The 72,089-nt window shown below is 37.4% G+C and overlaps 2 protein-coding genes and 2 long non-coding RNA genes across 5 annotated transcripts; 3 read left to right on the forward strand and 1 right to left on the reverse strand.

Moving 5' to 3' along the window:
• Positions 1-24,244: 24,244 nt before the first annotated feature.
• On the reverse strand, positions 24,245-35,385 carry LOC114271571 (uncharacterized). Of its 2 annotated transcripts, none has more exons than XR_014328263.1 (2): positions 35,249-35,384; positions 24,245-24,734 (listed from the first exon to the last, which is right to left on the reverse strand). It is a non-coding gene; the product is annotated as an uncharacterized LOC114271571 (long non-coding RNA). The 2 variants fall into 2 exon arrangements; XR_003632364.2 differs by lacking the exon at positions 24,245-24,734 and adding an exon at positions 33,485-33,701 and having other exon boundaries at positions 35,249-35,385.
• Positions 26,415-30,499, forward strand: LOC114271566 (ABC transporter G family member STR2). Its single transcript, XM_028213175.2, has 3 exons — positions 26,415-27,206; positions 28,360-29,111; positions 29,241-30,499. The coding sequence occupies exons 1-3, from the start codon at positions 26,718-26,720 to the stop codon at positions 30,226-30,228; spliced, it is 2,229 nt and encodes a 742-aa protein (XP_028068976.2). The 5' UTR covers positions 26,415-26,717; the 3' UTR covers positions 30,229-30,499.
• LOC114271567 (nodulation receptor kinase) lies at positions 34,087-42,957 on the forward strand. Its single transcript, XM_028213177.2, has 15 exons — positions 34,087-34,467; positions 34,854-35,364; positions 35,972-36,444; positions 36,556-36,706; positions 36,907-36,978; positions 37,075-37,143; positions 37,969-38,040; positions 38,192-38,263; positions 38,372-38,553; positions 38,667-38,893; positions 39,319-39,445; positions 39,542-39,610; positions 41,586-41,775; positions 41,997-42,129; positions 42,455-42,957. Exons 1-15 carry the CDS (start codon positions 34,374-34,376, stop codon positions 42,788-42,790), a joined length of 2,778 nt encoding a protein of 925 aa, XP_028068978.2. The 5' UTR covers positions 34,087-34,373; the 3' UTR covers positions 42,791-42,957.
• A 23,981-nt stretch (positions 42,958-66,938) lies between these two features.
• On the forward strand, positions 66,939-69,288 carry LOC114271570 (uncharacterized). Its single transcript, XR_014328262.1, has 3 exons — positions 66,939-67,132; positions 68,397-68,432; positions 68,995-69,288. It is a non-coding gene; the product is annotated as an uncharacterized LOC114271570 (long non-coding RNA).
• The last annotated feature ends 2,801 nt before the right edge of the window (positions 69,289-72,089 follow it).

The raw sequence follows: 72,089 nt of genomic DNA on the forward strand, positions 1-72,089 counted from the left end.
AAGGGGAAAGCGAGAAACCAAGAGAAAGAGAAAAAGAGAGAGTAAGGGAGAGAGTGGGTGAGAGATAGAGACGGAACGAGAGAGAGAGAGAGAGAGGAAAATTATATATGTAAATATATGTATATTATTATTGTTATTGTTATTATTTTTTATAATAATTATTATTATTACAATATTTATTTTATTTAATTATTTAAAAAAATTTATTTTTTAATATAAACATTATATTGGAGTATTCATCATACCAAGTTCTGTTCTAATATAACAAAATTGTTTTTCATTTAGAGGCTTGGTAAATATGTCAGCTAATTGACAATTTGTAGGCACAAATTCGAGTTCAATGTCACCTTTGAGTACATGATTTCTTAGAAAATAATGCCTTATCTCAATGTATTTAGTGCGTGAGTGCTGAATAGGATTTTTTGAAAGGTTAATGACACTTGTGTTGTCACATTTTATAGGAATATGATCATAGTGAAGTCCAAAATCTTGAAGTTGTTGTTTCATCCAAAGCAATTGTGCACAACACTCAGCGGCGGCAATGTATTCTGCTTCAGCAGTTGACAGAGCCACTGAGTTTTATTTTTTGCAAAACCAAGAAGTGAATGAGTGTCCAAAAAAATGACAAGTGCCACTAGTGCTTTTTCGGTCAAGTCTACATCCCGCAAAGTCGGCATCTGAGTAACCAAAAAGTTCAAAAGTGGTTCCCTTAGGCTATCATAATCCCAAATTTGGAGTGCCAACAAGATATCTGAAAATGCATTTGACTACGGTGATGTGTGACTCTTCGGTGCAGATTGAAAACGTGCATATATACAAACACTAAACATTATGTCGGGCCTACTTGCAGTAAGATAGAGTAAAGAACCAATTATACATCGATATTTCTTTTCATCTACAAGTTTACCTTACTCATCTTTGTCGACTTTTATCGATGTGCTCATTGGAGTTGCTGTTAGCTTTGATGATTCTATTTCAAACCTTTTGAGTAGATCTTTGATATATTTCGTTTGATTTAAATGGATTCCATCATTAGTTTGTTTAATTTGTAGACCAAGAAAGTAATTTAATTCCCCCATCTTACTCATTTCAAACTCACCCTGCATGTCTTTAGCAAACTCTTTGCACAAATTTTCATTAGTAGCACCAAAAATAATATCATCAACATAAATTTAAACAATTAGCATATCTTCTTTTTTGATTTTTATAAAAAGTGATGTATCAATTTTTCCTCTACAAAAATCTTTGTCAAGTAGAAAATTACTCAATCTTTCATACCACGTTCTAGGAGCTTGTTTCAAGCCGTATAAAGCTTTTGAAAGTTTGAAAACATGATCCGGATATTTATGATTTTCAAAACTGGGAGGTTGTTCAACATAGACTTCCTCTGAAATATACCAATTCAAAAAGGCACTTTTAACATCCATTTGATATAATTTAAAATCTGTAAAACACGCAAAAGCAAGTAACATTCTAATAGCTTCAAGTCTAGCAACTGGTGCAAAAGTTTCATCAAAATCAATTCTCTCTTCTTGATTATAGTCTTGAGCTATTAATCTAGCTTTATTTCTAATAACAACTCCAGATTCGTCCATTTTATTTCGAAAAATCCATTTTGTACCAATAACGGAATGATCCTTAGGTTGAGGGGTCAAAAACCAAACTTCATTTCTTTCAAATTGATTTAATTCTTCTTGCATTGCTAAAATCTAGTTTTCATCATTTTCAGCTTCTAAAAATGATTTTGGTTCAATTTGTGAAACAAATGCTAAGTTACTACAAATATTTCTAATAGAGGAACGAGTTTTTATGCCTTCCGCCGCATCACTTATGATGAGGTCATTGGGGTGGCTATGAGCATACTTCCATTCTTTTGGTAGATTTGAGTCATTTTCTAGAAGAGCATATATTTCTTGAAGTTTTTCCATTGTCATTTCTTCGTCATGTTTGCGTAATGGATTTTCTTCATTTCCTTTTTGTAAATGCTCTCCATGCTTGGTTGATTTTTTACAATATCATTACTTACAAGATTCTTGGAAATAATATCGTTAGATTCATCAAAAACAGCATGCACAGATTCTTCAACAAATAGAGTTTTTTTATTGAATACTCTAAGCTTTACTAAACATAGAATAACCAAGAAATATAGCTTCATCCGATTTAGTATCAAATTTTCCTAAGTTATCTTTATTGTTATTTAATACAAAGCATTTACAACTAAAAGTACGCAAGTGACTAATATTAGGTTTTCTACCTTTCTAAAGTTCGTAAGGAGTTTTCTTAAGAATAGGTCTAATCATGGCACGGTTTATAGCATAGCATGCAGTGTTTACAGTTTCCGCCCAAAAATATTTAGGCAAATTATTTTCACAAAGCATAGTACGAGCCATTTCTTCAAGAGTTCTATTTTTTCTTTCAACCACACCGTTTTGTTGAGGAGTCTTAGGGGCTGAGAAATTATGATCTATTCCTAAGTCATCACAAAACTTAATAAAATCATCATTTTCAAATTCTCTACCATGGTCACTTCTAATACTACAAATATTAAGAATTTTCTCATTTTGAATTCTTTTACAAAGTTTTGAGAAATTATAAAAAGCTTCATTTTTGTGTGCTAAAAATAATACCCATGTATATCTAGTATAATCATCAACACAAACAAGGGCATAAGATTTTCCTCCTAAACTTAATGTTCTAGATAGTCCGAATAGATCAATATGCAAGAGTTGAAGCGGTCTAGTAGTTGAAACGATATTTTTGGATTTAAAAGAAATTCTAGTTTGTTTTCCAAATTGACATGCATCACAAAGTTTATCTTTTTCAAAAATAATTTTTCGTAAACCTATGACTAACTCATTTTTTGAAAGTTTGGAAATTAAATCAAAATGAGCATATCCTAATCTTCTATGCCAAAGCCAACCATTATCATTTATAACAGATAAACATTTAATATTAAAATAAGAAGATAAATCATGCAAATCAAACATATATACATTCTCATGTCTATAACATATAAATAAAGTTTTGCTTTCTAGGGTGTTTTCAATAGTGCAATGAGTTTTCTCAAAAATAACTCTATAACCTTTATCACATAATTGACTAATACTAAGCAAGTTATGTTTTAAACCTTCAACAAATAAAACATTTTCAATAATAGGAGAGGGGTTTTTACCAATACTTCCTACACCAATGATTTTACCCTTGCTATTGTCGCCAAAAGTCACATATCCACCATCCTTTGGTTGGAATGTGGCGAACATAGCTTTATTTCCGGTCATGTACCTCGAACATGCACTGTCGAGATACCATCTATCGTTACTGGATTTTGTCTTGAAACATACCTACAAAAATTTAATTTCTCGATTGGTACCCATTTTTTCTTGGGTCCATAAAAGTTAGAATTTGGCACTCTTGAGATGTCCTTAGGGACCCACATCTTTTTTATTTTAGCAAAAGGATTTCTTTTAATAGGACATGAAGGTGAAATATGACATTTTGTATAGCGACCCCGGTCTTTTCCCTTTTGATTATTGTATCCAGACTTGGGTTCCGTTTATTCAGTCATTGTATATTTGTTGTTGTCGTCCTTTATTTTCTCATTTGGAGTTATAGGATGTGTTGGGCAGGTTTGTTTCAGGTTGGTTGGGTTCGTAAACCAAGTGTTGCTGTCCAGTTTTGGGTTGGTCGCTCGAGCCAGGATTTGGTCGCTCGAGCGAGGTTTGTTTTTGTGTCCTCTGGCTCGATCCAGATTTTCTTCGCTCGAGCGAGCGACTGCGTCTGGTATAGACCTGAGGGCAGTGCTTATTCGCTCGAGCGAGTTTTTCTTCGCTCGAGCGAGCGAGGTGTATGTTTTCGAGTTCCTTGCTCGAGCGAGCATTTTGTCGCTCGAGCGTGCTCCAGGGTTGCAGACCTGAAGCATTGCATTCTTGGCTCGAGCGAGCTTTTCTTCACTCGAGCGAGGTTTTCGTGTGTCTTGTCGCTCGAGCGACCAAGTCTTCGCTCGAGCGAGCCTGTCAGGTTTAAATAGGCAGCAGCGTGTTTCTGATCAGTTTTTCATACACTTTCAGATTCCAAAACCCAAGTTACGAGTTCTCTCTCCCTCTACACACCTTCTCTCTTAGGATTGATCTACTTAGAGTGAGTTTCTACCTTAGATCCTTTATTAAAAAGATAGTGTGAGTCGAAGGCTTCCATTTAATCTGAACATTTGGTGATTTGGAACACATTGGAATTTGGGTATTTATCTCTGTCTTCTCCATTCGGGTTATTTTCTTCGAGGTAGGGATTTCCTACTCCATTTTATAAGTTTTGTTCTAAGTTTTGGTATATTGATATGTTGGGGTTACTTTGATAATTTTGGGAAAAACCCTAGTTGTATTAATTAATTAATTTGTATAATTAATTTAAGGGAATTGGGGAATTTGGTTAAATTCATGAAATTGGAAAATTTATTGATTAAATGGTGTAGTTGGATAATGTAAATCACTCGCCTATTGAATTGTTGGTATATTTATTTCCAAGTCTAGAATTAACTGTTTTGGGCTATCGGTGGAGGATAGTCGTGCTTGTTGTAGACACTGCATGTGGATTAGGGATAACTGAAACTAATCATTGATTAAGTCATCAATTTTGACTGCTGAATTAATACAGACATTATGTGTATTGATTGTGTGTTGTATATGTTATGTGTTTGCATACATTGTTTTGTGTGGGAGGAGATAGGGGATGTACTCCACGGTTTAGGGGAAGATAGGGGATGGACCTCTAAACCGGATTTTGTTTGGGAGGAGATAGGGGATGGACTCCATTAGCATCACTTTTATGTGTGCTTATTTATATTGAAGTGTTTTATTGATACAGCACTAAAATGTGTATCAAACTGGAAGTATGAAGTGATTTGATTTGAGCCTGAGTCTCAATTGTTTGTTGACATTGGAAGAATGTGAATATGATGTATATATAGTTCACTGTTGTAAGTTTGGCCAGGTTCTGAGCCATATTGATAATGTTGGAAAGTAAACGTGTTTTAGACATTAGTGTCATGAGACTGTATAATGATGTAATTGATTATCTTGGTTAACCATCTATTAAATACTAATGCTTTATTCAATGCTTATATTTGGTTTAGTATATTTCTACTGGGCTGTGGCTCACCCTTTATGGGAACATCATTTTCAGGTCCAGGTGATAAGCTACCTCCCAGGACTTAGCTTGGAAGGATTTGGATTTTGAAAACTATCTTTAGTAGTTTGTTTTTATTTGATAAATAATCAAGCCTAGGGCTTTATTTGTATTTGAGTTAGAACTCTTATTTTGTGTCCAAGTGTTGGCTTGGAAAGATGTAAGCCCATAGGGCATTTAATTTGATGTTACATGTAATGTTTTTATTTAGTAATACTCTGATGAATGAATTAATAAATTGTTTTCTTTAAATAATGCATGTTGATGATATACATATAATGGGTTTATTTTGAGGGCGTTACATTTTGTTCCACAAAAATAACATGTGAGATGAGAGTGATTAGAAGATGCATACATAAAGCCATTTTTGACATTTTTTACTTTTGAAAAATGTTTATATCCAATTCCGGCTCTACCAAAAGTACGGTTTTCATTTTTAAGGATTTTATCTAAAGTCTCTCTACCTTGGGTGAATTTTGAAAAAGTAGTTTTCAAGTCTTCAATATTTTCTTTTAAAATAATTTGCTCCTTTTTTAAAGACTCGTTTTCTTTTGCAATACAACTAAATGTTTTTCAGAAATTAAAGACTCTTTTCGAGTTAAAATCTCATTTTCCTTTTTCATGGCTTCATTTTCTAAAACATTTATCTTGGAAGTCAATGATTCATTTTCTTTTGACAAACTTGAAATTACTTTCTTTTGACAATTATTTTTCAAACTAAGTTTCTTAAATTCAGCATGTAATTCATCAAATGTAAATGATTCGTCATTTACCTCATTTTCGTTTCCAAGTGCCATTAAGCATAGGTTAGCAACCTCATTTTTGCAAACTTCGGTTTCTGTGTCGCATTCATCACTATCTTCTCCCCATGCTGCAACCATAGCTTTCTTTTTGTCCTTCTTGAATTTTTTCTTAAGTTCTGGATATTTTGATTTGTAGTGTCCAGGTTTGTTGTATTCGTAACAGGTTACTTTAGATTTTTTGTGATTTTTTCCTCTTTGAAAATCCCTGTTGTTGAAGTCTTTTCTGAAAAAATTTCGTACGCCTTGTTTCTTTCTCACAAATCTTTGGAACTTTTTAGTGATGAATGTCATTTCCTCATCCTCATCTGAATCATCTTTCTTATCCTCTTGATGTTTCGAGGTGGATTTGAAGGCTATTCCTTTCTTCTTGTTGTTGTCCTCCTCTTCCTTTCTTTCTTGCATTATGAGCTCATGAGTTAAGAGAGATCCCATTAACTCATCTAGACTTAGCTTTGACAAATCCTTGGCTTTGGTAATGGCAATGACTTTTGTCTCCCAACTTTTTGGCAATGACCTATGCACTTTTCTTATAATTTCAGCATTAGTATATATTTTGCCAAGAGAAGTTAAACCATTAATAATATCAGTAAAACGAGTAAATATTTGAGGAATAGTTTCATCAGGTTTCATTTTAAAGAGTTCATAATTATGGACTAGCAAACTGACTCTGGATTCTTTAACTTGTTCGGTTCCCTCATAAGTCACTATAAGCTTGTCCCAAATTTCTTTTGCGGTTTTACATGTGCAAATTCTGTTGAACTCGTTGGCATCAAAGGCGCAGTACAACATGTTTGTAGCTTTGACATTAATTTGAGCCATTCTAGTATCTGATTCATCCCACTCATCTTCAGGTTTTGGTACCCTAAGTCCATCTACAGTTTTGGTAGGAATTTTTGGACCATTGCAAATAATTTTCTAACATTTATAATCATTAGATTGAATACGTATGGTCATCCTAGTTTTCCAATAGCTAAAATTTGTGCCGCTAAATAGAGGTGGCCTATTAGATGCTTGTCCCTCGGGTAAGGAATAACTAGGGGTTACCATGATCTACTCTAAGACGGTTAAATCACAGAAACTAGAGTCTAGGCTCTGATACCAATTGTTGTCCCAAATAGGCAATCCAAGAGGGGGGGTGAATTGGGTTATTAAAAATTTCACAATATTAAAATTAACACAATATTCAAAATTTTAATAAATAAATAAATAACAGAATAATAATTATCAATATAAAAGTAAGAGAGATAGGGAGAGAAAATCAAACACTACGATTTATAGTGGTTCGGCACGCCAAGCCTACGTCCACTCCCCAAGGAACCTCCTTGAGAATTTCTTTACTATCAATTGAATAAATACACCACCAAGCTTGTGGATTTGGTACAGGACTTACTCTTATCTATTGAGCCTCACTCAACAATAAAAGCCTTACCCTTACAAAATCTCTCACAAAAATAAGGAATAAGAATAAGTGGTACTTAAACCCTCTTTTGCAATAATTCTCTCACAAATAGTAGATATGAAAGTGTAAGAACAAAGGCTAGACTTAGATCTGAAAGTGAAAGAGCATAATACAATTTGGAGCTCACAGAAAATTTTCTCTTCAAGTTCTTGATTTTTCTCCACATACAACACTTCTATATATGTACAAAAATATACCCGTTAGGCGCTCCTCGCTGACGTCATGGCTTACATAAACACGCTCCTTGCTGACGTCATGGATGACATTAGTTTGGAAGAGAATCACGTGTAAGAAAATTTGCACTCTTGCAAATTTGAACATCTTTAGGTATTAGTCAAAAGTGTACAAAAAGGAAAAGAAAAATTAATTTGAATAATATCTTGTATGACTTTCCACATGCTAATAATTAATGTGTTCATATGCTAATATTCAATGTTTCCGCACACTAATATATATGATACAATCAATGTCGTGTAAAAAAATATAATTGTTCTGTGATGTATACTATTTGTATTATATGCATTATATATATATATATATATAATGTTCTAATCAAATATTTGCATATACAAAAAAATCTCTTTAAATAATATTTATAATGGATCTGAAAATATATGCCCTCTTTAAAATATTGTATATGTTGTAGAGATTTTAAACTAAATATATTCTACCACTCCATATTAATTTTGACAAAACAAGACAACCTATCAATATCAAATTTGTCAAAATAATACAACCAATCCATCATTTTTGTCAAAATAATATAATTAATCAATTTTTAATTTGGTCAAAATGTGAATAGTGATTAGCCTCAATTTTCAAAAAGTGAATAGTAAAGTTTTCAAAAATATTTTTATTTAACTAATATTTAACAAATATATATATTTTAAAAAGATAATATTTTGTATCAAATAAATATGTACATTAAAAAAATCCAAATTGTTACAAATAATATTTTAGACATCATCAAAAGTAAATAATACAAATAATATTTTAGAAATCATCAAAATTAAATAATATGATTAACAACACCTATTTGCCTCAATTTATGCAAGTTATGGAAGCTTTCGCAACATACGAACCTCTAGACCCAAAGTTTGCCAATTACGAACCCTTGGATTAAGCATTTGCAAAAATAGATCTTGGAAACTCTTTTTCTGTCTCACCATCTTCTGCATGGGACACAGTTGCTTCTTCCTTTACCCCATCAACCTCTGCATGAGACATAATTACTCCTTCTTCCTCCAGGTCTACTGGCTGGATAAGCTGGGCAGAACCTCATAAATCCAAACTAAGAGAGCAAATTCACCATCGATTCGTCGAATTCGCTAATCCTTTGTCTATCCCTTCTTTTTCTCGGAGCTCGGTGGTTTACCTCTATGTATCCATCGATTGCCGACGCAGTCTGGAAGACAACTTACTTGTAGCATGGTACACATCTTCCATGCCTACGAAGATAGTGCGAGCAACTCCTCGTCCAAAGGAAGCACAAGGTTACAATCCCTCATTTTTAGCCAAGAAGGCAAAATTTTGCTCTTCTGACTGACTTGAATGTGTAAACAACCCCCAATTCCCTTCTTCTTTTGGAATGGACCCTCATGCGCCTCCTCTACCTCAGAATCCTCACTGGATGGAGGAACTAAAACTTACTCTCTTCGAGAATCAGTTTCTTCTTTCCTACCAACCTCCAGATCTTCCCACTACATTTGAGTGATACCAACCTCAACTTTTGCTTATCGTCTTTTCTCACTTGCCCTTCAATGTTCTTGGGGATGATATTCCTCTTAAGAACTTTTGATAGGCCTGTGACATTATGACTCGGGGTCATGTCCTCAATCCCATTGCTCAAGTAGAACTTCAGATGTTTTTGGATCAACTCCTACTTCTTCTTCATTGGCACCAAATTTTTTTGGCTACCATTAATTCTTTGGACAGAATCTCAACCCATCAAATCCAAACCCAATACGAAGTAGAGAATCTTATTGATGAATATAATGACTTCAAGAATAAGGATTCTGCATACTAGGATGATCTAGATATGGATGAAATGGAACATGGATTGAAGGAAATGGAGTTCGAAATGAAAACTGAACAACTTTTCCGTCAAATATGAACACATCAATTACAACAACCCAGCTTGGATAGAACAGATGACAGAATAAAGAAGGAACGTAAATTCATTAACCACTGCTGGGGAAAATTTCATGACCTTGTTATTTTCTCTATTCCTTATTTTTATGAGTTTGAATTTGTAGCCAAGAAGGCTTTCTAATGTAATTATTTTCATATCAATAAAGCTAGAGTTTTTTTCTTTCTTTATTCGGTATGATTTGGTTTTATATTCCAATTGCATACTTGTGACCATTTTATTCGCCCAAATCAAACAAAATCAGAGCTTCGAATTTACCAATTTTGTCCTTTGAAACCTGATTTGAACATTTCCAATGGAATACTTGAAACTTGATTTGAATATCTCCAACGTATGGAGTATAATTGACAATTTTTGTCTTAGGTCTTCTCATTCCAATCATATAGTTAACACAATCAACAGCTTCGAATTAACTATCTTTGCTTCGAAAAAACAATCTACGTGTTTCGAAGTATGGAAACTTCCCTTAGGGATTACACTGCTTTAATCTTAAAGAGTGAGTCCTTTTGGGTTCTTTCACTGCTTGACCAAATATTGATTTTTTGCAACTTTGAGGTCTAAAACAAACAAATTCTAGCTGCAAAGTATTTCAAAGTCTACTTCGAAGGATTTTATTTTCAACAAAAAACTTAAAAGCAAGTCTTTAATCCCTTTGAAGTAAACAAAAAGCTTAGCATGCTTGTACTCTTAGGTATAAAACGTGCTTCGAAGTCAACTGCCTGCTTTCGAAACCCTTGCAGGATGTTCGACGTCTGGCTTTAAAGTCAAATCTTAATTTCGAAGCCAAATACTTGCTTTTCGAAGCCAATCTGGATATTCGACATATGTTTCCCTCCAGAAACTTTTCTTCATTTTAAATTTGGGACCCTCCTTATTTTAAAATAAGGGTTTTAATTTCACATGGATCCAAATCATAAAATAATCATTTTGGATCCACTTGACCCACTCAACTTGTTCGAGTAACTTTTGGACAGAAAGGTTTAAAAACTCCTTTCCTTCGTATTCCACCTATCTACTTGCCCCAAAATTCCTTTCTCTCTCCATTTGAACTTGTCTGCAACTTTCATTTTTTTCTTACCTTCCTTTTTCACCCCTTCAATAATGGTTTCTCTAAAAATGCAAACCGTTGAGCGTGTGAGTCCCTTTGTAGCTTTAAGGAGACTCATCAATGAAGAATGTGAAAAGTAAAAAGCTAGTGAACGGTGTGCTGTTGATGGGCGCATTCCTTTTCCTCGCCGTCATGCTCAAGGAGAGTGTGTACTTGGACCCATTTTCAGGGGGGGCCCCGCTTAGCTCCCTGCCTTATATCCTCGTCTGGAGGATCATTGCTTACTCTACGAAGGGCCACTTGACTGGGGAAACTGGAGGTTGAACCGACCTCACCGCTGCTGGCCTACAATGAGACCTGAATGTGAAGAATGGTATGATCGAGTTGTCCCTGCTAGGACACTTGACCTTCAGGATCTCTGCCTCCTTGATGACCTTCAACTGGTCAAGTTTTCTATTCCTGAAGACCTTTTCCTTATACCTACTGCATTATGTTTTTGGAATTCTTCTTTCAATTTTTTCTAATTTCGATGCGGTATGATGGCCCCTACCATTTTGGATATATGTCATCTTCTAGGTTTATCCCTCATTGGCACTCCTTTTGGTCCTAACTATCCTAATCTAAATGTGCTCTTTTCCATCCCTACTTTGAACTCATCCTTCAGTGATTTTGCACAGCCTGAAAATCCAAAGGAAGGCCCTGTAACAGACAGAGAGTTCTTCTCATTTCTTTTGTATTGGCTTTGTAAATTCTTGTTTTGTACATCTTCTCAGAGGATTATGCCTGAGTTTGCTCCCCTTGCTAAGGCTCTGGCTTTGGAGAAGAAAATAGCCTTAGCTCCATATGTTCTGGGTCATGTATATAAGGCATGCTCCCAATTTTGTGAAAAACCTTTAGATTCTAATCAAGGGCCACTCTGGATATTACAGCTTTGGCTGTTTGCTTATTTCACTACTTTACATTCTAGGTGTTTGAGATTTTTGCTATCAAACCCTACATCTTATGGAATAAAACATGCCAGACTTTCACTTTATCCTTTCACTTTTGCCTTCTATTTTACTTTCTTTCATCAACTCACAGCTTCCCCTTCTTCTCACACGTTCTTCTGTCCCTTTGAAACCAATATTGGCCCAGCCTGGTTGAGGACTTTCTTGGCTAATAGAAACTGTTCCCAGCCTCAGCACAAGGATATGTGGGCTTCTATTTTGACTCCCAGAGAGCTTTTTATTGGCACTTTAAATCCTAGAGCTTACAAGTGCATAGCAGAAACCTACTACCCTGCTCAATTTGCGAAGCAATTTGGGCTTACCCATGGGATCCCTATTCCTCTCTGCAGTCAACCCAATCCCAATCTTACCACCAGAGAGCTAAAGGTACAAAGACCCAAGCTCGAGGAGGCAACCTCTAAACTCATTCAGGACTCAATCAAATTTCAGTTCATTCCCTTCATCCCACAAGGCACTGCACTAAAGAGGTATCAAAACTGGTGGTCAGCAAATATGGAGGTGCTCCTGGCAATACCTCCCAAAGACCTGCTAGTGGGGCTGGACTTGCCTTCTTAGACCCAACCTAAGGGGACTAGGCTTATCACTCATTGTATAGCTCCTGCCATCCCAGTTTTTGCTCCTGCTGACACAAAGAGAGTTCATTCTACCTCTCCTTCTTCTCCTAGAGTTACTAAGGCTGCTTCGAAGAAAAGTATGTATTCCTTATCTTTCTTTTCTCTTCTCTTTATAATGTTTAACTTCTTTATTTATGGCTTTCTTTTTCATGCAGGAGCTTCACAAGTAGATTCTCCTCAAATGGCTCAAGCCCTAAACATTCCTAAGGACAAACAACAATAGCAAAAGAAGAGAAAACTTGTGCTTAGTCTTGAAGATGAGGAAGTACTTGAAAAGGAGGAAATATCTGAAGAACCACCACTTGAGAGGAAGAAAAAAATAACAATCTCCCCCTTGGATTTCAATGATGACCCTGCTCATTAAGTGGCTGCCAAGGCAGTCGAGAAAGAGTAATCCAAAGAATTGGTGGTTTTTCAAAGGGTGTTACGGATGAACTTCAAAGAGAAACTGCAAGGAGGCAACAAACTGCTGAACACTATGCTCTTCGTAGTTCTCCAACCATCACCACTACTTTCGAGGCTGGTAATTTCCTTCAATTTTTGTTTTTGTTTTGATAATTCTTTTTCCCAAAGTTTTAGTAATAAAACATACCATTGCTTCTTACTTTCTGATTTACAACAACAGTTATTCCACCTTCTCCTTCGACAAAGGTTTCCTCAATCTTATCTGAGGTTAAAAAACCATTAGAGGCAGCCTTAAAAAGGAAGAAAAAGGTCGACCCTAACATGCCCTTAAATGTAGAGCCCATCCAAACAATATTTCCACTCCCCTGCTCTACATTCTCCATACATTTTTTGAGGCAGGGTATTCCTATATCCTTATCCTTTGACTTAACTCCATATCTTCCTCATCTAACCTTTACCTCAGCCCAATTTGCTCATCTTACAATCTTGGCTGCTCTTTCCCCACCTAAAGAGATCCCAGTTATCATTTCATCTTCAGTGATAGCTGATACTTCTAGAGAAGATACTAGTAGCTCACCAATTCTTTGTCCACCATCACTATCTAGCTTCAGTCCTTCTTTTCTTGACTTACTGGTGGCCAGGACTATGGAAACTGCTAAGGACACTTCATCCTCCTCTCTTATCCCTATGCAGCCATCTCTTCCTTCCACTAGAGCCCTTTTTGCGCCAGCAATGTCAGTGGAAGAGATGGACATTTTCGAAGCTAGGTTGGCTAGCCTTTTTGACATACCTTTTACCATTCCATCAACCAGTAATGAAGCTGAGCCATTGGTTATTGCTGACTCTTTCTTGAAAATTTTTTAGAGCTCTTACACCACCAGTAGGGCTTCTTTATTTTCACTAGACTTGGACACCTGTTTGGAATTACAAACATCATTTTCAAGGATTCCATTCAAAGCCTTACAAAAACCTATTATCAAGAATGGTTTCCTCCAGTGCTGCAAGATCCTTAAGTAATCCAACATGGCTATTTCAAGTCATTTGTCCCAGACAGCAACTACCATAGATTTTTATGTCAACATTTGCCATATTGTCAAAGTTGCAAAGGAGAAGCTATCACAAGACAAGGAATTTATTTCTCATATACATGCTGAGGTGTCTGAATTGAAAGGACAACATCTTCTACTTCTCAATTTCGAACCCAGCTTTTGGAGAAGAAACCTCAATTAGAGGAAGAGTTATCAACAGTTAACTTGGCTTTGGATCGAACTTCTACAAAGCTGCAAATCACCAACCAAGGGCTGGCTGATCAAAAGTAAGACATGGCTACAGCCATTCAGTTGTTCCCATCCCTTAGGAGTAGAGAATCATTTATAAGGGAACAACTGAAACATTGTACTGACTTTTGGGCCAATCTATGACTGCATGTACTTAACTCCTTATAAAATGGAATCTTTATTTACTATTTGAATGTTTTCATACTTCTCTGTTTTAGCATTTTCTACACTCCTTGTGTTTTCCATACAGTTGGATAAAAAAGTTTCAAGTACCTGCCATTAATTTTCTTAGGGTGTATATACTCATTCAAATTCCTCAAATGGTATGCTCCCTCAGGCAAGACTCTATGAACTTGATATGGTCCATTTGCCAAACTTATGGCTTTTAATTCCTATTAGAAGTATTGTCTTCCATACCAAATCACCTTTATCAAAGCTAATGTGCTTGACTTTCCTATTATAGTTTTTGGCTGTTTTCTTCTTTTGAAAGAAAATGTTATTTAATGCCAAAATTCTAGCTTCATCCACATTTTATAATTCCAAGAACATACTTTGATGGTACTGCTCAGGAGCTAACTGGTCCTGGCATCTCACCCTTAAGGACTTAATGTTAATCTCTACAGGTAACACTGCATCATGCCCATATACTAATGCATAAGGAGAAACTCCTGTACTTGACCTTGGAGAAGTCCTATAAGCCCACAACACATCCAACAGCAAGTTATGCCAATCCCTAGAATTGTCTTCCACAACTCTCTGTATTCCTTTTTTCAAAGACTTATTAGATGATTTTGTCTGACCATTTGCTTGTGCATAATAAGGAGTAGAATTAACAGCACTAATTCAAACTCTGCCATGAAAGACTTTACCATCTTTCCATCAAACACAGTCCCATTATCCACAGTTATGGTCTGTGGGATGCCAAACATGTGAATCAGATCTTTAATAAATCCAATAACTTCAGTTTGGTCTACAACCTTATATAGTTTAGCTTCGACCCATTTAGTGAAGTAGTTTGTGGCTACTAAGATGAAACAATAGTGCTTCGAAAATGGTGGATGTATTTTCCCTATCATATCCATAGCCCAACCTCTAAATGGCCAGGGTTTCACAATTGCATGCAAATCAATTATTGGTGCATGTCTTATCATGTCATGCTTTTGGCATCTCTAGCATATTCTATACAATCTTTAAGGATGGTGTGCTAATAGTAAAAATGCCTTCGAAACAGCCATTTCATCTTCACACTAGGCTGATAGGCACCACAGATGCCTTCATGAACTTCAGTCATAGTTGTCAATGCCTCCTTTGGCCCTAGACATTCCAATAACAACCCATCTGCTCCCTTTTTGTAAAGAGCATTACCATACACTAGGTATTATATAGATTGTAATTTGATCTTTTTTCTGGCTTTCGAAGATGAGCCAATTAGGTACTGCATTATTGGATGCCTCCAATCTTGATCTTGTAAGTCATTATGATTGACTTTTAACACCACATTCCTTTTAGCTAAAGGTGGTATTAATTTTTGATATGTTGCTTGATTTATGTTCATTTGAGTGTCATCATTTCTTCTAAAATTCAAAACTTTCTAAGCTACATCATTGGCTTTGCTATTCATGAGCCTTGGGATATAAGTCACATTTGCTATCTGAAACTGAGAAAGCAAATGTAATGCAACAACATAGTATGGCAACATGCTTGCACTTCGACATATGAAAATTCCTTTCACTTGGTTGACCACCAATTGAGAATCTCCAAATATATCAACTACATAAGCTTGTAATCCAATAAGCATTTCCAGTCTCATTATTAAAGCTTCATATTCAGCTTAACTATTGGAACAAGTAATTTCATCAACTCTGAAACCATGTGTGGTTTCTACCCCCTATGGTGACTTAATCACCACAACAATTCCAGTCAAACCATTGGCTTTTGAGCCATCAAACCACATTTGTCATGGCTCAATATTAACCATACCAAGATCTATTATCTCTTGGCTTTCTATCTGACATAGATGATCTGCCAAAAAATTAGCTAAAACTTGTTCTTTTACTGCCTTTTGAGGGACATATTCTAGATAAAATTCTAATATAGCTAGTATCCATTTGCCAATTCTTCCTCCCAACATAGGTCTAGTTAACATATACTTAATCAAATCTGTTGTTACAATTACCAAGACAACTATAAGCAAAAGATAGTATCTTAATTTCATTGCAGCAAAATACAATGCAAGGCACAGCTTTTCTACAACTGAATATTTACATTCACAAGAATTTAAAAACCTACTAAGGTAATAAACTGCTTACTCGTTGCCTTCTTCATTGCCCTGGGCTAAGAAAACTCCCAATGAATCTTCTGCTGCAGCAATGTACAATTTCAAGGGCTTATCACTCTTTGGTGGCATCAGCACTGGAGGCTTGGCCAAGTAGGCTTTAATTCCTTCGAAATCAATTTAATGCTCTGCTGTCCACATAAAATCCTCCTCATCTTTCAGCTTTAATAAAGAAGAAAATACTTTAGTTTTCCCTGCAGTGTTAGAAATAAATCTTCAAAGAAAATTAACCTGACCAAGGAACTTTTGTACTTCTTTCTTACTTGCTGGAGGCTTGGCCTCAATGATGGCTTTGGCTTTATTCTGATTAATCTGTATTCCCTTCTTGTGTACTACATGGCCCAAGAAGTTTCCAGCTGATACACCAAAAGCAAATTTGGGAGGATTAAGCTTCAACTTGAATTTTCTCATTCTTTCGAAAGCTGCTTCCAAGTGAATCAAGTGTTCCTCCATGAATTGGGATTTTACTATAATGTCATTAATGTAACACTCTAAATATCCTCCAATGAGATCATGAAAGATAGTATTCATTACCCTTTGATATGTAGCCCCAACATTCTTTAGACCAAATGACATTTTGACCCATTCGAAGGTGCCAATGTTCCCTGGACATCTGAATGTTGTCTTATGGACATCCTCCTCTACAATGCAAATTTGGTTGTAACCAGAATACCCATCCATCATAAACAAAATCTTGTGCCTCGCTGAACTATTCACCAATAAGTCTACTATAGGCATGTGGTACTCATCTTTTGGAGTTGCTAAGTTCAAGTTTCTAAAATCGATACATACCCTCATTTTACCATTCTTTTTAACTACAAGCACAATATTGGACAACCATTCAATATATCTAGCTGTTCTAATAAAGCCTGCCTTAAGGAGCCTAAAAATTTCTTCATTGACCTTCTGAACCATCTCAGGACTCATTTTTCTTGGTTTTTGCTTGTATGACTTGAAATTAGGCTTCATAGGGAGCCTATGTTCCACTAATGATCTGTCCAGTCCAGACAACTCATTATAAGACCAAACAAAGCAATCCTTATATTGTTTTAAGACAACCAATACCTGGCTTCTATCACAAGGACTTAACCAAGCACTAATATAAATGGGTTGTTGCGCAGAACTTCCCCTTAAATTAACTTCTTCCAAGGGATCTTGTACTTGAGCACTCACCAATGCTTCTCTTTTGATTTGTCCTGCCTTCGAAGTAACTTCTTGGTTTTGTTCTGCTCCTACTTTCTTTGGTTCAACATCTTTGCATTTTTCCTCATAGACAAAGTCTGTCCATAAGGCTTCTTCCTTCTGTATTTCTTGGACTTTTGTTTCTATGTCTAATGCACAGTACTTATCAAGAATCAAAGGCCTAGCCTTTTATTGTTCTTGATTACAGCCAACCACCATGGCTTCTCTTTCTTATTTCTGAACCTTCTGAACTATTGACTTTATGTCCAATATCGAAAACTTAACCAAAGCCAAGGGTCTGGTTTCTTGGGTTTCATCATCTTGCCTTCAACCACACATCATTATCATCTTTGATGACAAATTCTCCATCAGCACTCTCCTGCACTATGTGCTTCAGGTGTGCTACTTCTTCATCAGTCGTCACTTCGGTTGAACCATCAGGTTTTCTCAATATACTGAGTGGTGTCACTCCCTCAGTATGCAACTTGGCCTTTGCAAAGTCAGCACAAGTGATAAAAGGTTGAGGGTCTGCGTTGATCTCATCTGTCTTTCCATTGCATAAGGCCATCATTATCTTCTGCTGTAGATAGGAAGGCACACATTTGTTGGTGTGTATTCAATCTCTGCCAAGTAAAGCATTATACTTGGCATTACTATCTATAACAAAGAATGTCGTCGTGCAATCTCTAGTTCCCACACTTAGGTTGATGGGTAAGATACCCTGAGCTATCTGCTTATCCCCAGCGAAGCTAGCAATGGTTGTGCTGGTTGGGATTAATCTGGGGTTTTTTTTTCCCAGCTTCTTCAAAAAGGACTTCGAAAGCAGGTTCACTGCTGCCCCATTTTCCACCAACACCCTGTTCATTTGTATCCTATCAAAAAAAGCCTTGATATACAAGGGCTTCACATGCTGTGTCATAGATGTTGTAGGATACTCAAAAGGATATGAGAGATTAATACTCACTTTCTCACTCTCATCTTCAGTTTCCATTAGCGTGGCCACTTTAGACTCATCTTGAACCATACTAACCTGTGAATTTTCGCTAGAAACTAGAATAGAGTGAGTCTTCTAACCTTCTTGGTTTCCATCTCCAGCCTGGAACTCTTGTGGCATTATATGTACCATGTTTACTGATACTGGATGGAATGAGCCAAACTGAACTAGTGGCTTCACTTGTTGCTTTTCCAAATTAACTTGCTCAGTTACTTTGGAAGCATCTTCCATGCTGCACTCTGGTACTTCAGTACTAGTGACTTCCTTTAAATGTTCTACTCCTGCTGGTTTTTCTGCCAAAAAGGTCTGTTCAGCCATGAAGGCTTCAAACATCTCATCTTCAGCCATTTTTTTACTTTGGTCTACTTCTACTTCTCTTTCTGTTTCAGTGTCGCTTTCCATCAAGGCCTTTTCAAGACCTGTTAAGGTGGATCTTTCCTTGGCTTTCAATTCAGTGTGAACCTTAGCCAACTGCTCCCTGTTGACAACTCTTTTGTTCTGAGGGGCCAATTTTGGACTTTATTTTCCTTATGTCTAGTCTTTTGACTGGGACAATGAAGAACTTTCCTCACTTTCCTTCAAATCCTTTTGGTACTGAGTATACCTCTGCTGGATCTTTCTCCTCTAAGATCTGGAGATTACAGGAACCATATCTAGTTTCTTTATTTTGGGGTGTTTGAGTAATACCCAATTATTTGGAGCCACCAAGGGAGGTTTAATCATTCTACCATGGTCCCCAAAAACACTCCTCTGGGCAGGCATTTCCTTAGGCTTGTTCTGCATGACAAACCAATCTGGAATCCCAAGTACCCATGAACTCACTAATTCAGTTGCTGAACTAGCTCTTTCTATTTTCGAGGCTGTAGGCGCGTCCTTGGGCTTCATTGCTACAGTTCGGACTCAAATGTCACGGTTCTTAATCTGATCTCACAATGTGCGATGTGAGATTGATAAATCACCAAAGAGTCCAAATCCGGCAAATCATTTTGGAAAATTGATTTTTGTAAAGAAGTGCCAAACATGGACTGTTTTGCCAAATACAGAGTCGCCACCTAAATATTTTATTTTTGGAAAATTTAGGAATCCCTGACTCGTGCCTAAGGCTACGTGTCCGTCATCACCAAAGTTGCCTCGGCTCGGGAACTTGGGTACGATTAGGGAAGGTCATTTAATGAGCACCCTCGCTCGCCCGATCAAAGATCAGCCTGTACTAAGCATGATATCTTGTTTTTGAAAACACATGTGCTCTTATTCTGGTTAATTAGCTAGAATTACTATGTGATGCACACAACACATAAGTATAGACTAGATCGCCTAATTTGGAACAAAGCATCGCATATCCGTTTGTTTGGAAAATGGTTTGAAGTTTGCTACTCGTAAGTAGGCTAAAATGTAGATTTCAATGAATTGTCCCAATTCAAGTAATCCAACCTTCACCCACAGGCATTCAGGCAGTTAATCACATAAGCAAATAGCCTCATGGTAAGTATGCTTTCATGGTAACATTAACACACATGCAGTATGTTAAAGTGTAAACACTCACAGTGTACTCCAAGCCAAAACAAGAAACTAGTTAGAAATCAATGCATGATCCTAGTTCATGTTAAAATGGCTAATGCAACACATGCAAAAATGCAATTAAGATAGGCTCGGCTATCCTAAGAATGTCATGTGAGATGCAACTTGGTACATGTATTCAAATTGAAATTGAAATACAATGCAGTTAGTATGATGCGCCGAGCCCGGTGCATGCAATACAGATGAATGGATGTAGACATGCAAGCATAAGGTATGCTAAATGAAATATGCCCTAAAACTAACCATCGTAAGCGGTTAAGTAAAAGGGAGAAAGAAATGGGGATTGGAAGACATGCATCACACACAGGCACACTTAATATAACAATATGCCCTCTCTTCTCCAAGAAATGTGTTTGTGTGTTAAAGTAAGACAAATCTATACTTTTGAACACAAAAATGAAGAACAAGAGTGATATAGAAACAAAGCTATATGTAACTCTCTTCCCTCAGATTTTCTGAACCTGGAGGAGGGAGGAGGAGCCTCCCTCTTATAGAAAAGGAAAGCCAAAGCTTCTTGGAGAAGCTAAGCTTGAATGTCATCCCTCCATACACGTGTATGGAGGATGGCTCAAATGCTCTCCAACTGTACCAGTTGTCCCAAAATATCTCCAAAAAGGTGCCAAAAAGCAGCCGACCACTTGAAGTGATCGGCCTACTAGTAAAAGTGGTTGGCCGACCACTTTAGGTGGTCAACCAGAGCAAAAAATGCTGGGCCATAGGTGGGAGAGGTCAACACACTAAATGCAAGGTGGTGGTGTGGTGGTCGACCAGAAAAGATGGTCCAAAGACCAAGAAAGCCAGTTATCTAACAAGAAAACTAGCTGGAAAAAGGAAAAGTGGTCGGCCAGGAGAAATACTGGTCTCCCACCCTTGTACCACCTTCCAAACAAGGAAAGCAAGGTTTGTACCAAAAACAAACCAAAGCGAATGCAAGACGAGAAATCGGGAGGCGAAACACGCGGTCAAAAGCCCCGAAAACTAGCTGATGAGCATCAAAAGTGGTATGCAACCACAAAAGTGGTCTCTCGGACCACAGTGTTCCTCTAGGCAGAGGCAACAAGGTGTGGTTCAAAAATAACACCAAACGGAGAATGTTAAGCGGTCTTGAGACAAGGCGCGCGGCCAAAAGCTCCAAAAACCGGAGACTAGTCTCCAAATGAAAAAAGTGGCCTACGACCATGAAAAATAGTCTACGACCACAGAGAGATGGTCTACAAGACCACTCCCTCCCTCCGGGAAGGGAAAACAAGACTTAGTCCACAAACTGAGTCAAAGCACAAAGAGTTCAGAGGCCCGAAGGCAAGGCTCTCAGCCAAAACTCTGAAACCTTAGAACGAGCACAACATGCACCATCACCGAGTGCTCAATCGATGACGTCTGAGTCTTAAGGTCGGTTAAAAATGAGGTGTCTACAGAGGCCAGCTTCAAAGCTGCCTATGGAGGCCACTGCTTGGCCCTGATCCCCTGTCTTAAGCCTAATTCGGGCCTTTTGTCAGGTTGGTTACCTTGCATCTTGTTTGAGGCTGATCTTGGAGGCCAATCTTTGGCTCTGATTCCATAACTTGAGCCCACTTCAGGCCTCCTCTCAGGATAATTGTCTTCCATTCTGTAGTAGTTGGGTGGTCTAAACTCATGCAGAGGTCTCCTATCCTTGGGATGTACCCTAGCGACTGATGGTCCAACCAAAGATGACTGTTGTCTGGGACCAGTTGGATATGGCCTCTTATTATAGGTATTGGTTGGTTTAGGGCGTCTCTACACATCCTTGTAATACTGTTTTCCATCTATTGGGAGACCTTTCAACCATTTGTAACTTAACCTACATCTGGGACACATCCTTTGCATGACAGCTGCCTCTAAAGAGTCATCATCCAGTGCCTCCTCACTAGAGTCCTCTTTTTGGTTCGAAAAGCTTTGTCCATCTGCTGGTGAACTTCTGATATCTTTTTTGGAAGTAGTTTGGCTGGCAACATGCATCGGCATATTAACCTCCTCCAATTTCTTCAATGATAGATTTTGGAAGTCAGGTATACCAACATTGGTTGTAGCTTCCCCAATCTTTGGGAGTGGGTTAGAGTTAATCCCCATAGCTTTCTCTACTTTGCCTGGGAACTTTAAACTCTCTTTTCGAATATGTTCTTGGATCCTGTCCCGAAAAATAATATAATTTTTAGTTGAATGAGACCAAGAATTGTGTCATTTACAATACATTTTCCCTTTAAGTTCTTCTGGAAAAGGAATTTTAACTCCCTTTGGTAACTTTAGGAAATTTGCTGCAAGCAAATGATCAAAAATGTCATCTGCCTTTGATAAATCAAAAGAGTATTTCCTATGAAGGTCTTTCTTTTTAAACTGTTGGTCTATTGTAGTGTCCTTATGAATGAATGCCTCACAGGTTATAGGCTCTTTCCCTACGATCTCTGCATCAATCTCGTAATTAGGGTCCCTATAATAGGTCTTGTATAATACATTACTTCGATCTTATTCTTCCTCAAGTAATGAGTCATATCTAGACACATTATAGGTTAATTCCACTAAGTCTCGAAACTCAGTTGAGTCGAACTTCTTTCGAAGCCTAAACTCTAAACCATTTTGAGCTAATCTCACAAATTCAGGCTTAGTAGAATGACCCTACACTTGTTTTGTGCTCTTTTGAATCTGGTAATAAATTGAACAGCTTTCTCATCAGACCTTTGACTCAATCTTGCCAAGTCTGTCATGGAAACTTCTGGCTCTATTTGGAAAAATTGGGCATGATATGCCTTCTCCATTTGCTGCCAAGTTTGGATAGAGTCAGGTGTAAGGTTAATATACCATACAAAAGCTGCCCCAGTTAGAGAATTTGAAAAAAGTCTTAGCTTCATGTAATCATTATTGGTAAATTCATCACACTGGGCTGCAAACCTAGCAATGTGTTCTACTGTTGACTGGTTTCTATTCCCATAAAAAAGAACAAAGTCTGGTAGTCTAAACCCCTTTGGGTATTTGTGCAACCTATCCACCCATTTTAGGTACGGCTTCCTATACACAAGAGTTTGAACCCCCCAGGCCATAGGTCCACACATTTCTCTGACAATATCAGCGATTTGGTCCCTAGGAACCATATTGTGTGCCTGTTGGACTACCACTGGAGAAACAAACACAGGATTTAGTGGAAACCCTTGCGCTTGAGGTCCTCTTGGCCCATAGGGAGGTATATTTGGGACTGGCTGTTGTTGAGAGTATGGTTGACCTCTCTGAGCCTGTCTTTTGTAAGGACCTGCGAAAGGGGCTACAATAGGAGAAACAGGTGTTGTTTCTTTCTCAGTCGCAGGAAACCCTTCCAATCCGCCGTGTGTGAATTCGAACAAAAGATTAGTGAACCCCCTTATGCCAGGTATGGCTTCAAACATGGGATTTGGAAATATTCTCATGTCATTTTCTGGTATTGGCTCAGATCCACCAATTTGTATGGCTTCGATATTAGGTAATGAGGCATTTTGATTTACCATAGACCTCGAAAGAGGCTCATACCATGACTGAGGTATAGGCGATGGTCTTTCATAATTTTGATTACTAATCTGACCATTAGTATATCCCTTACTTTGCATAGGCTGTTTATCTCTAGCCAATCTTTGCTGAGGAACATTTGAATTTTCCTCCATATGCCTTGTGCTAGTTGGTTGATGGGAATTTATCTAATCCATAAAGGATATTGCCCATCTTTCCATTGTGTTCATTAACTGCTGTCACATGGCATCTATCAGGCCTCTCCATGGATTCATTGGCTGAGTAGATGGAACAGTGGATGGTCCAATTCCATGGCCTCGTCCAATATTTTGAACATGTGGTGCATGTTCTGAATTACTAGTCTGTTCGACCATAGGTTCTGATGAGATAGGTGCTTCCATAGGATGTGTTATTACATTATCCTCTGGATCAGGTACTTCTACCTCTCCTTCCATACCTTCTTCCAAGCGTTCATTTTCTCATTGTCTCCTATGTCTAGCCATTTCAATTAGTCCCACTGGGCATGCCAAAAATATATATTGGCTTTTTGGCTTTCGAAGGTTAATTTTGTAATTTCAAGCGTGCCAGCAAAGATCAATCAATCTTTATAGAAAATTAATTGCCAACCAATTATTAGACGATTGTGTTTTAGTTCTCTCAGTCTCAATGAAAAAGACTTTTACTAATAACTTGTTTAGGAGAATTTAGTAAATAACAATTAAATGAAGAATAATTTCAGAATTTCATTAAATAAAATGAAAAACTTACAATGATCTGACCCAGTCCCGTAAAGGTTTATATCAACAAGTTATTTGAAACTACTCTTATGAATGAAGTGCAATACCGGAATTTGAAGTACAAAAATGTAAAGAATTGTAAAAATTGGCTGGGAAAACAATGTAAATAAAAATGATTTTTTGATCTGAGTATGGATACTTCATTCTAGGGCCTTCTCTGCTATTTATAATTCTCAATGATAACTGTCGAAGTGGACTTCTAACCGTCGAAATGTTCTTCCATGATTGCTGAACATGTTCTCTCACAGTCAGTCCCACTACGCCATCTTTGCAGTTGGACTTCCCTCCTGATTTTAAATTTGAACTTTGTGAGTAACCGTTAGGCCACATCACTTGATATCCCTCAATTGTTCCAATGCTACGCAGATCCATTATTATCAATATGGGCTGACACGTGTCTGACTATGGTTGGCAACCTGTATTAACTCCTTAAATGACCTCCTCATGTCACGTGTTGAATTGTGATTGACTTTTACAAATTATACAGCCAACAATGAAGTAATAAAACAATCGTTTTTTTAATACAGCAAGAACCAATCCTAATGCTTTAGGGCGTTATCAAATGATATATAATTATACCATGTTTGTTTGGGCGGACTGGATTAGCATTCCCATGACTAATAGTCCTAGGTCTACGAATTCGTTGGATTATGTATCCTATCTTAACTAATAGTCAAGTTTAAAATAATTAGTCCGTACTTCAATTGTTTAACCAAATATCGGATTAATAATTTTATTGGATTATTAGTCCAATCCCAAGCTCATGTCCACCCAAACAAACATGGCCTTAGTGTAATGGGAAGTACAGAATCATACATCAAGCAATACAAAACTATGGCATTGAAATGTATTACCGCACAAGAAAACAAAAAATTACCCATAAATAAAAATCTAATTTTACGACATAGCACTACAACAAATAATGGAAAGAATATTTTAGAAAAAATTAGTAAAACATTTTTCTTCAACTTTGTGCAATAAGAGAGATTCAAGATATTGTTTTATTAGCTAAAATTTCTTGATGAAATTTCTCTATGATCATATCAAAGAAATTTCAAAATTTCTTTATGAAATCAGAAGAGAAATTTTTTTGTGTTAGGGGTGAAATTTCTCTGAGTCGGGCTGAAATTTCTTTGAGTCAGACACAAATTTCTCTGAGTCGAATTTTCTCTGTGAAAATATTGAGCAATCCCAACTACTATGAAAATATTATTTATATTTTATCTTATAAAATCTTAATATTAGAGATCTTAAAAAAAAAAATCTCATTTTATCATATTTGGTCTACAAGTTAAGTGAAAAATGATTATGAAGAAAAATCTCTTACCAAAGTTATTTCATTTTTCACAAAAAATGATGAGATTTTGTAAAAAAAAAAATGATTGATTGTAAAATGTTTATAACACCAAATTTACCCCTAAAATACAAACAAATAAAATAAAATCTCACTCATATCTTTCTCTTACATGTTTTGCTTTCTTAGATCATCTCCTACTCTTCATCTAATTTGATTATAAATTTGAGTAAAAAGTTTGATTTGATATAAAATAGCCCAACCATTTCATCAAATTTTTTTCAAAATCTTTTTAAAAAAATCTCATCTTATCCCAAATTTCTCTTTTCATCAAATTTGATAAAAAAAAATCATCCCCAATGCTTTATTTGATAAATAGATTAAAGATGATTTTTTGAGCACTTTCTCATCAAATTTAAATTTGATGGAAAAAAAGGTTAAATTTGATGGTTATGTATTTTTCTGTTAGAGTTAACAAATTATTGTTCATAAATAAAGTTACGAATAATAATGGTACGTATTTTATGATAATATTACACATTTTATAGTTAAAATACATTTCAGTAAAAAATATATATATATCATTGTCACAAAATGTATAACTTTACTTTCCAATTATAAATTGTCATAACTCTATAAAAAATATATATATAATATTACTATAAAAATGTGTAACATGGGTGTATATGTTTAACACCCGAAAGGTTGTATGATTTGCATGGACGAGAAAAACACATGAAAAGAAATTGACATTAAGCTTATTGGCAACCAAAACTAAAAGTTGAAAAGATTCGATGAAGAAAACAAGAAGCCACTTTCTTATTTTCGATCAAAACGTCTCAAAACGGATTGTTCAATGTAAAGACAGCCATATGCAAACTTTGGAACCACCTCCTCTCTCTCTCTCTCTCTCTCTCATCCCCCCTTCCCCCAGCTGTTACAAAAACTCCTTTTTCTCACTCCTCCCCTTCTCCTTTTAACTCCCCTCCAACACACCCACCACCACCATTTGGGATACCTCAAACAAAAAAATTACATAAAATCTCTCTCTCTCTCCCTCTCTCTCTCTCTCTCTCTCTCTCTCATCACAGATAAATTGACACAAATGGGTCATGTGAATGGCCACCGGGGCCGCGGCAGCGATGCGGTGATCAATGTGGTGAAGCCAATGAATTTCACTGGAGGACTTGAATTCACTGGCTTGACTTACACTGTGCTAAAGAAGAAGGATGTTGGAGGGAATTTGGTGAAGCAAGAAGTGGATTTGTTGCATAGGATTACCGGGTATGCGCCAAAAGGGTCTATCACGGCGGTGATGGGGCCAAGTGGGGCTGGGAAGTCGACACTTTTGGATGGTCTGGCCGGGAGGATTGCAAGTGGGAGTTTGAAAGGGAAGGTGGCTTTAGATGGAGTGGATATGAGCCCAAGCTTGATTAAAAGGACTTCGGCGTATATTATGCAGGATGATCGATTGTTTCCAATGCTTACGGTTTATGAGACGTTTATGTTTGCTGCGGATTTTAGGTTGGGGCTGATATCAAGGGAGGAGAAGCAGCTGCGGGTTGAGAAGCTCATCGAGCAGCTTGGCTTATCGGTAATTCATGATCAACTAATTCTACTCTTTATTTCACTTGTGTTACTCATTTTAATGTGTACTGCATTTGAATGACTTCTAGCTTTCCGTTTAGGTAAACTCAGGTTAGAGCTAATTTAGAATTTGAGGTTGTTAGTTCAAAGATTGTAGACTCTGAACTAAACTGATGGTTCTTCAAAATCGAATTTGGATTGGATTGGATTGGAATCATGGTTTGACTTTATATTACAAATTATAGAAATGAAAAATCACCACATATTGTGTAGCAAAATTTATGATAATACTTAGGTCACAAGTAATTATATGAAAATGTATGTAGAATTATATATATATATATATATAAGCTTAGATCTCAAGTTCACTCGAGATAACTCGATAATCATCATCCGACCTTTAGACCTCGAATTGAACTGTATGCCTTCAATGACTAAATCAACCAAACCCATAAAGGTTGACATGGTGGATGAGGTGGCTCACTTCCCATATTCCCTTTTTTACCAATTGGGTAAAAATAATTCAGGTAAATTACACTTACCTTCTTAAGATTTAGAAAAAAATACAATTAATTTTACACTTTTGATATAGTTATACTAACCTCCATTTTGGTATGATTAAAATGATTTAAACTAATGCATATAGTGAGTAAACATTGAAATGAACAAAAATAAATATAGATTTTACTTAAAAATATATGACAATATTATTTTTTAACTCATACGATTCATAAACTATTGATAAAAAATAACTTATTATTGTTAAAATCTAGTGTAATTATGTCAAAAACGTGAAGTTGAATTATATTTTTTTCAAGTCTTAGAGGAGGTGAGTGTAATTTATTCAAAAATTGAATGTCGCAGGTAAGGCAGTGGATTAATCTCTGTTCCTCTTTGAAACGGTTCAAACTTTTTTTTTTCTTTTTTTCTTTTTTTTCTCCAGAACGGAATACATAAAAAACCAAGAAACAAAAAACAAAAGAACAACTTAGGAAGCATCCCTGAAATTGACTGGAACGATGAAACCAAGCCTAAAATATCTTAGGAATTAACGTACTACGTGGATTTTCAAGATCCTCTATTGGAATTACCAAGTCATTCTTCTTAAAATAAAAATATTGCTTGAAATTGACATTGTCACGTATTATTTTCTTTTGCAGTCGACTAGAAACACTTACATCGGCGACGAAGGCACTCGGGGAGTCTCTGGCGGCGAGCGTCGTAGAGTCTCAATCGGCATCGACATCATCCATGGCCCCTCCCTCCTTTTCCTCGACGAGCCCACATCTGGGCTCGACTCCACCAGTGCTCACAGCGTCATCGAAAAAGTCCATGACATTGCTCGCTCTGGCAGCACCGTGATCCTCACAATCCACCAACCTTCCTCCAGAATCCAGCTCCTCCTGGACCATCTCATTATCCTCGCTCGAGGAATGCTCATGTACCAGGGATCCCCTAAAGACGTGGCTCTCCACCTTGGCCGAATGGGGAAAAAAGTCCCGAAAGGCGAGAACTCGATAGAGTTCCTCATTGATATCATTCAAGAGTATGATCAGACCGAGCACGGGGTTCAGCTGCTGGCAGAGTTTGCGCTGACGGGGTTGAAACCGCCAAGGTTGGATGAGGAGGAGTCGATGATGACAGTGGTGCCAACACCATCTCCGGCTCCACGTGGAGGGCGGAATAGGGTGGAGGGTAATGGTGGTGGTGGTGAGAAGGGGATGTCTGGGGGGAAGAGGCTGCACTTGCAGGCGGGTGCGCAGGATTCTGATTTTGATCACAGTGTAAAGAGTCCGTGGAACACGTCGAGGTCATGGAGTGCGGCTAGTCAGAGTGGGGTTATGCAGTCACTGAGGTTCACGCCGACTCGGCAGAGGTCAAGTGATCATCACAGATCTGAGATCTCAATGAGGTAAATCTTCCCATTCATTGTAGATTGTATCTATATTGTAGCTCCATAAAAATCAGTACATCCTAAATTTTTCTTGAGTTTATTGTATAACAAAATCACAACCAACAATTTGATAGTGTCGTTGTGCAGTTCATCACCCGGCTACTACACCAACTCCAACGAGATCCTTGGCGGCACTCCAACACCTCACAGCAGCGACTACACTGTCAACGAAAACGACTACCTCACCCCCAACAACATTGCTCAGGCCACTGCACACAACCATCTTGGACCAAAATTCTGTAACTCATTCTTCACCGAGATCTGGATCCTCATCCGCCGCAACTTCAAAAACATCCACCGCACCCCCGAGCTCTTCCTTTCCCGCCTCATGGTCCTCACCGTCATGGGCTTCATGATGGCCACAATGTTCATGAACCCCAAAAGAAACATGCAAGGCATAACCAACCGACTCAGTTTCTTCATCTTCACCGTCTGCCTCTTTTTCTTCTCTTCCAATGACGCTGTCCCCGCATTCATCCAAGAACGGTTTATATTCATCCGTGAGACTTCCCACAATGCTTATCGTGCATCCTCGTACACCATTGCCGGCCTCCTCACTTATCTCCCTTTCCTCCTTCTCCAGGCTGGTGTCTACGCTGGGATCGTTTGGTTCGCCTTGAAGCTCCGCGGATCATTCTTCTACTTCCTCGTCGTTCTCTATGTGTCTCTTCTTTCCACCAACTCATTCGTCGTGTTTGTCAGCTCAGTGGTTCCAAACTACATCTTGGGTTATGCGGCGGTCATCGCTTTCACTGCTCTGTTTTTCTTGTTCTGTGGATACTTTTTGAACAGTCACGACATACCGACATATTGGAAATGGATGAACAAGATTTCAACCATGACATACCCATATGAAGGGCTTTTGATGAATGAGTTTCAAACAAATAAGAGTTTCGGAAACAATGCGCTCGGAGCTGAGGTCTCGGGGATCGTCATCTTGTCACAGCTGCATATTTACAACAAGGATGATTCTAAGAAGTGGGAAAAGGTTTTCATAATGCTGGGTTGGGCTGTTCTATATAGGGTTTTCTTTTACTTGGTTCTGCGATTTGGTTCGAAAAACCAGAGGACATAGAGAAAGAGAGAGAGTGAGAACAGAGAGTTGGAAAAGGAAAAAAAGTGAACCTGAATTTGTTGTTAGAACATACTTTTTTTTTTTTTAGCTCTAATGAGCCTCTTTTAAAATGGTTTGTTTCTTGAATTTATACATGTTAATACATGCATGAATTGTTCTGTTGATAGTACTTACCATTATAATAGTAAATTTACCAAAGTTGTAGGATTTTACAAGTGCGAGCTCGTTGTAAATCAACTGCAAATCGTTGATGATATACTGTTTTCAATCATATGATTATATATGGCTGTAAAAAATAAAACCTACTAAGAGGGATTTTCGTTACTTGAATTTGGTAGATAGAAATGATGGATTGAAATGTTTGGCTATCTTCATGGGACGAAGGTGAGGGGTGATGAACCTTTTTGTCTTTTCAATTACACGATCGTTACTTGAGAATTTTATGACATCATGCAGTTGAGAATACATTGAAACAGGTGGGCATAGATTTGAGTAAGAATCGTGCTAGGGAGCTCGAATTTGAGTCCCCCGAATCCCCCTAATTCAAAAAACGACGTCGTTTTTGAATTTTTTTTTTCTTCAGAAGAAGAAAATCAAAATAAGGAAGAAGAGGAAGGAGGAAGAAGAAGGAGGAGGACTGGAAGGGGCCCAACAAATCGGGCTAGAGGCGGAGACAGGGGGCGGGGGCTGCGAGGCAGAAGCGGAGGCGGAGGCGACGGCGGGACTGCGACGATCTGCGACGAGCTGCGACGGCGGGCGACGATCCTCCGCTTTCCCTCTCTTCTCTCTCTCTCTCTGTCTCTCTCTTCTGCATTTCGGGCTATTCGGGAGGGGAATTTTGGGGAAAAAAACATTTTCCTTTGAGTAAAGAGAATGCTTATAGCTTGATTACTTGTCAAATAGGTAATATCATTAAACTTACGCTTCGTTTGTTTGAGAGAAAAAAAAAATTCTGCATTTTCTACAGCTTGATACAACGAAAAAAAAAAAAAAATTCAACTGAATTTTTTTTTGTGATTAACAAAAAATAAGCTTATTTAGGTAGAAAGTGTTTTTTTTTTCAGACGAAAAGCTTATTGATGCCACCACACCTCCAACTCCACCACCTCCACATCATCTGGACACCATTAATACTCACTAGTATGCATTAATATTTTTCTAAAAAAATATTGGGTAAATTACACTTACAATCCCTATGTTTGAGTTTAATACATATCACCTTTAACGTTTAAAAAATTACACTAACACCTTGTCATTATAATTATTTAGACAAAATGAAAACATTGAACTCATGCAGTCTCTCTTTTTTTGCTTTGCTTTATTTTCTCTTTTTTTTGCCCTTTCCTTTACTTTTTTTTTAATGTAATTTCATCTATTTTTCTACTAAGAGTTATTACCTTTTATATAAATAGGGGATTTGTGAAATGAGACTATTAACCACAGGAGTGAGAATATAATTTTTAAAACATCAAGAAGTGAGTAGTAATTAGACCAAACCTCAAAAGGTGTCAATGTAATTTACCCAAAAATATTTGGTTGAAAAATATTTCCTATCAATACAAAAGGTGTGTTAATTTCTAGCTATAATAGCAACAGAGCCTATGATCTGTTCCAAAGCAGGAAGATCATAACACTAGCTTTGATCAGACCGTCGATGCATTAGCATCCAAGCAATGTTATAATCGCTGCAATCAAATCGCTGCAATTCAAGCTTCACCTCCATCAAATTCTCTCTCTCTCTCTCTCAATACATATAATTATATTGTAGGATGGTACTCCTTGTCCAGCAGAGTCTAGCCAGTTAAGCGTCTTTTTTTTTTTTAAAAAAAAAAAAAATTATATACACATATATAAATAAGATGAGCATGGCGTAGAAGTCCTAATGAATAAGATATTAAATTAAAAAATTATAATAATATATATATAGATAGTAATCAGCCGTTCCAGCAAAAGCATCTTATACTTATTCCTTCCGAGTCTGTTTAAATATATTTTACCAACTCTTTTTTTTTTTTTTTTTTGGTTAAATTGTTAAAGCAATATATATAGCCCAATCATTGGCTTTCTAGCTGCCTTTGATTGGACGCAACTCCCAAACAATCTCTAATTAGTTACCAGATTAATTAACCAGGCAACAATATACAGCGATTGTACAAATTTGTTCAAGTGTTTTCTTTCTTCTTTTTTATTTTTATTTTTTTATTTTTTAATTCTTATTTTTATCAATAATGCTTTAATAATCACATTACGGAACTTCAAACAAGTCAAAAGATGAAACTTGAGGTGTAATTATTCAATAATCTCATAGCCCAACATGACTATTGTCTATGTGATGCTCCAAATCAATCATGTAATGTAACATGTCACCTTTATTAACTAGCTAGGAGACAAATAATAACTCATGTCGTGTTTGTTTGGACGAACTAGATTAAATGAAATTTGTCATGTTTATTTCTAATTTTTTAAAAACACTTTTCAAAAAATTCTACTTTCTTATTTTTCGTAAGTTCTTATTTTTACTGAATTTTTTTAATATTTTAAACAATTTTTTTTAAAATTTTTAGACACACCTAACATAAATACACTTAAAAAGTATAATTTTCGTGAAAAAATCTTTTAAAAATTCATTAAATACTAAAAATAAAAAAATACAAAAATTCAGTATATTTTTCATATTTTTGTTTATATATTAATTTTTTAAAATATTTTTTCACAAATATTTTACTTTTTAGATACATCTAAGTAAGGTGCATCGAAAAAAGTAAAAACAAAAATTTTTAAAATATTCACTAAAAACAAAAACAAAACAAAAAACACGAAAAACAAAAAACTCTATTTTCAAAAAATTAAATTTAGAAAACTAAAACCAAACACACTAGCATTTAAACGGTTAGTCCTAGAATTATCAATTATTTTGAATTGTTTATCCTATTCCATGTTTAAATTGTTTTATGTTTATAAAGAGGGATTGACAAAACCTATCAATTTTACAATTTAACTAATAAGTCTAAACATTTACTTACTCCATTTTATATCTCACCCCTTTCTTGGAATTCAATAGTCTCCTATACAAGGAATACTATGTCTAAATAGATTACTAGTCCAAACACCAATTTGCTCAGCTAAATATCAAATCTTGCATTTTGTAGGATTATTAATCCAATCCCAATGTTAAGTCCTCCAAACAAACATTTAGCGTGCATTACAATTTCTTATTGGTTGAAAGTATCACGTAGACAATACCACATAATATTCCCGACATATAGTTTATATTACGTTTCTTCTAGAATTCAGTCTTGTATGATCTTGCTAAATTACATTTTAACCGATATTGTGACAAAATCTACCAACTCATGACAATGCTATAAAATCGAGTTAATTGACCGAGTTATCTACCCTACGTAGTCATGAATATCCCAATCTTTCATAAACACTCATCCCACCCTTTTCAACTGTCAATATCTACATCTCCTCTGCAAGACAATAAGGACGATTAAAACCAACAATAACAAATATTGAGATTTTCTAAGCCAAGATTAATCGAGAGTTTCATCGCGCAACTGTGAGATTTGCACCCAAGCATCATGCCGATAAGACAACCCCTCATCGGTGAAATATGAATAGTAGCCAACCATACTGGAATTAGAGGCCAAATCCCAACCTCATTTCCACAAAGTTACATTCAGGAGGGAAAAAGACAAGAAGAGAGAAGAGGACGAAGGGTTGCTCCGCCACATTATTTTAATAAAAATTTAACCACCACCACCAAAACAACTGATAATATTCAATTATATTTAATAATTAACTCACATAAAAAATAATAATTAAATTTGGATTATCTTAATTCAAGCTCTCTCCAATCTTTGTTTTCTATACTTCTGTGGTACTACCCACATTTTGAAGTCAAACAAAGGTTTTACCAATCTCTTCCCTCTACAAGACTTCCTCTGTTTTGATTCTTTTTTGTCCCTAAAGGGTAGTTGAATCTTTTGCTCCAAACAATAAATAGAAGACTTGTTACAAGTTGAGTGTTTTCAGGTTTGAGTCTTGTTCATGGGTTTCAGAATAGTTGGTGCAAGTTGATGGGTTAAGTTTGATTATGAGTTTGATACTCAGATGGATCGACTTTGGTTTAGAATAATACGATGATGGAGGGATCAGATAACTGGAAATTGAGACCGGTTAACTGTTTCATCCTTTGCCTCTTCTTTTCTATTCAATCAGCTCTTGCCCAAGAAGGTTAGTATGCAAACAGTTTTGGTTAAATCTTTGAAGATTATCAACTGAATCAGTTTAGTTATAATTAATTCGAGCAATTCTAATCTCAACTATATTTGGAATTTAATAGGGAAACCTACAATTCAGCAGAAATTCGATGATCTATTTGAGTTGATTGACACAAAATTGTACAGATCACCTAGATCCATCTGGTCATTATAATGTTTAAATATTGGGTAGATCTTTGAACAATGTCAAAGTATGATTAGAAAACAGAATATCAGATGTGTTTTTAGTTTTCTGATACAAATTCAGCGTAGGACTAATTGCTCTGATTAGCAATTAATCTTAATTTCCCAAAATGATCTTCTATTCTTAGCATTAATGTTAAATGTAATTTTATGCAGGTTTCGTCAGTATACAGTGTTGTGCCAATTCAAATTTTACAGATCCAATTACCAGAATTAATTGGATAACGGATAATGATTGGTACCCAGATAAATTAACTTGCCAAAACATAATCAGGCCAGTGCAAAATGACACGGGCTATGACGAAGCTCGATTGTTTAGCTCATGGTTTGGCGACAAATGGTGTTATAACCTAACGACAGTGAAGGATCGAGACTATCTTATAAGGGGAACATTCCTTTTAGGAGACGTGCAAAGCTCTTTTTATGTTTTGATCGGTGTGACACGGATAGGTATAGTGAACTCGTCAAATGATATGGAAATCGAGGGCGTTTTTAGAGCTACGAATGAACAGATAAACTTCTGCTTAGAGAAGGAGAAGGGAGATCCTTACATTTCGAAGCTTGAACTGAGACCTTTGAATGTTTCTGATTATCTAAAGCGAGAACCTTCAAGTGTTCTGAAATTGATTGATAGAGTTGATGTTGGGAGTGATGTACAGGAGATCAGGTACGGTACTCCATCTACAACCTAGAGGGCAAATGAAATAGATAGACATAAGCTTGACCGTGTATGAAAGACAAAACATAAAATGCCATAAACATGAGTAAAAAACATCTGCCCCATTCAAAACCTACTAACTGCTGCAATAATTCCTTTTAATAGGTCTAAAAATGTTGATCATAAAAACAACAAATTCGCTTTTACTCATTAAGTAACCCACCTATTTCACTCCATAACCATTACTTCCACCAGTCTTCCTCCATTTTGCCTTACTAGCTCTGCCATTCCCCAAATTTTCCTATGATCACACATCAAAACTATCCGCTTTATAAGAAAATGCAAAGAACAAAAAAAGTTCATCATCTGGTTGGTATTTCTTCAACACTTTACCCCTAGGGAAAATAGATTACAGCCATGATTATAGTACTGCATAAATGTTTGTGATACCTAAAAATGAAGGACTTGACTACATAATTCAAAATTGTCATTTACTTAATCATAGTCAAAGCCCCAAAGACTATTGTAATACAGGTCACCTACACCCACAATAATTATAGACATATAAACATGTACGCATTAAAGAATAACTTTTTCCATGTTAACATAATCTCAGGTATCCATATGACCCATATGATCGAATCTGGAGAAAGGAACTGAACCAAAACCAAACAGCCAATCGGACATCATCATCCACTGCCTATATCACCAATGGTAACACAACAGCACCTCCTATCCAAGTGCTACAAACAGCTCTAACCCATCCGGAGCGTTTGGAGTTCCTGCACAATGACCTTGATACAGGGTACTACAATTTTGATCTTTACCTATACTTTCTTGAGCTTAACAACACTGTTCAAGCTGGGCAAAGGGTGTTCGATATTTTCACCAACAATGAGAAAAGAGAGGAGACTGATATATTGGCTGGGGGTTCCAATTACCAAGCAGTCATTTTGAACTTCACTGCGAACGGGTTTCTTAATCTGACCTTGATCAAGGCCTCAAATGGATCCCAATTTGGACCCCTTATTAATGCTTATGAGATCTTGCAGGTGCACCCATGGGTTCAAGAGACTGCACAAGCAGATGGTAAATGATCATGCATTTCTCACAACTGAATTAATTCTACTTAATTACTTTCCTGATGCTACCAAACAGCTTATACTCTCTCTCTCTCTCTCTCTCTCTCTCTCTCTACAGTGGATATGATTCAGAAGGTTAGGAATGAGTTACTAATGGGTAACCAAGATAATGAGGTATTGAAAACTTGGTCCGGAGATCCATGTCTCCCTCTTCCCTGGCAAGGCCTGTATTGTGAGCACATCAATAATTTCCTAGTCATCACTAAACTGTAAGTCATATTTTGCCTTTCTTAATTTCTGGCAACTGATTTTATATGAAATGCGAATTATTATTCTCCCCCCACCCTTGTCCTTGAATTAACTCCATTTCTAAATGATATAACAAATGTTATAGTTCATACATTCTATATGACTGAAATATATAGTTTCTTTATAACTGTATTGTTTCTTCATTTCCAAACTTTTTCAGGTATCTTTCTTTCAGTAAACTCCAAGGACCACTTCCTTCCAGTATTACTGAGCTGACCCACCTAAAGGAATTGTATGATTCACAACACTACTGATTGTTGTCGATGTGATTATGTTGTCTATGTTGTTGGAACTCTTTGTAGCTTTATTAATTAGTAGTGGAATGCAGGAATATAAGCAACAATGACTTTATTGACGCCATCCCTGCATTCCCAGCTTCTTCCGTGTTGACCTCAGTGTAATCTCTCTCTCTAACTCCAGTTTGAGCAGTTCATAATTAGTTAAGCCATTGAATTCCTTGAGCCATTGTCAATTTTATATTTGTTGCAAAATTTTGAGGATCTTAAAAAGATATTACGTAAACTACAATCAGTTTCTACTGTGTCAAAAACTCAGAACATAACAAGTCCATTCTGTTTCTTAAGTGAAAGGTGAACTAAGTTTTAGCCTAGACAAAATAGACTAATATTAATAAAGAAAAGGATTACAAGAGAACCGGAGGACAAGAAGTTCTCCGGAAAGGAAAAAAGAAAAGTAAACAATGTCTAAAGAAACATGTCACACACCCCTCCAATCCCTAGAAATCCAAAAAAGGTGGTAACTTAAAGGAAACCAAACTGAAGCCCAAAAAAATGACCAGTAACAAACTCTATCCCATAAGACATTAAAATCCTCGATCTTGTCCTCAAAGATTCTTGCATCTCGCTCCAACCAAACCTTTATAATCTGAGGATTCATTATTACATTTGGATATCTATTTCCCTTTCACTTAGATTGTTTAAATCTTTATGATTTATATAGACATACTGCCAAATCCTTCGCTTAATATTGCTGAAGGGTTGCCTAATTCAACATTGCACACTCAAAGATCTCTGCAATGTCAGTTCATCAATGTATGCAATGCTCTGAAAACCTGAGTAACTAAAAACCATAAATAATCAACACTTGCGAGTACTATTCTTTTCCTGCATCATATTCTACCCACTATTCATTGGGAGATTCATGATTTCAGCAGTGTACATAAGATAACATTTCGTGTTTTGGTGGTTGCTTTTTGTATCAGGGATCTAAGCCACAATGATCTTATGGGAAAGATTCCAGAATCCCTTACCTCACTTCCATATTTGAAAACATTGTAAGTTCAATGATTAATTTGTTTTGGCATTATAAATAAACTATCAAGATCCTACACAGGAGCCTTGTTCGGGAAAAAAAAAAAAGGGGGCAAAAGAAAGTCTTCCCTCAGTCACCAGTGTACCTAATTCAGTATTTATGTGCTTCCTCAGGTATTTTGGATGCAATCCTCATTTCAGTGAAGAGACTCCCGCCAACCTCAACAGTTCAAAACTTAAAACAGAGTATGAAACTTATGCCTCCAAATGCAAGAGCAATGGACATATCCATAATAAAAAGAGAAAATCTTATTTTCTTCATTTTTTTTTTCCTTTCAAATCTCCATTTTTTAGCGAAGGAGTGTGTAGCAGTCAAGAATCCTCACATACAGCACAGCGAATAGTCATAGGCACAGTTGCAGGTGGATCTTTGTCATTCGTAACTGTTGCAGTTGCAATTTTCCTTGTTTGTTTTCACAAACAAAAATTGATGGCTATGGGAAAATGGGGCAGCAAAGGACACCCAATGGCAAAGGGTAAGTGCACAGCACAAGTCTCTCCTTCCCTCCAGGATCTCCTAATTATACTTATAGTCTCAATGTGCTTGATGATGTATATGGTCTATCAACGAAAGTCTCCTAAATTGCAGGTTTAGTATTTTCTATCCCCAGCATGGATGAAATTGATGTGAAATCAATTTTTATACAAAATTTTACTCTGGAGTGTATAGAAACTGCCACCCAAAAGTACAAAACTAGGATAGGTGAAGGAGGTTTTGGATCCGTTTATCGTGGTACTCTAACTGATGGTCAGGAAGTGGCAGTGAAGGTCCGTTCAGCCACTTCAACTCAGGGAACTCGTGAATTCAATAATGAGGTAAAGTACTATATTGTTGTATCTTTATACCCAGATTCTGAAATCACTTACTGTTGTGTGTTCATATTTACCCTCACCAAGTTAACATTTACCCTAAAGAATTCTATAAAGACATTTTCAACATGGCCCATGGAACCATCAAGTTTCATTAGATATTTTTTTCTGTTCCATAATAAGTTTCCTGTCCATTTATATTTTAAACATTCTGGCAATAAATTAAGCAATAAGTTTTTTGTTATTCACTATTCCATCTTAGAGATATTGGCTATTTCAAATCAGAATACTAACCATGTATTTTTTGTAATTTTTCTTATCAGTGGTTTAATCTATTTATATTATTACAATTAGTTAAACAAATACATGTTTACGACTTTTCTCTATTCACACGTAAGACAACTGACAGTTGTTATCAATTCATTATACAGCTCAACCTTTTGTCAGCTATTCGGCATGAAAATCTGGTCCCACTCCTGGGGTACTGTTGTGAAAATGACCAACAAATTCTTGTTTATCCTTTCATGTCCAATGGCTCCCTACAAGATCGGCTCTATGGTTACTTACTCTTCTAAACCTGAAGCTCTTTTAGTACAACTTTCGTAACGTTTATTTAGTATCCTTCATATTTACCTATTATTCAATATTTAACAGGGGAAGCAGCAAAACGAAAAACTCTAGACTGGCCAACCAGACTTTCCATTGCTCTTGGTGCTGCTCAAGGCAAGTAACAAGGAATCCATTGCATTCATAGATTTTGCTATGTGTACTCTATCATAAAGTAATAATAAATGGGCAGATAAAGTCATAGTGTATTGTTAACCTAGTACATGTCCTTAAAATAAATAATTTAAATAAAATAAAAATTAAAAAAAAGATTCATTACTGGATTGTATTTCAAGATGACCATAGTGCAATTCTGCATCTTAATTTGACTTCGAATATGGCGTTATTTGGCATGCACTTAGCATTGAAACATTTCAATGCTAATGAAAAAATGTCAGTAACATTTCAAGCATGGAGAACTGAATATCAAGTACCAAGATTATGACACAATGCAACTTGAAACTAACAAGATTTAAAATCTAGTATGATTCATAAAGTCACAAGAATTTATAGATACACAAGAAATGAATCTTTCAGAGAAACAGGGTTAAATAGAAAAATTACTAAAAAAAACTGCTAAAATGTAACAATCACCTGGTCAAATGCTTCCATGCAAAGTGCTATTAAAAAGAAAAAAAAGGGAAACATAATAACTTCTATGTGGCTTACCAAAAGATAAAAAGAAATTTTATGTGAACCCACTATGACATGATGTAGATATATTGTAAAGGCAATTTAATTTGATAATATCATAGAAACTAGCATATCTACCCATTTGCGTATTTTTGTAGCCTTGACCAAATTTTACCAACTTCAAAGATACTATCAATTCTAGAGAAACTCATGTATGACAGGCATTTTTTTTTTTTTTTTTTTGGTGATAAATAAGAGACAAATATTATTAAAGAAAAAGCATCAAGGAAGCTCACAAGTGTGGTAAGTGCACAAATCTGTGACCCCTAGTACATAGCTATGATTAGACAGATTATATAAACCTTAAAGCGAATCGAGCCCTGTCAAGTTTTCGGCCTATTGATTGACATTGGCACGACTGGAATAATAGTCCCACTATGGTTGGACCCTGCCGGCTGTTTTGGTTCGACGTCCTAATCAGCTGTAGTAGACACAAATGTTTTCTTTGACATGACCTAATTCCCACAGAAAAATGTGGGAAGCCCTTGGAAAAGAAGGGGGCGGGGTTTTTATGGCATTAGTCCAGTGAGTACACTAAGGTATGATCTTGGATTAGAATAACAGATCATAGAATCTCTGAATTATAGGTGTCACTGATTGTGTGTTGACGATACCAGTGTTTTCTAGGAATGGTTGATGCCTCTTGATGGTGTCGGTAAGTACTGGCAGTGGTTATTGTGAAGTGAACCTGGCTACTAAAGTTAGGCCTCGTTTGGCAAGTTAATATTTTAGCCAAAAAGTCAAAAAGTTACTAAAAAAGCCAAAAAGTCTATAAGCTATACCAAAAAGTCAAAGATTCCATTTTCTCTCTACTTTATGCACATCTTTTCGTAAAAAGCCAAAAAGTCACCCCAAACATACTAGTTTTTTTTACCTCATATTTTAGTCAAAAAGCCAAAAAGTTACTAAAATAACATGTTCCCAAACGAGACCAAGTATATAAGCATGAGGGTACCATCACCTCAATAACTAGCTTTTGGAATTGAGTTCTACCTAAGATCGTGTAATAGTTATACCATGATGGCAGATAAATTTCTGTTGTGATGAAAGCGAACAAGTTAGGAAAAAGAGCAGAGAAAGAAAATCGAGGGCTACTCAAGTGTGAAGCATCTGATATAACATCATATGAGAAAGCCCATGAACATTTAGAAAATGAACATAGGGAGGAGGTATAGCACTGACATGCATCTGAACAAAACTATTGTAGAATTTGATCGCAAACCATGCAGTGTTCAATCCTGGTCTAACAAGTGAGAGCCTGACCTAGTGTTTTGTTAAATCAACACTCCTGTTCATCAAAACTGCCTTGCTTGTTTATCTCATCTGATAATTGTTTGGAGAATTCCACAGAAATTGAATTTTATTTTCTTTTATTTTTCTAAGTATTTTCATTTTTCAGGTTTGATGTATCTTCACTCATTTGCTGGGCGCTGTGTCATACATAGGGATGTAAAATCGAGTAACATACTCCTCGATCATAGCATGTGCGCCAAGGTGGCAGATTTTGGTTTTTCAAAATATGCTCCTCAAGAAGGTGATAGTGGTGCTTCTCTAGAAGTAAGGGGGACAGCTGGATACTTGGATCCAGAGTAAGTATGGATGTTTTTCAAGAATATACATGATTTGGACTTCCATACCATGCCCAACTCTTAGACTATTTTGCTTGCATATGATCCATGATCAAAATTCTTGTAATCTTTTCACTAAAACGAGCATGGAGGATTTCTTACACGCTTAGCAGATCATTTTCCAAAAGGCTCCTTTCGTAACAAGTCAATTATTTCATCATATCCTAATCTATATTGTTCAGGTACTATTCCACCCAGCATTTGTCTGCAAAAAGTGACGTCTTCAGTTTTGGTGTTGTTCTACTTGAAATAATAAGTGGTAGAGAGCCTCTCAACATCCACAGGCCACGCAACGAGTGGAGCTTGGTTGAATGGGTATGGAATAATTTTATGTTCTTACCTTTCATAACGTTGCCACTCAAAATATTTCTCTTATATAAGTTACGTCTATAGACCTCTCCTGCACACAATTATCACACCTCAATTCAGAATTTTCGCACTCTTAAATAATCACCACATAACTTCTTCATCTGCTTAGTGGCCAATAACTAAAGGCTTGGTCAGCACCAAAATCAACATTCAACACAAGCTTAGCCTAACCTGTTTTATTTTGTTGTTTTCTCAATATATATAATTGTTTTCTAAGTTATCAACTTATTCATAGGAACATCACTAGTAAAGAAGTACCTTTTTCATACAGGCTAAACCATTTATAACGAACTCAAAAATTGATGGAATCGTGGATCCTAGCATAAAGGGAGGGTACCATGCAGAGGCCCTATGGAGAGTGGTAGAGGTGGCACTAGCATGTATTGAGCCCTTCTCTGCTTATCGACCGTGTATGGTTGACATTGTCCGGGAGCTGGAGGATGCTTTGATCATAGAGAACAATGCATCTGAATATATGAAGTCCATAGACAGCTTTGGAGGATCTAATCGCTTTTCCATAGAGAGGATGATAGTCCTTCCACCTACTCCAACAGAAACAGAAACATCCTCTATCCTTTCGCAACCCGCACCTCCACAACCAAGATAATGGTTTGGGTTAATGATGTATCTATGAATCACAAGTGATGATCGGTTTAGTAGCATTACATGATCAATGACGATAGATAATGAGGTTGATCCGTCAATGCTCTCCATAAGATACTAATGCAACTTCATGCCCATACAATTTTTCAACTAGAGCATTCTTACTAGAAACATTTAGGCACTGTATTGCATAATTTTCTTCTCATTAGTATACAGACTAGGAGAGGTAACTGAAATTTGGGGCCTCATCACTTGCACTCACCCAACCACAGGTCTCACAGGAAGTAAGAAATACATAGGCAACATCAATCAGAACATCCAGTTAAGCTGATATATAAGCAGGAAGTTCTTGAGCAAAGATGGTGCAAATATAATAGCTTAATTCCAATGGAATATATTCTGCGGAAAGAACATAAGATTTTGCCTACTCAAATAATATTTTTGATATGCACCCTTGCAAAAGGTCACAGAAGCAAGCCCATATTGATCCTTGCTCTTTTATTTGAAAGAACTGAAAGCTCTTCCATATAATTTTTTCAAAATATATACATCTCTAAAAGCTACCTCTATTTAGAAGCTTCACAAAACCCACAAGCTCAACAGCTGTTCTTTTTAACCTGTCCCTTGTCTTTTTGCACCTTTAACTCAAATCAAATCACTCCTTTGTACAGAGAACTAGTGTGGACATTGAATTCAGCCATACATTTCTGGACAACTTTCCCTCATCTTCAATCACTGCTGACTCCTAACTTCCCATGCCATGAGTGCATTCATTTCTTATTCAATTTTTTTCTTATCCTGCCTTTCATATACATCTAATCATTCCAACGCCATCTATGTCATGTTTCGTGTTTCATCTAGCAAACAACCACTTGAAATCCATAGAAGAATGATGGCAGTAAGTAGCCAACATAAACTTATATGCATCTTTTTAAGTATGATTCATACAGATTTCAGTCTTGCCAAGGAGAAAGAGATTGAAAAAGAAATCACTTGCAGAAGTAGAGCAAGATACATGAAATGAAGAAAGTATTGAGATACAAATCTATAAAAATAAAAATAAAATAAAATAAAAAAATTTGACTAATAAAGGAACTATAAGCAGTCCAACTAAATTTATTAGATAATCACTAGTTAAGAGCTAACATGCCCAGAAAATGCATAGATCAATCAACAACCTATGACATGGATTTCAACAAAATAATAATGAATAGATCAGATGCTAACAGGTTAAAAACACAACAGCCCAAGTGTTGTCTTCCCATTGTAAGATTGAAGAGTCGAAAGTTAGAAAATTTTAACTTGTGACAATGAAATTGAAGGCAAGGAAAGAAAGTTCATTCATGTGACAACCCCATTATGTGATATGCTATTAATCTTTAATTGGGTTCGGGTCATGACAATTCAAGTGATTCATTCATGTGCAAAATGATGCTGGGATGGAAGAACAATAGACGGCAAAAGCTCTCTTATGTAAGTGTGAGCACCGGAAGAAACGGTGGCTACCATACGATAACAAGATAGGAGAAAGGTCAGTTGAAATTGTCTGGAAATTTGCAAAAATAAAGACTGGTAACTGCAGGCTGCAGCAGGAGTAATACAGCCTCTTAAAAGAGTTCCAAGAACAAAGGAAAGGCAACCAAAAAAAAAAAAAAAAAAGTCAATGTTGAGGAAAAGTACAACATCATGCAAAGGATTTGCTTAAGTCACATGTCAATAAGCAATAACAATTGCCCTATGAAAACTCGCTTTCGCTATGGCTCCACTGGGTTTCCTTAACTAAGCCACTGCCTATATGTGTCTGGCTCATTCTTTTTTTTCTTTTTCTTTTTTTCACCAACAAAGAATTTTATTAATAAACAAAAAAGAAAAGAAGATAAGGTATCATCTACAAAGAAGGCAAAGGAAGTGTTAAAATTGATGTATTATTGATTGATGTATTGATATATCTTTCTGTCTATTACAAATGGTTCCTTATATAGATGTAGGTGTAATGGATGGTGTGTAGTGGATGGTGATAGTGGTGTAGTGGGTTAGGTTTAGTGGAGTAGGTGAGGTGGTAGTGGTGTAGTGGGTTAGGTTTAGTGGAGTAGGTGAAGGTAAATTCTAACAGCCCCCCGCAAACTCAAGGAGGATAGAAACTAACCAACTTGAGTTTGAAGAGAGGAACAAAACAAGAAAATACATAAAAATAAAAAAGGATAGGAGACACTGTATGGTCGTGTCAGACCGTTGGTGAAGACACTGAAAGGTGGTGCCATAACGTTGTAGAGGACACTGTATGGGGGTGTCATAACGTGTAGAGGACACTGGATGGCGGTGTCAGACCGATGTAGAAGACAGTTTATGGGGTCATGTCGGACCGTTGTAGCATACAATGTTGTGACAGTTTACGGAGTCTTGCTGGACCCTTATAGAAACTAACCGGAATCAATGTCGGGACAGTTTACAGAGTCTTGTCGGACCCATAAAGGAGCTAACCGGAATTAATGTCGGGACAGTTTACAGAGTCTTGTCGGACCCATAAAGGAGCTAACCGGAATCAATGTCGGGACAGTTTACAGAGTCTTGTCGGACCCATAAAAAGTCGCACCCTCAAAAGGTGTGCCCAATTTTTCAAAAGGCGTGCCATCAAAAGGCGTGCCCAATCCATAAAAAGGTGTGCCGGACATGATGATGGCGAGGCACGTGGGCGCCTTGGCTTGCGCGCCCGTTTGTCGTCTGTCGGTAAGAGGCGCGCGATGCGCGTGGCTGCCTCGGCTATAAGACGGAGGCTGAGGCTGAGGCAAAAAACCTGTGAGAGATATTCTGAGAGAGATTTCTGAGAGAGATTCTGTAACACTCTGGTTTCTGAGAGAGATTGCTGAGAGAGATACTGTGTAACACTCTGTTGCCTAGAAAATGGCTGCATCGTCTTCCCGCGGGCTGCTCACCCTCTTTCCCGACCTCAACGAGTCAACAAGAGAGAGAACTGGTGCGGTGGCACTGGAAACTCAACCAAGCGCCCCGGAGTTTGCTCCGTTGAACTTTCCGATGCGGTCTGTGGAGCAAAGAATGGCAGTGCAGTCAGATGTGGAAGCCAATCAGTATACTTTGAAGGTATGTGTGGAAAGCATGACGGCGGTCACAAACTTGTCGAACCGGCTGCAGAGTAGGACAAATGAGGTGCAGCAGTTAACCGCCCAGCTGGCTCTGCTCCAACGCATGTATAAGGATGCGCGAGCAGAGATAAGTGTGCTGAAAGCAGAAAATAAGGAGCTGAAGCGGAAGGCCACCGTGATGTGGCGATTTGGAGGTCCGCCACCATATGCTGCAGTGGAGGAGCAGGGGGGAGGCAACTTGCTTGGTAGTCTAGGAAACACGGAGACTGGACTGGCACGGGACACCCAAGATAAAAGTAAGAAGAAGAGACCTGCAGTAGAATAGAGAAGGGAAAAGAAAAATCCCACTGTGGATGTGGTTGGGTTGTTTGTGGGTTTTTTTTTTTTGTTTTTTTTTTTTTTTGTTTGTTTTTTTCTTTGTTTTTTTGGTGTAAAATGGTGAACTGGGTGAGCCCCGACATGAATAAAAGGAGGTTGGTGTGCAAGTCGTCTTCGTCTGTTTTTTTTTTTTTTTTTTTTTTTACCATTAAAAAAACAACAAACAAAGAGGATAGAAAAATAAAAAGTAACGAAAAGAGGAAAGTGGAGTGGGGAACAGGAGGGTAATGAAAAGAAAAAATAATAAAAAAATAAATAAAAATAAATAAAGAAATGGAAAATTATTTGAAAAGGGCTGCTCACTGTCCGTGGAAAAGTGGGTAAAATAAATAAATAAAAGAGGGAAGTGAGTGCTGGTGTGGGCTAAGCACGGAGAGAACGAAAAAGGGATAAAAAAAAAACTTTAGAACAACGCTGAAAAGGTGGAGCAAAAGAAAGAGAGAGAGTAATAAAATATGAGAGAGAAAGAGATGGAGTCGGTGCCCCCCATGTGCTGGTTGTGTGGTGTGTGCCGTGTGTGTGCTGCTGCCCCTTCCTTCTCATGCACACAGGTTGCTTTAGCTGAAGGAAAAGCTCTCCTCCCTCTCACCCGTTGGCCCCTAGAGAGAGAGAGAGAGATGCGAACATTAGGCAAGTGGATAGTCAACACCAAGCATAGGAGGAACTCAACGCGGCAGCAGCCATGCCTGAAGCAAACACCGACAGGAGGAAGAAATAGAGCGAGGAGGATCTCGCAGAGGATCTCGCATCTAGTTGGAGAAGTCTAGGAGGTCGTCGATGGGAAAACACTCCGACGCCGACAGTCCGTACCCATCCATCTCCGGCAATATATATATATATATAGAGAGAGAGAGAATGGTGGGTTTGAAGTGGGGGTCGCTAGGACGCAGCTCTCTAACTAGCTAGGTGGTGTTAGAGAGAGAGAGAGATATATATTGGTAATCGAAGTGGGTTTGGTTGCGTTGTAGGTTTCGATCATCATGACGGCTTCAATGAATCCTTGAGGAGGCTGGAATGGAGAGCCATACACACACAGCATATATGTATTATCAGACACCGAGGGAGAGAGTGGTTTGCATCCGGAGAGAGAGATAGTGCAGTGGTGTTGCTGAGGGAGCTTCGGCCGAGAGGGAGAGCTGGGTATATTGGGGAGACTGTGTTGGATGGAAGTAAGCTTGGGAGTGAGCCATACTCTGTGGAGGTGTTGAAAAAAAAAAAAACTCCAGCGGGCAGCGAAGGCAAGGTTGCCGGCCGGCTGCCCGCCGGAAAAAGGAGTATAGGCCTAAATCTTATAGCTCTGATACCATGTTAAAATTGATGTATTATTGATTGATGTATTGATATATCTTTCTGTCTATTACAAATGGTTCCTTATATAGATGTAGGTGTAATGGATGGTGTGTAGTGGATGGTGATAGTGGTGTAGTGGGTTAGGTTTAGTGGAGTAGGTGAGGTGGTAGTGGTGTAGTGGGTTAGGTTTAGTGGAGTAGGTGAAGGTAAATTCTAACAGGAAGAAAGAAAGCGAATACAAAGCCCAAACAAGTCTACATCAAAATCCTTCTACATGTTTCTAGCTCATTCTTCAACAAGCACGCCCTCAAAGGCATGGGCTCCTCCCACTGCTTAGGAGCTTACAATTTCATGTTCTATTTCACTCCCCAATGGAGACTCAACCAACCCAAAAAAAGTGAAAAGACTGTTGAGTTGCGTATTATCAGTATAATAAGAGTTTCTTGCACAATCACCAACATTCCAATAATTTTTTTGGTGATACACATGTAATAAACTTAGCAAGATAAACATATTGACAGTCACAAAAGGTAGAAAGAAGACCTCAAACATAGAATAACCTTTAGATTATATCATAATCCATACATGAAGAGCAGCTACACAACACCTTCATATTTACTCCATTACAAAATAAAACAGGATATGTGTTCACAAGAACTTGATATGTGAAAAGCATAGCAGATATTTGATTTCAAAACTGGATTCCAAGACCAAGCAATCTGTCCACAATCCAGATGAGAGTTGCTTACAGGCAAACAAGATTTTTCTCTAAAATGCAATGATCCAGTAAACATCAGGCATTAAACAGAGAAGGGTTAGCTGACGCAGTACCCACTTGGACTTCAAGCAGTTCGAGGCGGCGCTCTAATGTATCAAGCTTCTCATTCAGTGATGCTAGTTTGCTCTTTGTTGTAGCCTCTGAAAAGGATTCATGATACCATAAATACAAGATATAATATTTCAAATCCAACAAAGTCATCCCCTATTTACAGCAACCACTCAATAATGAAGTTGACTGCAACAATAGACTAATTAAATGTTCTTAAATTCAAAGCAACCCTCAAGACTACACAAGAGCATACTTTTTTCTTTTTTTTTCGTGAAACCAAAATTTGTGAAAGACCTATACAAATTTTGGCAAAAAAATCCTCACGTTCCAAACAGGATAAATATTCTAATTAAATAGCAAAAGAAAATTATACATGCATACATGATTGGTTAGGGCTGCAAGTTGGACTGTGCCAACTAGATCCCAGTGCCCAGTTGTTAAACCAAAGTTTGAGGGAACTGAGCCATAGACCACCAAAGATTGCATGAGGACGCCTACGTTTAGGGGCATTGAAACTGAAGCTCAAAATCTGATGCTTAATACACTAGGATGTTGTGTTCTGAATATGAGATCCAAAAATGATTATCAGAACTTTACTCTGATAAACATTATAACAACTTCCGAAATGCTAACCCATACAGGCATATTATGCTCTTTAAGTTGAACATGTCCCCTAACTTCACCAAAGATGAGAATTGCTTAACGTTGTGTTTGGTTAGGGGATTTGGAAAGGGAAAGGAAAAAAGGTGTGTGAAACTACTCAAATCCCCCAACCAAAAACTGGGTAATAGGAAATCCAATATGAGGACATGTTTTCCAATACCAAACTATCAAATTAGATAGTCACAAAATTTGTGAAGCTCACAATCTAAAAGGATCAGATCACACTAAATAGGGAGGGGCCATCAACACTTGACATTACATAGCATCTCAAGATTGAAGTTTTACTAATAGGAACAAAAAAAATTTGGATTTCACCAAGGAAAACTAGAAAAATATCAAATGCCAAGAAACATGACCAAGTTTCCCCATCCATTCCCTTCAATTGTCCTGCTTTTAGGAAAGAAAATTTCACAGCAAACAAACACCACCACAGAAAATGGGTGCTTTTGAATTTAAACGAATTTGTGAAGCACATCTCAGTCGAAAAAGATAGATTTGTGATAATAAAGAAATCGAATCCATAAAAACTAAACCGTCAAGTTAGCCAAAGAGTTACAATCCAAGAACAAGACTAGGCATTGCTAAAACAATGAAAACCCACTATATTAGGTAGAAATGCAAAACCATTCACTCATTCAATCAATCTTCAAATTCGGAGAAAATATAAAGAAACAATAATGAGATCTGAGAGAGAGAGAGAGAGACAGAGAGAGACAGAGAGAAGATAAAAGAAGTACCGAATTGGACAAGGAAGTCGAAGAGGCGACGAACATTAAGCGAGATGTGAGAGATGAATTCGCGATTCTCCCAATCAGCTTGGACTGCTATCCCTACATTTACTGCGTTCGTTATCCCTCCCGCTCTAGCCATTTTTACACCCACAAAACTCCGAATCGAGAGACAGAGAGAGAATTTGAAGTCAGAGAAAGCTATTGAAAACCAAACGGAGTGTGTTTGTTAGTGCTGGTTGGAGGTTAGGTCGGTCGGTTGGTTGCTTGACCGCATTTGGGAATAAGCTATGTTTTATAAATTTTTTTTTTTTTTTTCACACTTCCTTATTTCATTTTAATGTTATATTTAAATTTTCTCCATACATATTATTTAAAAATAAAAAAATTTAAATGCACATCGTGAGGAATGAAGTACATATTTTTATAAACAAAAAATTTTGACTCCGGCCTTCATCAATGACTATACTTCTTTAAACTTCTTGTATTCAGCCATGGATGCTCACTCTTTGCATTTGGGGCTTATTTGAAGTGTTTTAAATAAGTGTATTTTTTGATTTTTTAGATTAAAAAGTTGAGAAAAAAATATAGTTATTTGGGTTAATTTTTTTACTTTTTACGAAAAATGTATATTAAAAATTTGTATAAATTAGTGTGTAGAAGAAAATAAGAAAAATAGGCAGTACGGACGTACCGCCTGGCACAATGAATTGAAGTTAAGAAATGGTTGCCTACTTTTCGGGCATTGCATTCGATGGTGTTGTTCGGCCCGTGGGGACCATCACGGGTCCCGTTTTGATAATCTAAACCGTTTAATGTATATAACTCATCGAGTGCTATATGCGTTTGAACAATCACGTTGATCGAATATCGATAGCTATCTGACCGGATTAGTTTTTTTTTCAACCGTTAACTATAACACCATCCATTTTTTATACAAAACTGATTTGATCATATAGTTAGCAATATCCAATCAACGTGATTTTTTACAGACATATAGTACTTGACGAGTTCTACACATTGACGATTCAAATTATCAAAACGAGACCCGTGGTGGGCCTTCACCAGCCGAACAGCACTATGGGTATTCGCGGTTCGGATTTGGACGGTTTGCGAATCGGTTTGGCCCCACCCGCATCTATGCGACTTGGGGAAAAGACAACCCACAACCGCCCACAGTGCGGTTTGCGGTTTGTGCACATAGGGTTTGTGAATGTGCAGGCAGTTGCGGGTGGTTTGCGGATTGAACTTTTTTCTTCAAAAATTTATTTTTGAGCCTTATTTTTTTCTCATTTTGTAAATATTTATTTTGGGCCATTTTCTCCCCATTTTCTAAAATGTTCCAACATTAATAATTAATGAATTAAAACTTATAAAACTAAAAATACAATAAAATCAATTTGTAACACAAACAAAAACAAATCATTCAAAATTTTAAATCAAATCATAAACTAACACAAGCATATATTTCAAAATCCTAAACTATAACTCCATATTTGCTAAGGAATTTAAAATTCCAAACCACACTTCATCCGGGACAAGTTCAGTTATATAACAATAATAATATGATCAGTATTTATTCAATTTCAATTGATATAATACTAACAAATGTAATGCTAGAGTAAGTTCAAAAAATAAAGGGTGTTTTGTTTTGGACAAAAATATCTAAGTGTGATATAGAAATGAAATCAATAGTTATGATAAAAATAAATAAAAAAATAAAGTGTGGACGGTTTCTTGCGGGTGCGGGTTAAACCCACAACCCGCAAAGGTGTCATATTTCAAACCGCATCCGCCCGCATTGTATTTGCGAAACTACCCATTTGTATGCGGATTGGGCGGGTTGGACGGTTTTTGCGAATCGGATAAACCGTTGCCCACCTCTAAACAGCACTGTGTTATTTGTGCACTCTACCTGTGCAATTTTTTCACAAAACTCAGCAACAGCCTGTGCAACGTCAGACTGTGAGTTGTAATAAATTGTGTATAAAAATATATATATATATATATAAATAGTAATAACTTTTTAATTTTTTTAATAATTTTTTTACTTTTTAATTTTTTTTAAGTATCTCAAACTAAAAGGTTTCGTTTGGGAACAAGCTAATTTAGTAACTTTTTAGCTATTTGGCTAAAATATGAGCTAAAAAAATTAGTATATTTGTGATAACTTTTTAACTTTTTACGAAAAAATGTGCAAAAAGTAAAGAGAAAAGAGAATCTTTGACTTTTTTGTATGAGTTATTGACTTTTTGATTAATTTAATAACTTTTTGACTTTTTAATTAAAAGAGAGGGTTCCCAAACGAGACCTAACCCTTAATTATATAATAAACGTTGTGTTTGATCCACCTTAGCGACTGCGCGAAGCTTACTGGCTAAACTAATTTTTCTTACTCTCTCTCATTGATTGTATATAATAATCGCATATAATTTTCAAAAACAAACATATCATAAGCCTAAAGTCTCATGAGTCTACTGTTCAAACTCAATTCTCTTCTCTCTCAATCATAAATTATGCTCTTCTGTGGTTGGGCTATGTCGATCATGATGAATGATGATTGTGGAGATCACAAGAAACCATGTTGTGATGAATTCTCTCTCTCTCTCATATGTCAATCAATATAGAGAGAGATCAATAAATCAATATATATGTAATTGTAGATTTGAATTTTTTTCCTTTATTTTCGTTCATTCAGTGTTTGTCTCACGGATATTCGATGGCTATGTGAGTGTGTATTTGGGTGGAAAATGTGTGTATAAAATTTGAGTTAATGATTATAATTAGAATATGTGGCATGTGGGATGAGGCAAATTATATCTAATCAAATTTATAAATGTGTGTACTGAGAAATAATGTGTACTAAAATAAATAAATATGTGAAAATGGAATTTTTCTATTTTTTTAACTATTTTAACAGGCTATTTTAGTTTTTGTATTTAGGAAGATGGTTTGGCTTCTTTTATTTTTTTTAAAAAATTGTGTATAGAAAAATGTGGTTGAAATGATGTTGGGATGGTAAATCACTAATGTTAGATTTTATGTATAGAGAAATAGAGAAAATGAATTATGTATTGATTTGTTGATTGATTGATTGTATTGAATGATATATGAATAAAGAGGTACACTCTCCGTTATATAGGAGAGAAAATTACAAACATCATCATGCCAAAAGTGGATCCACTAACCGAAAGTAAAGGCACTAATCTAAAGCCTAAAGCACTAACATAAAATATATTAACAGCCCCCCTCAAACTCAAGGAGGATAGGTACTAACCAACTTGAGTTTGGAGAGAGTAACAAAACAGAAAAATAAACTGATAAATAAAAAATGGATAGGAGACACTGTATGGTCGTGTCGGACCGTTGTAGCAGACAGTTTACGGGGTCATGTCGGACCGTTGTAGCAGACACTGTGTGGTCGTGTCAGACCGATGTAGAAGACAGTTTATGGGGTCATGTCGGACCGTTGGAGAAGACAGTTTATGGGGTCATGTCGGACCGATGTAGAAGCTGACCGGAATCAATGTCGGGACAGTTTATGGGGTCATGTCGGACCGTTGTAGAAGACAGTTTACGGAGTCATGTCGGACCGATGTAGCAGGACAGTTTACGGGGTCATGTCGGACCGTTGTAGCAGACAGTTTACGGGGTCATGTCGGACCGTTGTAGAAGATTGTGGTGGTGCACCAAGGGGGCGACTTAGGGAGTGCGCCATGAGGTGGCTTGAACATGATACTGTGTATAACCCCCCCTCAAACTCAAATAGGTGTGAAGATAGAAACCTATGTGAGGTTGAAACAAAGGGATTGATAAAGCTGACCGGTGTAGAAGACACTGTATGAGTGTGTATATAGGCTGCCCAAAAAAAAAAATATACATGGATGTAGATATCGAGCCCTCAAAAGGTGTGCCCTCAAAAGGTGTGCCCGCACCCTCAAAAGGCGTGCCATCAAAAGGCGTGCCCGAATGCATCAAAAGGCGTGCCATGAAAAGGCGTGCCAGTTTGTCGGCGAGAAGAGGCGCGCGATGCGCGTGGCTGCCTCGGCTATTTAACCAAGACAGAGCTGAGGCAGAGGCGAAGACAAACAATTGGCGAAAATCCTCTGAAAAACTCTTCGTTTTGCTGAGAAGGTTTTGCTGAGAAGATACGCTGTAACACTCTCTATAACACTCTGTTGCCCAGAAAAAATGGCTTCGTCTTCCCGCGGGCTGCTTACCCTCTTTCCCGACCTCAACGAGTCCACAGGAGAGAGAACTGGTGCGGTGGCCAGTGAACCTCAACCAAACACTGCTGGGTTTGCTCCGCTGAACTTTCCGATGCGGTCTGTGGAGCAAAAAATGGCGGTGCAGTCGGATGTGGAGGCCAATCAGTATACGTTGAAGGCATGTGTGGAGTCCATGACGGCGGTCACAAATCTGTCGCACCGGCTACAGAGTAGGACAAATGAGGTGCAGCAGTTAAACTCCCAGCTGGCTCTGCTCCAACGCATGTATAAGGATGCGCGAGCAGAGATGAGCGTGCTAAGGGCAGAAAACAAGGAGCTGAAGCGGAAGGCCACCGTGATGTTCCGATTTGGAGGGCCGCCATATGCTGCAGTGGAGGAGCAAGGAATAGTGGTCATGCCCAGTGGAGTGGGAAACACGGAGGCAACACCGGCAAGGGCCGCCCATGATGGAGGCAAGAAGAAGAGACCGGCGGCAGAGTAGAGAAGAAAAATCCCACCTGTGAATGTGGTTGTTTGTTTTTTTTTTTTTTTTTGTTTTTTTTTTTTTTTTTTGTTAATGTAAAAGTGTGATCGGGATTGATCCCTGATATGAATAAATGGACAAGGTTGTGAAATGTTGTTGGTGTTAGTTGTGGTGGTGTGTTGTTGAAGAAGAAAAAAAAAAAAAAAAAAAAAAAAAAAACAATGGATAAAGAAAAGAGAGAAAAAAAAAAATATTGGTGGATAGGTGATAAGAAAAAACAGCGGTGTGCAGGTCGTCCTCTGCGTCGTGTTTTTTTTTTTTTTTGTTTTTTTTTTGTTTTTGTTTTTGTTTTTTTTTTTTTTTGTTGTTTTTGTTTGTTGTTGTTTGTTTTTTTTTTTTTTTTTTTTTTTTTTTTTTGAATAATAATAAAAAAAAAATGTAAGGAAAAATGAATTGAAAAGGGCGGGCTCACTGTCCGTGGAAAAGGGTTTGAAATAAAGAAATAAAAGAGGGAAGTGAGTGCTGGTGTGGGTGGGTGGGAAAGTATGGAAAAGTGGTTTAAATAAAGAAATAAAAGAGGGAAGGGAGTGCTGGTGTGGGGTGTTGGGAAAGTATGGAAAAGTGGTTTAAATAAAGAAATAAAAGAGGGAAGTGAGTGCTGGTGTAGGGTGGTGGGAAAGTATTTGAGTGCAGAGTGGAAAATTCATAACAAAATTAAAGAAATGTAATATGCTTGCAGGCTGCGTTCTGCTTTTTTTTTTTTTTTTTTTTTTTTTTTTTTTAAGAAAAAGTGTTGTGCTCTCTCTCTCAGCACCGAGAGAGATGAAATCACGTGGGTAGCTTTTCTTTTCTGGAATTCAATAACACACACACACACACACAGGTTGGAGAGTGGGTCACATGGGAGAGAGAAAAACAACATAATTGGGTGATCAGCTGGCAGCAGGTGGACATGAGTTCTGTCAATCGTGCTTGGTTGAACAACTAGAATCTGCAATTAAAAGCCGTGATGGGTTCCCCCTTGGTTGTGCCCGTGAGATGTGTGGTGAGCACATCTTGCTCATGGATTTGAGGTTTCTGTTATCTTGTGAAAAGTTGGAAGAACTCTGCAGGGCTTCTCTGGGGGCATTTGTGGCATCTAGTGGTGGTAAATACAAGTTGGGCCCATCTCCCGACTGCCCTTCAGTTTACAGGGTAGCGGAACCGGGGGCGACTTGTTGGCCGTTTGCATGTGAGGCGTACTAGGCGGAAACATGTACTGGTTGTCACTTGGAGTATCACCCGTTCATGTCGTGTGAAAGGTACAAGGAGTTCAAGGAGGACCCGGACTCGTCACTGAAAGAATGGTGCCAGGGGAAAGAGAGTGAGACTGTAGAGACGAGAGAAGGAGGAGAAGTCGAAGAGCTCTGTCCATGGGCGGCGCGTGGCCATTAGGGATTGAGTCTGGGCTGTGGCGCGAGAGATGAAGGTTGACGGTGGTGGCGGCGGCGGGGGAGGTTCCATAACTAGATGGTGATTTGTTTGACATTTTGGATCCACAAACAACACAGATCAACTAGATTCAGAGAGAGAGAGAGATTTTGAAGGGGGAAGAGTGATGAATGATGATGCTCTGATCTTGAAGGTGAAGTTCTGCCATGGAATTTGTTAGCAGCAGCAACAAGAAGATCAAATAATTTGTGGCAGCGGAGTGAATGTATGTGTAGAGGTCCGGCGGGCGGCCAGTGTGAGGCTGCCGCCCGCCGATGAAGCGGAATTACCAGGTTCTCAACCTTGCTCTGATACCATGTTAGATTTTATGTATAGAGAAATAGAGAAAATGAATTATGTATTGATTTGTTGATTGATTGATTGTATTGAATGATATATGAATAAAGAGGTACACTCTCCGTTATATAGGAGAGAAAATTACAAACATCATCATGCCAAAAGTGGATCCACTAACCGAAAGTAAAGGCACTAATCTAAAGCCTAAAGCACTAACATAAAATATATTAACAACTAAATTGCCCCTACAACAATGATGTTATTCTCAAGCATAGTAGGGGTGTTGTGGTAATACTCTTTTCATGGAAATGCAAGCAAGCAAGCAAGCGCTATTGAATCATAGGCCTCGTTTGGCATTTGGTTTAGTTGATTTTTTTTTGCTAGTCATAAGTCAATAAAATAAAATGTCATATCAAAGCCATAATTATTTTATTTTTTCTCTTACAAAAATTAAAAAAACTAAAAATCCAACTCAAATGAAGATTTTTAACCTTAGGCTAAAATAGCAACAAACCAAGCCACAGGGGCAAAAGCATCTTTTGATAACTTATCCTCGTCATACAAAGCCACGCAATGGATTTTTGTTTGTATATACTTATTAACTATTTTCACCTCAATCTTTGCTTCTCAAACATCTTTAGCACTCCAAAATATATTTACTTATGTTGTCACTTTAAGTGATCTTTTGTTTGTCATGAATCAATTAATTCTCTAATTTTTGGTGTGGAACAAAGTATTGTGCGGAGTTAAGTGTTACATTATTGTGAGAGTCACCTTTAGAATTCGTACGAGTCACATCTTCAGTCTATATATCTGTTCTATTCTGTACCGTGATTATGATTATTTACTTATATAATTTCTTCTTTATGCTTCTATTATTTAAAATGATTTATGTATTTTTGTTACCAAACAAATCTCTATTTAGCCCAACTAATTATTTATGGTGATTTTATACCTTCATACTCTCATTATAATAACTCTGTTATGTGTTTAAAATTGTTAATCACTTTCAAGTGAAGAAGCTTAAGGAATGATTTGTTCTCTTGTCCGTATGTTGGTATAGCTAGACCAGGGCTTGGGTAGACACAGGCACTTGGTAACCATAATTTTAACTCTGACAATGTAAATAAATAAAAGCTCTAATGTATAATTTTAATTATATAAATATTTAAATACCTTTTTATTTTATTCTACTGTATTTTTAATCTGATGCATTTTAATATTAATTTATGTTTTATCTGATCGCAACGCCTAACATCTGAGTAAGGGATTGGATCCTGACAGTATCATAGTTTGACAACTAGTCTTTGAAGCCAAGCTCTTATTATTGTCATTTTTACATTACCAACTAATGTTACTTGTTATTCACCCAAAAAAAAATTAATCAGCTTGTTTGATTTAAATTTGTAGAATTTATTTTTTTTATTTTTCATATTTTTTTATATTCTAAGATTTTTTTTTTAATTTTTAAATACATCTAACATAAATACATTTAAAAAGTATAATATATGTGAAAAAAACTTTAAAAAAATTACTAAATACAAAAAATATAAATTAAAAAAAATACAAGAATTCAGTGTATTTTTCATATTCTTGTGTATTTATTGATTTTTTAAAATATTTTTTTTACAAATATTTTATTTTTTAGATACATCTAAATAAGATGCATATAAAAAAAGTAAAAAAAAAAAATTGCTTAGAAATAACAAAATACGAAAAATAAAAAACTTAATTTCTAGAAAATTGAATCTAAAAAATTGAAACCAAACAAACTGAATGTTATTTGTAATAGTTTTTATAAAAATAAAATAAAATTCAGTCAGACACCTATATTATTATTATTATTATTATTATTATTATTATTATTATTTTAGAACCAGACACCTATATTATTGAATATGAATTGGATCATGATTTAAAATTTGAAATTTTCTTTATTCATATTAATTAATTAAAAAATAAAGTTTATTAATTTATATGATATTATTTTATTTTATTATCTCATGTATTATTATATTATTAATTAGTTTTTTCTATCAAGGACACATTACATCATAAACATTATAGAATATTTTTTCCTCTAAAATATAGTTAAGTCTGTACTTTTGAAATAATTAATCGACAATGCTAGGTAACTCAAATTTTTGTGGCTCAAATGGCTCAAATCTGTCAAAACGACGTCGTTTTGACAGATTTTGAGTGTAAAACGACGTCGTTTTGACAGATTTGAGCCATTTGAGCCACAAAAATTTGAGCTACCAAACATTTTCCATAATTATATTAACTAAACTATTATTGATGCTAAAGCGACTAAAATTAATATAAATAATGAATAAACACTAAAATAAATAAAAATAAATATACATTTTAATTAAAAATAATTGACAACATTATTTTTTTTATTCATATTACTAATCAATTATTAATAAAAAATGACTTCTTTTTTTTATGAATTAAAACCTGAAGAGAATTAAAATGTGAACTAATCGTATTCTAAATTTCAAGTGAGAGAAATATAATTTATTTATTTTTTATTATAGTTATATCAAAATGTGAAGTTAACCATAGTTACACTTATACATAACTGTTTACTTTTATTATAACTAGTTGGCCCCCACGCGCTTCACGCGTGGGGGTCATGCTACAGTTTCAATATAAATATTTTTACAAATATTTTCAAATTTTAGATGTTCAAATTGACGTGTAGTAATTTTATGGTTAATATTATAAAGTCAGAAAATATTACAATGTGCATTTAAAAAAATATGTGTGATATGTCTTTCATATTTTTTTTAGACCAATTTATAACTATTAATATTTCGCCATCTGATGGCTTAAGCAATAAAGCAAAATTTTAGTTCTATACGTTGTGGAAACATATTTGAGATTAGTGTGTTTTTGGATTTGGATTTGGATTTGTAATTTAAAATTTGATGTTCCGACTTTCATGACTTTTGAAATAAGATGTTTTCTCAATTATTTGAAAACCATGAACTTAAGGTATTGAACAGGCGTCAGAAAGTTAAACCAACTTTGCAAGATGGTAAGTATTGCTACCTAATGGGTTTGGATTAACTGCTCAAATGCAGCTGAATACTCCAATTGTTGTGCAGTATGTTTATATGATGAACTAAAGTTGTTGACTATGGTAAAAAATTTATTGTACAAAATTGACAATAAAAGGGAAAAAGACAAAAAGCTACAAATGTAGAAACAGAAATATCACAAGTGTAGAAACCCAAAAAAAGTTGAGTGTAGAAAACCAAATATTACAGTGACAAAGCTGTAGCGGGACCATCCAGAACTTGTGAAATGGTACCAACCATTTTAGCAAACAGATTGCATGCACAACACCAGACACAGCTATTTAGCTAATTTTTCAATGCTTCCCCGACATTCTTGTCGAACCTCGGGAAAAGAGCATCAAAAAAACACTGTACCAACAAATTAAGAGGGACATCAAGCAAGTCTAACATAGGCAGATCCTATTCTATTCAAATTTACTGAACCTTTAACTAAAGAAGGAAGACTATAAATTTTTTTGAAAATGTCGTCTTGATGATCACAATGTTGAGGATCGGGGGCACACCAGGGAACTCAAACAAGCAATAACACACAAGATTTAACGTGGTTCGGCAAGTCGCCTACGTCCACGGGCAGCGGATTCACTATATTGAACAAAATGGTAAGAATTACAACACTCTCTGTAATTCTCTCTCTCTTTGCTCTCTAAGCTCACACCCCTCAGCTGTACATCTCAACTCTCCTTAACTTCTCTATATATAGAGATTACAATGCAAGATTAATTGAGCTGACTGCCAGCCCATTTCGGTGGCTTTCCAGATTGAGGCTTCATGGCCTCATGGCCTCATGGCCAACTCACATGGCCTCATGGCTTCCCCACCATGTAGCTGGCTGCTACTTTCCTTCATATGGCCAGAATCTGTAGCCAACTCAACAAATCTCCACCTTGGCGAGGATTCTCTTATCCAACATAGTGATCAATCAACACTGCCATGCACCCGAAGGTGCTCAGTTCCGAGAGATGTTGACCAAGTCCAAACAATGTTGGAACTTGATCCCAGAAACTACCTTTGTGAGCATATCGGCCGGATTATCTGCAGTACCAATCTTTTGAAGCAGAATATCCCCTTCATTCACAATTTCTCGGATGAAATGGAAACGGACATCAATGTGCTTGGTGCGGGCATGATGGACCTGGTTCTTTGCCAAACAAATGGCACTCTGACTGTCACAAAATACTTTAACGTGCTTCTGAACAATTCCCAAGTCTTCAATCAACCCATGTAGCCAAATAGCTTCTTTAAAGGCTTCCGTCACTGCCATGTACTCTGCCTCTGTAGTAGACAAAGCCACTGTTGACTGAAGCGTTGACCTCCAACTTACCGGCCCTTTAGCAAGCGTAAATAAATACCCTGTTGTTGACCGGCGTTTGTCTAAGTCACCAGCATAATCTGAGTCCACATATCCTTCCAAATTCTGCCCGAGTCGGTTATCTCTCTCGAACTTCAATCCCAGATTGACCGTGCCATGTATGTACCTTAGGATCCATTTCACTGCCTGCCAGTGATCTTTTCCTGGATCATGCATATACCTGCTTACCATACTCACAGCATGCGAGATGTTAGGCCGTGTACAAACCGTAGCATACATTAATGCACCAACTGCATTTGCATATGGAACCTGTGCCATATGCTTCCCTTCTTCTTCTGTGCGTGGAGACAACGAAGCACTAAGCTTGAAATGAGGGGCCAATGGTGTACTTACAGCTTTGGTTTTCCCATTGATGCCAAATCTGTCTAACACCTTTTTCAGATACTGGGTTTGTGTCAGACAAACCGTGCCCTTCCTCCTGTCTCTCTTGATCTCCATGCCAAGAACTTTCTTTGCTTCTCCCAAATCCTTCATTTCAAACTCCCTTGCTAACTGTGCCTTGAGTTTGTCAATCTCCACCTTGCTCGTAGATGCAATCAGCATATCATCTACATATAAGAGCAAATAGATGAAGGAACCGTCGGGAAGCTTACGGAAATATACACGATGATCAAATTGACTTCTTGTGTATTCTGTCTTCATCATGAACCGATCAAATCGCTTGTACCACTGTCTCGGGGATTGCTTCAATCCGTACAACGATTTGTTCAGCTTACAGGCCCAATTCTCTTTTCCAGCAATTTTGAAACCATCTGGCTGGGACATGTATATCTCCTCTTCAAGATCTCCATGTAAGAAGGCAGTTTTGACGTCGAGTTGGGCGAGCTCGAGATCAAACTGTGCAACCAAAGCTAACAAGATGCGAATAGACGCGTGCTTCACAACAGGTGAGAATATCTCATTGTAGTCTATTCCTTCCTTCTGAGCATAGCCTTTAGCTACCAATCTAGCTTTGAATCTGATGTTGTCTCTTCCTGGAATGCCTTCCTTCTTGGTGTAAACCCACTTACACCCAATTGCTTTCTTGCCTTTTGGAAGTTGCACCAACTCCCAAGTCTGGTTCTTGTGAAGTGACCCGATCTCTTCATCCATAGCCTCCTTCCATTTGACACTTTCTGCATTATGCACGGCTTCTTTGAAAGTACAAGGAATATTGTCTTCAATGATTGGAAGTGCATAGGTTACCATATCGGTCATCCAACTGGGTTGCTTAGTAACCCTTTTTCCTTTCCTGATTGCAATGGGTTCTGATTGTTGCGGAGCCTCTGGATCTTCATTTTCATCTGAACTCTCTTCAGAGCTATCCTCTGAGACTCCTTCAGGATGGTTGATTGGCTGACTAGTCTTTGCTGGAGTCTCAAACTCCACCTGCACTAACTTCTTCAATGCTTCCTCATTCTGTTGAGGATCTGGTTGCTTCAGCATTGCAGACTCATCAAAGGTAACGTCTCTTCTGATGAGAACTTTCTTTGATTCAGGGCACCACAGTCTGTATCCCTTGACACCGTCACCGAAGCCCAAGAAAATGGCTTTCTTGGCTCTTGGATCCAACTTAGATTCTGTAACATGAAAATATGCTGGACATCCAAAGATACGTAACTGATCATAATCAGTAACTGGGACTCCTGACCATACCTCCATGGGAGTCTTCCCATCTAATGCTGCAGTAGGTAGTCTGCTGACAAGATGACGAGCATAGTTCAATGCCTCGCCCCAAAATGCCTTGCTCAATCCAGACTGTGACAGCATACACCGGACTTTCTCCACCAAAGTGCGGTTCATGCGTTCTGCAACTCCATTCTGCTGCGGTGTTCCAGGAACTGTGAAATGTCTCACTATCCCTGCATTCTGGCAAACCTCAAAGAAGGGATCTGATGTATATTCTCCACCATTGTCAGATCTGAGCTTCTTGATCCGTCTGCCTATCTGGGTCTCAATCATCTTCTTCCACGTAAGAAAGATGTCTAAGACTTCATCTTTGTGTTTCATTGTATAAATCCAAACTCTTCTAGAGAAATCATCAATGAACGACACAAAATAGTGTTTACCTCCCAACGAAGCATTTTTGGAAGGACCCCATACGTCAGTGTGGACGTAGTCTAGAATCCCTTTGGTACGGTGAATTGCAGTACCAAACTTGATTCTTGTTTGCTTGCCCAATACACAATGCTCGCAGAACTCAAGCTTCACCGTCTTGGCGCCTTTCAACAGGCCTTGCTTTACCAACCCTTGTAAAGCCTTCTCACCGACATGCCCTAGGCGCATGTGCCAAAGTTTGGAAGTGTCTGATGCATCATCTTCTGAGCTAGTGGAGACAGCCACTCTCCCTGTGACTGTAGAGCCATCTAGGAAATATAAATTTCCCTGTCGAGTACCCTTCATTGCAACCAATGCTCCTCGAACAACTTTAAGGACTCCACCTTCCATGGTTACTCTGTAACCTTTGGAGTCTAAAACTCCCACTGAGATGAGATTCTTGGTTAGATCTGGTACATACCGTACATCTTCAAGAATTCTGATTGTTCCATCATGGATCTTCAGTTTAATTGTTCCAATCCCCTTTGTCTGGCAAGCTTGGTCGTTGTCCATCAGCACAACTCCTCCATCGAACTCTCGTAAGCTCGAGAACCACTGCTTGTTAGGACACATATGGAATGAACATCCGGAATCTATTATCCATTCATCCGACTGGCCATATGATGAAACTGTGAAGGCTCCTCCTTCATCATTATCTCCATCTCGTGCAATATTCACCTTCTCTTCTGTCTTGTCTTTATTTGGACAATCTTTTGCCCAATGTCCCTTCTCGCGACAAGCTGCACACTCGTCTTTTGCAAGACGTCTTTTGTCTGAAGGTTTCTCCCTAGATTTTGAGCGAGACTTTCCTCGCCTTGTATTTCTTCTGTTATTTGTTCTGCCTCTGACTGTTAATGCCTCGGATGTTGAGTCCCTATTTGCAGACTTATCTTTCCTTCTGAACTCATTGTTCACCAAGGCGTTTGCAACATCAATATACTTGATCTTCTCTTTACCGTACAGTAAAGTAGTAGTGAGATGATCATACGAGTCAGGCAAGGAATTTAACAATAACAGTGCTTTGTCTTCATCACCAACGTCATCATCCAAATTCTTCAAATCCGTAATAATTTTGTTGAAATTATTTAGGTGTTCGTTCATCGAAATACCTTTAATGTAGTCGAAACGAAACAACCTCTTCCTCAAGTAGAGCCGGTTCTCAATGCTCTTCGTCATGAACTTATCTTCCAGCGCCTTCCAAAGCTTCTTCGCAATGTCATATTCTGTAAAGGCATACTTCTCCTCTTTTGCAAGGCAAAGTCGGATGGAACTGCAGGCCAGGAGATTCACCCTCTCCCATTCTATCTCGTCCAGGTCATCTGGTTTGTCTCCCAGAGTGAAGTGCAGGTTCATTTGGACAAGCATATCCTTAACTTCGCATCTCCACATGCCGAAGTTGCTGCTTCCATCGAACTTCTCTACCTCGAACTTGGCATGGGACACCGGGGTCCAATGCCTAGAAGTGCTTGTACTGGCTGAATTACTTACAGACTCGGTTGATCTAGAGTCTGCCATTTTTTTTTTTAGAAACTTCAATTCAAAAAACTGACCGTACAGATGTGTCCGGAACACTCCAAATAGTTGGGAAGCACTATTGGATCGTCAAAAACGGACTCCGAATGGCTCCGATCTGGCAAAAACACTTTGGACGGGTCAGATCTGCAGAATCTGGTGCGCTGAGATGCACCGGATAATTTTTCCAGTCAACGGCTGGTCAACGGCTCGGTCAACGGCGCAGGCGGCGCGGTCAACGGAGGATCGGCGGCGCGGTCAACGCGGCTCCGGCTCAACGGCTCGGCTTGGTCAGCGGCTCAGGCTGACTGGTCTGACACGTGGCTGACACGTGGCCTGTCAGTCAGACACGGGTGCTGACGTGGCTGGATCTGACGTGGCTGGATGACGTGGCGCTGACGCAGTGCTGGCGTGGCGCTGACGTGGTGCCACGTGGCTCGTCTTCTTCCTGGAGACGCGCGTGTGGCGCGTGGCTGCGATTGGGATCACGCACCGGTGACTGCACGGCGTGTGTGGGCGCGTGCCGAGACTGTGGCTGACGCGCTTTGTTTAGGGAGCGCGTGACGGCGCGTGTGGAGGCTTCTGGGCTCTGTTTTTGCTGTTCTGGACTCCTCTCGGGGAGTTCTTCCTCCTGGTATGGTCAAAAGTAGATTTTGAGCACTTCGAAATCTGGGCACTTTCGGGAAAAATTCGATTTTTCGCAACCCGAGCTCTGATACCAATTGTTAAGGATCGGGGGCACACCAGGGAACTCAAACAAGCAATAACACACAAGATTTAACGTGGTTCGGCAAGTCGCCTACGTCCACGGGCAGTGGATTCACTATATTGAACAAAATGGTAAGAATTACAACACTCTCTGTAATTCTCTCTCTCTTTGCTCTCTAAGCTCACACCCCTCAGCTGTACATCTCAACTCTCCTTAGCTTCTCTATATATAGAGATTACAATGCAAGATTAATTGAGCTGGCTGCCAGCCCATTTCGGTGGCTTTCCAGATTGAGGCTTCATGGCCTCATGGCCTCATGGCCAACTCACATGGCCTCATGGCTTCCCCACCATGTAGCTGGCTGCTACTTTCCTTCACATGGCCAGAATCTGTAGCCAACTCAACACACAACCCAATTAGCCAAAGCATAAACTATCATTGGCCTCCTCAAAACCAAGAGACATTGAACAATGAATACCAGACGACAACTGCTGCATGACAAGCACATCATCAATGAAGAACTAAGTGGAGCCAAATGTATCATTCAGGAAATCCACCCAAAATTTTGAGTCACCCAATCTGCAACCAGCAAATATCCTTTTCAAACGTAGACCATACGAAATAGCCATGCCTTCATTTCTGCTACAGTATTGGAACACTGCACAAGCAACAACAGATAAGCCAAAAATAATTTGCTATGACTATCTTGGCGAATACCCCCACCACTATCCAAACCAGATTACATTGACTACATCTAGCAAATGATAAAAACAATCAAGTAAAAACTTACCTACCCAATTCCCAAGAGATAAAGCAATTGGGAAAAACTTAGTTGCCAACAATTATGCAACAAAATCATAAGCCTACTACATATAAACTTGAAAATTGAAATCCACTGAAACGGTGCATTTACATAAGTTCAGTAACAAGGTAGATTGAACAGGGGTACTTTGAACAGGGGGCTAGCTTATGGACATAAATTTTTATAAACTATAGAAATTTATAAATAAGAAACATGGTGTCATATTAAAGATAGTTGCTGATGATACAGTTTGTTCCGGGCGGAACGGGTCGGACTAATCCACGCTCCTCAATCCGACGTCTGAATGACCAAGTGTAACGGCTCCACCACGTACAATGATTAGAACTTAATTAATTAAGGAGATTTGAAATTTAATTGCCATTTATTATAATTTAATCTGGGATTCACGAAAATTATGGAGTTTGATTCGTATATGATTCTATTAAAGATTCATTTTGAAATTAAAAATTAAGGGTCCAAGTGACTTAAGGAAGTGAAGTTAAGAAGTTAAATCAATTTAATCTTAATTACGACCCATTTGGGAGTTTAATTAAATATTCGATTCCGTTTAGTAAAATTGAGATTCGATTAATTAGATCCTAATTGGAGTTAATCAAGTCAATTAAATTATGAAGATTGAGAATTGTGATTATTACGAATTAAATTTATTTATGGGGTGTCCAATTTGAATATGTAACTTAATTGACGGAAATTTGGAGTCTGGTCAGAAATTGAAGGCCTTAATGATTTAAGGAGCCAGTATTGAAGATGAAAATAAGTTTAATTTAATATTTGGAGTCTTTTAGAAGTCTGACTAAAAATCTTATTCAGAATGATAAAGTTAAATAAAATTAATTGGGCCTTAATGGAAGTCAAATTAGACTAATTAAATTATGTGGGATTTGTGATTAGTTATGATTAATTAATTACGTATTAACCAAGATTTATTAAGACTAAGTGTTGCTTAATTAAAATTTATCCTAAGCATAAATTGCCTTAAGGAACAAACTAGAATTGTGGGTGTGGGTGCACTCAGAAACTTAGGTGGGTGTACTGAGAAATCTGATTGTGATTTGTGTGTGTGTGTGTGTGCGTGTAATGTGAAGGCAGCCCATGATATATACATAAATATATTAATATATGAGTTCTTGTATTGAAAAGAGATTGAGAACAAAAAAAAGGTATGGCTTCATTTTTGTTCTGTGCAAACCCGTGAGAGAGAGAGCCAAGAGAGGGAAGGAAGCAATTTCAGCTCAAGAACAAGGAAAAATAAGGGAAGAAAAGCTAGGACGAACAAGGGAATCAGAAGGGAATCAACTAGACTCTTTGAGATTAAAGTTTAAGGTATGAAATCAAACTTAATTTTTGTAGAATCTCTACATAACACTTGAAATTAAGAAGAGTTTAAGATCAATTCCATGGAATTTGTAAGGAAATGGGTTTGAACAAGGAAATAAAGCTAGGATTCATAGTTATGGAAATAAACATGGAAATTGATTATTTTGGTTTGATGTTGAATATCTCACTTGAATTTGGGCCTTATTTCTACATTCCTGTTGGAATTTTAATGTTTTAGACTTAAATTCATGTGTGAAAGACTTATAAGTTTAAATTTGAAATAGATATGAAGAAAATTAAGCTAGGCTCATGTTTATGGAAAATTAGACATTGATTTGGTTTTGATCTCTAGCCCATGCATGTAATATAATGAAAGAGTTTTATTCAAAATTTAAATATGTTATGGAACATCTATGATTATGAATTAAGTTTTGGGTGTGTTATGAAGAAAATTAATTAAATCTAAATTTGGCTAAATCAAGAATTAAATTATGATTTGATTTTGAATATAGAGAAATTAGTTAGTTTTAATCTTAATTTCATACATGCAAATACTTTCCTAAAAGTCATATAACTCAATTTCATGTAAATTAAAAGGGATGAGTAAAAGGTGAAGAAATTGAATTAGATTCAAAATTATTGGAGTTAATTTGGAAATAACCATTTTCGGTTTGAATTTATTTGTCTTGCATGAAATTGAGTTTCAATTGCACATGCATCATGAATTTGCAAGGGTTTTGGAAGTTTAATTCATGTTTTAAAAATTTGTGGGTTTAATATGGAGAAAATGAGTTAAGACTAAATTTGGGCAATTGGAGCATGATTTTGAATGAATGATTCTTAATTGAGAGTGTTTACTGAATTATATAATGGTTCTCCATATTTTTGTACCAAAGATACAAGTTTTGAGGCCTTGAATATCAAATTTGAACTTCAATTACAATTCTGGGAATTTCAGAATTTATGCTGTCCGCTCGAGCGAGAAAAGTCTCGTTCGAGCGTGAAAATTGAACTCCCAGAAATGTTTCAAAATTTTACAGTCCGCTCGAGCGACCAAAGCAGCGCTCGAGAGAGGACCCTATTTTCAGCAATTTTTGGCTAACTCTTTTAAATGAATAATTGCATCCTTATGACATTTTAAGTATTCTTAAGCATCAATTGGACTCACATAATCATGGAATAAACTAGAAACACGCAAAAAGAGTTGAATTAAAATGAAATGAATATTGAACGGTGCTTCTATTGTGTTTTTGTTATGTGATTTATATAGGTGGGCATCTGAGGCCTTATATCGACTTAACCCACTGTGAGTAACAATGTTGTAAAGCTATGTTCAATTATTACTATTATTTTCTGAATAATTAATTATACTGCTTCCTGAAATGATATTGTTTACTGAATGAATGTTTGTCTTATTTTATGAACTGTACTCGTGGCATCCATAACAACTTATCGTTATTGTTACTGTTACTGTACTGTTACCGTTACTGTTACTGCTACTGTACTGTTACTGTTACTGCCACTGTATTGTTACTGTTACTGCTACTGTACTGTTACTGTTTTTGCTACTATTACAGAAATCTCTGTTAGTTCCAATGTTTGGAACCAATACTGTTTACTGTTTCGATGACCATCATCTGACTGTTCAGTCTATTAAGACCTACTGTACTGTTCTGCTATTGGATGTACCACATATGACTGCTATGGTTTCTAAATGACTGACATGACGTGAAATATGAGACACTGATTGAATAACTGATCCACTGATACAATTGACTGTTTTAATTACCGAAAGGACATTCATTCTTAACCCCTTTATACATCTGTTATTCATTGGGCTTTAGCTCACTGTTTATATTTATATGTAGGTGTCCAGGCATCGGACCGCAGCTAGAAGCGTCGAGTTAAGCTCATGTTTTGTCCAGCTAACCGTTGTGCCTCACTTCGAGGTTCTGAGTCTTCTCGAGCCAAGGCTGTTTTTGGAGTGTTTCAGATTCACCCTTTTTGTCTCTGTTATGTATCGACTGATTAAGACTTGACTGTATAGTTATGGTAAAGGGACTAGGTCCCTAACTCGTATGCTATGTGTATATGTATATGGTTGGATGTGGTTATGTCCACAAAAGTCTTTTTCCATTCAGATTTTCACAGCTCATTGGACATCTTTTATTTACTCTGTACTATTGTCATTACTGTTAAGCGGGCCTTTGGTAATCACGGATTACTGGCCGGTTACGATACTAAACCCATAGGGGCGGGTTTGGGTCGTGACAGAGTGGTATTAGAGCACGAGTTAATAGCTCACATACGTGTCCATTAAGCATTAGGATGTCTACAACAGATTTAAGTTTCATGCATATAATAAGTAAGCAAGAAGTTATGCATGCAAGAATACGTGTATATACGTTTGTGTAATGTGTTTAAATATTGAAATTAAGAATTAAGAGCTATTGTGGATTTTTGATAATTATAAGGAAACTGGAATGTGTTGAATCAGTTTAACAGTGAGGTTGAAAGCTAAGAATCATGGTGAAATTTCTGAAATTTCTACTGTTATAAGGAAATCAGAATATTTAACTAGTACTTTGGTGAGAATAAGTATGTTGATGTTTGGAAACATAGTATTATGCAGAATTAGAATCTTTGACGAAAGTCATGGAAGCTATAGGAGTTGTATGTCAAATTGGACTATGAGAATATTTGGGAAATTGAGGAATTTAATGATCAACGTAGTATGTGGAACTATAGTAATTGAAGATGAGAAAAGTTATTTGATTTGTAAAATGGTACATTTGAACGAGGACCTATTATGTGAAATGTTAAACCGTAGAGTCTCATGCCTTTGTTGAATGACCTTGAAAGTCCGATTGGAATCACGTTTGGCCAACGTAGCTTCGAATTGGAAATTCTTGGTAAATTACATGGGAATGAATAGGTTACGCTACCAGTGTCCTTATATGCCTATATGTGTATGCCTACTTGTATATGATATATGCTTTGTGTTATAATCTAAGTCAGTTAAATGAACCCAAGTGTTATCAACCATCTTCTTGTGTTTAACCCTTCTCTTCTGTCATTAGGGAAAGATGGTGAAAAGTGTGAAAAATTTGGAGGTTGAATCCTTATCAAAGCGTCTAGACAAAGTAGAAGAAGTGTTAGAGAATATGATGAAAGCTATGTAAACATGTCATGAGAAAATACAAGATCAAAAGAAAAAGCTAAGTGTGAAGTCAATGAAGGTATCAAAGAATATATTTGAGAGTGTTGTGATAGGAGAGACGAGCAATCCTAACCAAGGTCGTAAAAGAAGTAAACTTGCCCCAACATGTTCAATATGTCTCAAACGTCATGAGCAACTATGTTATCAACTCATGGGGCATGCTTCAGATGTGGAGAGATAGGGCATCAAGTGAGAGATTGTCCGAAACCTAAGGGATATTCCAAGTCACTCAATCAGATTATAAGTGAGTGGTATTTTATAAAACTATGTTATAATGTTTTGGTAAAAGCTTTGCTTTGTTTCATTTTGGAAAAGTATTTGTTCAAGTATGAATGATTATCTACTAGTTTTGTATCAAGTATTATGTTTGTTGGATGACATTCTTGGAAGGTCCTTTCGTGCTAGGGGACATTAAGCCTGTATAGCACCTTTGTTTGAGATATCTCTTTGCCATCGACGGTCATGTACGGATGGTACCACTGACGATCTTGTACGGGTGGGTTACGTTTTGCCATCGACGGTTATGTACAAATGGTGCCACTGACGGTCTTGTACGGGTGGGTTATGTTTTGCCATCAACGGTCATGTACGGACGAAGGGAATAATGAAGAAAATGAGGGTTGTGAGAGGGTTGACCGACCATGAGGAGGGCCGACCGCGCAAGGTGGCTGAGTGGAAGAACCGACCGTGAGGAAGGCCGACCGCGAATGGTGACCAGTCACGAGGAGGGTCGACCGCAAAGGCGACTGAGTGTGGGGCCGACTTTGAGGAGGGCCGAGCATGAAGGGTGGCCGAGGGGAGAGACCGACCATTGGGAGGGCCGACCGCGAAGGGTGGCCGAGTGGAGAGACCGACCATGAGGAGGGCCGACCGCAAAGGGTGGCCCAGTGGTGAGACCGACCATGGAGAGAGTCGACCGCGAAGGGTTGGTGGTGCAGCGTAGGGCTCGAGAGGTAGCGAGACACGTGGTGAAGTGAAGTGGAATAGACAAGGAAGGGAAAAGGGGCAGTGGATCGTGATCAAGCCCACCGGAACGGGTAAGAAGAGAAGGGTAAGGGAGATACAGTTGATGATACAAGGAAAGGGGCAGCTGATGATACAGTTCATTCCAAGTGGAACGGGTCGAACTGATCCACACTCCTCAATCCCACGTCCGAATGACCAAGCCCACCGGAAGACTTGCACACGAGTTCAACGGGGAACGGGGAGTCCCCCCAGCGAACCCTCCGACGAGCAAGTTAGAAAGAGAAGTGGAGTGTAGTGATGGATTAGAGATAGGAAGATTAACCTTCTTTCTGTTTTCGACCTTTGCTTATATCCTCTGGTAATCATTTCGTTGTCCCTTCCGACCTGTCACGTTGGCCGAAAGTCTATGTTTTAGCTTACCTTGTTCATGCTGAAGGCGTTCTGTTCCGACGGAGATGGGTTATAGCAATAAATGTTGTAAAGGGCCTCATTAATTGTGGCAATAACTTTGCAGATCTTTGTCTGCTGATGTGGCTTGCCCTTCTCTCGCTATGTGTCTTGGTGTCATTGGTTCTTATTGCTACATAGGGCTTCAGTAGTGCTGGGCTTTAGCATTTGAGTTATGTATTGGGCCCTGAATGATGGGCTATAATCTTTATGGGCTTATCCATGTCAGTTGCGACAATAAATTTTTATCACAATGAGATCCATGCTATTCAACAATACGAAATGGAATAATTAGAGCCTACAAGTAATCAGGGTTTTTCCTTGATACTT

The sequence above is a fragment of the Camellia sinensis genome, chromosome 4 (assembly GCF_055761805.1).
Source record: "Camellia sinensis isolate YWXY chromosome 4, ASM5576180v1, whole genome shotgun sequence".
Classification (NCBI taxonomy): Eukaryota; Viridiplantae; Streptophyta; class Magnoliopsida; order Ericales; family Theaceae; genus Camellia; species Camellia sinensis.

What these genes read in the sequence shown, in the direction of transcription:
- LOC114271566 (XM_028213175.2), top strand. Translation starts at nt 26,718, where the DNA reads ATGGGTCATGTGAATGGCCACCGGGGCCGCGGCAGCGATGCGGTGATC. An exon ending in TCGAGCAGCTTGGCTTATCG is followed by an intron (nt 27,207 to 28,359) that starts GTAATTCATGAT and finishes TTTCTTTTGCAG; the next exon opens with TCGACTAGAAACACTTACAT. An exon ending in AGATCTGAGATCTCAATGAG is followed by an intron (nt 29,112 to 29,240) that starts GTAAATCTTCCC and finishes GTCGTTGTGCAG; the next exon opens with TTCATCACCCGGCTACTACA.
- LOC114271567 (XM_028213177.2), top strand. Translation starts at nt 34,374, where the DNA reads ATGATGGAGGGATCAGATAACTGGAAATTGAGACCGGTTAACTGTTTC. An exon ending in CTGACCCACCTAAAGGAATT is followed by an intron (nt 36,979 to 37,074) that starts GTATGATTCACA and finishes AGTGGAATGCAG; the next exon opens with GAATATAAGCAACAATGACT. An exon ending in CTCGTGAATTCAATAATGAG is followed by an intron (nt 38,894 to 39,318) that starts GTAAAGTACTAT and finishes TTCATTATACAG; the next exon opens with CTCAACCTTTTGTCAGCTAT.